This window comes from Palaemon carinicauda, chromosome 37 (genome assembly GCF_036898095.1).
Source record: "Palaemon carinicauda isolate YSFRI2023 chromosome 37, ASM3689809v2, whole genome shotgun sequence".
Classification (NCBI taxonomy): domain Eukaryota; kingdom Metazoa; phylum Arthropoda; class Malacostraca; order Decapoda; family Palaemonidae; genus Palaemon; species Palaemon carinicauda.
This window is the reverse complement of record NC_090761.1, coordinates 24,787,861-24,859,949: the sequence shown is the minus strand read 5'-3', so window position 1 is coordinate 24,859,949 and position 72,089 is coordinate 24,787,861. Positions and strand designations below refer to the sequence as shown.

General features: G+C 39.4%; 1 protein-coding gene and 1 long non-coding RNA gene across 9 annotated transcripts in view; both read right to left on the bottom strand.

The window, feature by feature from the left end:
* Positions 1–31,853: 31,853 nt before the first annotated feature.
* LOC137629039 (uncharacterized) lies at positions 31,854–61,230 on the bottom strand. The gene is made up of 4 exons (XR_011041427.1): positions 61,149–61,230; positions 45,758–45,878; positions 38,107–38,216; positions 31,854–32,428 (listed from the first exon to the last, which is right to left on the bottom strand). It is a non-coding gene; the product is annotated as an uncharacterized lncRNA (long non-coding RNA).
* An 8,078-nt stretch (positions 61,231–69,308) lies between these two features.
* Positions 69,309–72,089, bottom strand: part of LOC137629511 (uncharacterized) — a 172,772-nt gene continuing 169,991 nt past the window's right edge. For 7 of the 8 annotated variants that reach the window (XM_068360867.1, XM_068360871.1, XM_068360870.1 and 4 more), the window contains 3 exons: positions 71,653–71,814; positions 71,334–71,411; positions 69,309–69,981 (listed from right to left, as the gene is read on the bottom strand). In XM_068360867.1, coding sequence (XP_068216968.1) covers positions 69,890–69,981; positions 71,334–71,411; positions 71,653–71,814 — 332 coding nt within the window. In that variant the 3' untranslated portion in view covers positions 69,309–69,889. The remainder of the gene's footprint in view (positions 69,982–71,333; positions 71,412–71,652; positions 71,815–72,089) is intronic. The other variant, XM_068360875.1, reaches the window with a different exon arrangement.

Genomic DNA, 72,089 nt, shown 5'->3' with positions numbered 1-72,089 from the left:
CGACCTTTTGGAGGAGCAAGTCGGTGTTCGCTTCATTTTACTTAAAAGACGTCCAGACTCTTTATGAGCACTGCTACACACTGGGTCCATTCGTTGCAGCGAGTGCAGTAGTGGGTGAGGGTGCTACCACTACATTCTCTTAATCCCAATATCCTTTTAATCTTCTCTTGAAATGTTTTTAATCTTGTCTTGGGTTGTACGGAAGTCTGAGAAGTCTTTCGCATCCTTTTTGATTTGGTGGGTGGTCAAATGTCGTTTCTTGAGAGCGCCCAGATTAAGGGTTTTGATGAGGTCCTGTTGTATGGGTGGTTGCCCTGGATATAACAGCTCCTGGGAGTCTTTCAGCATCCTGAGAGGCTGGCTGGGCTTCGTGAGGAAAGCGGACTAATAAGGCAGAGTAATCGTCAGAGTCAGCTTCCTTACCAGGTACCTATATTTAATTGGGTTTTGTTATGATATAATTGTCAAAAACTCTAAGCATATACGCCTTTATTGTATTAATGCAGTGGTACCTCTACATACGAATTTAATTCGTTCCACAGCCAACTTCGGATGTAGAAAATGTTCGGATGTAGAAACGAATTTTCCCATAAGAATACATGGTAATTCATTTAATTCGTTCCTCAGCCTAAAATCCCATAATAAATCCTCAATAAATGGCTACACATAATTACACATAACAATAGCATAACTGCACAATATGAAAGAAGTATGTAAAAAAGATAATTATAAAGAAATAATAAATAGAAAATGTGTTCTATTGCCTCTTTACTTTAGAGACAGGCCAACGCAGGTGTAGGATTTGCTACGCCAGGAGAAGACGGACGATCAGCGAGAAGGTAGACATGGTGTTAACATGTTCTTTAAATAAATACTCTCTCTCTCTCTCTCTCTCTCTCTCTCTCTCTCTCTCTCTCTCTCTCTCTCTCTCTCTCTCTCTCTCTCTCTCTCTCGTTCTTCTTCACTGTTAGTGTTAGAGACGTCTATCAATTTTTTCTGAGAGAGAGAGAGATTAAACAAAGATGAGAGATTAAATAAAAATGTGTTGTGTACATATGATTTTTAACAGCTTTAACGAGTTGAAAGACAGTTAAATGTAACTAAAAAAAACAATATCAGCGAATCTGAATTCCTTTATTAACTAAAACAAATATTGATACAAACACACTCGTGTGCGTATGCGCAAACACACACACACGCACGAGGAGACGATCGGCGAGGAGGTAGAGATGGTGACTGCGATAACCTACCGTAACTTACACTACGGAAATTTTAATCCAACTTAGCTTATTTATTTTTTTTTTATTTTTATATTTCATATTTACATTTTTTTTTTTCTCTTATTTTTTTATTTTCATCACTTTCAGTGACGAGTTACGGTATGTTATCGCAGTCACCATCTCTACCTCCTCCCCGACCGTCTCTCTTATTGCGTAGCAATTCTTGCACCTGTATGTGTGTGTTTGTGCATACGCACACGAGTGTGTTTGTATCAATATTTCTTTTAGTTAATAAAGGAATTCAGATTAGCTGTTATTTCTTTCTTGGTTACATTTAATTGTTTTTCAACTAGTTGACGCTGTTAAAAATCATATGTACTTTAAACACATTTTTGTTTAATCTCTCTCTCTCTCTCGGAAAAAAAATAATAGACGTATCTAACACTATAACAGCGAAGAAGAACGAGAGAGAGAGATTTTATTTAAAGAACATGTTAATGCTTTGTTTAGAGAGAAACAGAAAAAGAGAGAAGTCTTATTTAAAAGAGCTTGTAAATGCTATCATGGTTTTCTTTGCTTCACTTTTTTCTTTCTTTCTGTTCATCACGCTTGCCCTTCTCACAAATGATCATTGCCAACAATCTCTTTGTCCTTTATCCCTATCAACAAAAGGCGTTCTATCTGTTCCAGGGTATTGCTAAGATGTCTTGTAATAATAGTGATCCCCTTTGATGGTTATTTGCTTTAATGGCTGCCTTCAGCTTGATGATCCTCGAGATCATAGGCCTATTCCGGCCATATTGTTTAGCCATACAGTATCACTCACATGCACACTGATCTCATGTTTTTCTATAATTTCTTGCTTCAATTCTAATGAAAGTATTGCCTTCTTCCTGTACTGAAACTTAGCTTCTTAGGCACCATGATTATAGGTAAAATCAAAAAGGAAATGTGAGAAAAGGAAGAAAATAAGCACTGTTAATAACAGACCAAACAGAGGACAACCACACGATACACACAAGAATAGAGAACTGAGCACTCGACGCTCAATGGCGTAATGTTTACTTCGTGTGTCGAAATAAAATTCGGGTGTAGAGTAAAAAATTTGCTCGAATTTTACTTCGGATGTTGGAAAATTCGGATGTAGATACGTTCGTGTGTAGAGGTTCCACTGTACTGGTCTCTACCCACCACCATGGGTGTGAATCAGCTATTATATATTCACCGGCTAAGTTTAATATTTAAAAATGATATTTTGATTATAAAATAAATTTTTGAATATACTTACCCGGTGAATATATAAATTAAAGGCCCTCCCTTCCTCCCCGTTAGAGACCCAGCGGAATGAGAAGAACTGGAGCTGTTTACAAGTATATGCGGTATCTGGCCGATAGTCGGCGCTGGTAGTCACACCCGCAACCTTCACGGCGATCGCTCGCGCGTTTTTGGGTTTCTGTCGAGCCGTCCGAGACGTCAGCTATTATATATTCACCGGGTAAGTATATTCAAAAATTTATTTTATAATCAAAATATCATTTTCTTTAAAAACTAAGTTTTTGAATTATATTAGATAAAAGGAGTATGCCATTTTCCAATTATATTGGTTCTTTTAGTATTTTTTCTTTAGCTTATCTGTTTACAAAGATTAAAGAGAATTAGCGTTCAGTTAATTTTTACTTGACGTAGTATTCATGAGAATCGATATAGTCACATGATTCTTTGTATTGTTTACTTGTTGGTTTTTGGAATACTAAATTTTCTCGTATAATATATATAAATGTTCCAATTTTTAAATGTGACTATTTGTCTTATATTGGAACCCCTTAATATTAAGGGTTGGTTTGAATATATAGATATATTCTTTATATGTAATACAGTATGTTAATCTTTTATATTAAATATTTTGTTACATTTTATATGGGATTCAGTGACTATTGCATTCTCATTCAAGCCCTTGACAGAATAGTAAGTTCTCCCTCTACAGGTGTGTATACTTTTGGCTTTATACCAGAGTCAAAATGAAAATTTTTAGTGCTAGATTAGTGCAGTGAATTTCATTCAATACAGTGGAGGGTGCTTCTGTTCAGACCTGTCGTTATCCTAGTCTTAGACCTCTTTCAAGCTCCCGGACCCATGGGAGAAGTTAAGTCGAGCGGCGAAGGGAAACGAGAGGCGTAGCTTGGCGCTTATCGTCTTGTAAGACCCGAGCAGAAGTCCCCTCGAGCGTTTTTTCTGTTGACGATCCCCAGAACGCTCACCCTCGCCGTAGGTAAGGCGAGGTAAAAGTGTTTTTTCTAACTTTAAATGATTGCGCGCATCAGGCGCGAAGCTGAAAACCAAATTAAAATCTTTCTTGACAGGTAATGAGCATTCAATGTTCTTACCTCTTAAAAAGAGCTGAACTTGATGGCGCATGCCAAGCAGCTGAGCATGATGGCGCTCGCCAGGTGGCTGAGTATGGCGCCTCTCATCAAGCTGAACGTGACGCCTTGCGCTAAGCTGAGCATGTCGCCTCGCACCAAGCTTAACTTGACGCCTCACACTAAGCTGAGCGTGACAACAACAGTGTTGGTCATCTAGCTTTCAATAGACGCGATCGGCATAGCTCCGAGTGTCTGGATCGTGAGCGTTGTTTAATTGCAAGCATTAATGTTCTGAAAGTCACGTGGCGCTGAGCGTTAAGAGCTTGCATGACATCAAGTAAAACTTGATGTCTACATGACCATGTGCGTCTGCTGTTGAAACTTTGTTACGCCAGGCGCTATATTAAGAAAAAGTATTAACTAGAAAGATGATATGTTCTCAGACCAAGTCCTGCTTGAACTAATTCTTGGTTGGGAGAGCTAGAATTAAACCTCTAAAGCATTGAGGTCAGAATTCAGAACCTTAAGAAGTTGACTCCTAGGAAACAAGACATCCCTACCTAGGTTAGAGGCTAGTAGGAGGAAGGGAGTGACTTTCAGAAACTCATGAGTTTTCTGAAGAGTTTCCATTTTATTTTTATACCTGCTGCTCCTCGTTCCGCCTTCAGAGTTTTTCGCTAAGGAAGACGGCAAAGGAGTCTGTTTATTATTTTTTTATTATTACTAGCCAAGCTACAACCCTAGTTGGAAAAGCAAGATGCTATAAGCCTAAGGGCTCCAATAGGGAAAGATGGGTCAGTAAGAAGAGGAAATAAGGAAATAAATAAATGATGAGAATAAATTAACAATAAATCATTCTGAGAAAAGTAGCAAAGTCAAAAAGACAGTGCTGATAGGGTAGTGCCTTAGTGTGTCCTCTTGCAGCAATAAGAACTTAACTGCAGATATTGGTGCAGCAGCACGTTCAGCTGCAACAGCAGGAAGTACATTAAAGCTTTTGTAAGGGAAGGCAGTTCCCCCTTTTTTTGCTGTATACAGCCTGTCAGGATTTCAGAAGTTGTCAAAGCTTTAGTTCAGACTAATAAGGATCTTGTTCCTGAGTCTGGTGTTACGGTACAGGCACCGCCTCTTCCGCCAGACTGTTTTCCGTCTGCTGAAATGCGGAGCGTGAGGAAAGCGGGTTGCGATCAAGGTTTTTCTACACCGGTGTCACCTAATGTTGATCTTAGTTGGTCTATGCTGCTGGCATGAAGCAACGGCTCTCATCTGTAATGCAGTCTTATCAGCCTGCTGTTAGCAAAGAGATGCGTTGTCGCGCAGGTGGCCTACCAGCAATCTAATTTTGAACAGCATGATAAGGCTTCTATATCCCATTGAGTGTCTTCTCTTGATACCAGACATCAAACGGCCAAGCGTGTCATCGAGCGTTTACCTTCTAAGTGCGGCGTCAATCACTAGGCAGCTGAACGCGACATAGGGCGTCAAGCTGAACGTGACGTCGGGCGTCAAGCTGAACATGACATCGAGCAACAAGCTCTTGACGTCGAACGTCAAACAAATCGTGACGTCCAGCGTCAGTCACATAATATTCAGGCTACGTCCAGAGGGCAAAACTTCTCTATGGAGACTCCTAAGACTATGCTTGCAGCAGTAAAGAAGGGCCACTGGATGATCTCTTTAGATCTCCAGGATGCTTACTTCTACTTCCTCATCCATCCGAACTTCAAGCTACCGGAAGGTTCGTGTATGGGAGGAAGTTGTCCAGTTTTGAGTTCTTTGTTTAGGGCTAAGCACCACCCCTCAAATAAAAGGCGCGTCTGTGAGGACATATCGTTGTGTCCTATTCTTAGACCTCTAGAAGGAAGTATTCTAGTTTTAGGCCTTAGGCTGCAGCCTCACCACCGTCCCTCGAGTCTTCACAAAGATCATGATGAATGTGGCAAGCATGCTCCACTCAAGAGGCATCAGAGCCTCCTTGTACTTGGACGATTGGCTACTAAGAGCCCCCTCACTCAATCGCTGTCTGGAGAATTTGCGTCTGACAGTGAGTCTGTCGGAGGAGCTAGGACTTCTGGTGAACAAGGAGAAGTCTCATTTGATCCCTTCCCGGAAGATCCTTTATTTGGAGATGGAGATTCACAGTCTGACTTTTCAGGTTTTTCCATCACCTGCAAGAATACAGCTAACTTTCATAAGGCTTTGCGCCTTTCTAAAGAAGGAGTTTTGTTTAGTGAGGGAGTGGATGAGTCTCCTGGGAACCCTCTCTTCACTAGAACAATTTGTATTTATGGGGAAACTAAATTTACGACCCCTTTGGTTCCATCTCAATTGCCATTGGAGCAAAGAGGACAGCATCGACAAGGAGAGCATTCCTCTTACGGAACCATAAAAGAGTGCCTTCGTTGGTGGAACAACATAAACAGGCTCCAGGAAGGTCTCTCTTTTGAACAAAAGAGCCCAGACCTAGTGTTGTTTTCCGATGCCTCTGACTCGGGGTGGGGAGCAACACTAGGAAAGTCAGAGATTTCGGGTCTGTGGACAAAACAACAGCTAAGTATCCACATCCATCAAAAGGAGCTATTAGCAGTCCTGTTGGCTCTCAAGGCTGAGAAGCTAGTACTAATTAAGGTAATACAAATCAATGCAGACAATACCACAGCTTTGGCCTACATAGCAAAATAAGGGGGAAAGCATTCAATGTCTCTTTATGAGTTAGTAAACCTCTTCTCGTTTAGGCACATCAAAGAAAGATATCCCTGTTGACAAGATTCATTCAAGGGAAAAAGAATATGAGGGCAGACAGCCTCAGTAGGAGAAATCAAGTTCTCCCCACAGAGTGGACACTGCATCTAGATGTATGCAAGAAACTTTGGCGGATTTGGGGCCGCCTCCTTATAGATCTATTCGCAACCTCAAAAACCAAAAGACTAGAGAATTATTGCTCCCCAGTTCCGGATCTTGAAGCGTCACACATAGATGCGTTCCTGATGGACTGCTCACACCTAGATATATATGTTTTTCTCTCCATTCAAAGTGCTGCACAGAGTACTACAAAAGTTTGTGGCTCACGAGGGAACCAGATTGACGTTAATAGCCCCCTTCTGGACGTCAAGAGGTTGGTTCACAGAGGTACTGGAATGGTTGGTGGATGTTCCAAGAAGCTTGCTATTGAGAATAGATCTTCTCAGACAACCCCACTTGGCAAGAAACCATCTAAACCTCCCAGCTCTACGTCTGACTGCCTTCAGACTATCGAAAAACTCGCAAGATCTAGAGTATTTTCGAAGGAAGCGGCCAAGGCTATTGTAGAGCAAGAAGAACTTCTACTATCAGGATGTTCCAATCCAAGTTGGAAGTTTTTAGAGCATGGTGTAAAACAAACTTAGTTTCTTCATCCAGTACCTCTATAGCTCATATTTGCCGATTTCTTTTTAGAGCTCAGAAGAAGGCACAATTTCTCCTCAACCATTAAAGGGTACAGGAGTATGTTAGCAGCTGTCTTCAGGCATAGACATTTAGACCTTTCGAATAACAAGGACCTTCAGGATCCCCTTAGTTCCCTTGAAACCTCTAAGAATCGTCAACAGGATTCACCATCCTGGATTTAGACGTGGTTTTAGAATTTCTTTTGAGTGACAGATTCGAACCTTTGAACTCTGCTTCTTTTAAAGGTCTGACTTTAAAGACTATTTTTAATAAGCTTAACAACAGCTAAAAGGGTCAGTAAAGTTCATTCTTTTAGCAAAAACTTTGGCTTTAGAAACGGCAAAGCTTTATGCTCCCTGCAGCTTGATTTTCTAGCCAAAAACGAACGTCCTTTTCACCCATGACCAAAATCTTTCGAAATTGCTAACCTCTCTGATTTGGTGTGTGAGGAGCTGGAAAAGGTTCTTTGTCCTGTTAGAGCACTAAGGTTCTATTTACACAGGACTAAATGTTTGAGGCAGTTCAGAAGCTCTTTGGTGTACAGTCAAAAAGCCTGCTTTCCCTATGTCTAAAAACACCTTATCATATTTCATAGACTTTCAATTAAAGAAGCTCTCACACACTGTGGTGAGGCAGATCCTAAGCTCCTGAAAGTTAAGACTCATAAAGTTAGAGCTGTGGCAACTTCTATGACTTTTAAACAAAATCGTTCTCTGCAAAGTATGATGAATATAACGTTTTGGACAAGTAATCTGGATTCGCATCACTTTATTTAAAACGTGTCCAGACTCTTTATGAGGACTGCTACACTTTGGGTCCATTCGTAGCAACGAATGCAGTAGTAGGTGAAGGATCTACCACTACACTCCCTTAATCCCTAGTACCCTTTTCCCCTCTTGGAACTTGTATATATTTTTATGATTGGAAGAAATTGTTACACAATCTTCCACAATCTTTGACTTAGTCAGGTAAGTCATTTGTTCCTTGAGAGCGGCCGGAACAAGGGTATTAGTTGAGGTCCTGTCAGCATAGAGGTTATTCACCGTTTGACAGCTCCTAAAGTTCTTCAGCCCCCTGAGTGGATCGCTGGTTCTCAAAGGACTGCGGACTTATTAATGCAGAGAACCATTGAAGTCAGCTTCCTTAATAGGTACGAACCCTTGAAGCTAGTTTTGTTTTAAACTCTTAAGTGAAATTCCATTAATGTTACTGTCTCTGACCCACCACCAAGGGTGTTAATCAGCTATTATATATAACCAGCGGGTAAATTTAAATGTTTGAAAATGATATTTTCATAATAAAATAAATTTTTGAACATACTTACCATAGAGACCTATGGGCATAGAAAATCTGATACTAGGAGGGATGGTTCGACCTAACTCCGTGGTGGCGGTAGTGTATACCTGGCATATCTGTGCGATTGTGTCGAGTTTTGAATTTCTGTCGGACAGAAGAATAAAACTTCTATATACAACCAGCGGGGAAGTATGTTCAAAAATTTATTTTATGTAAATATCATTTTGAGTACTCCCTTGTTCGCAGAGTTTTTTTTGTAGCGCACAGTGGTTCGGGACACTACTTTGTCTATAGAGATTTTTGGGCCTTATTCCTTTGTCCATTCAGTTAATCACGACCCTTGTTCTTGGAAGTTATTCTGGACACTTTCGTCTTTTGTGTTATTCAGAACACTTGTCTTCGGTACCCATTGGCTAATGAAGTGATCCATGGAGTTATTTTTAGAGCACTATATTACCTATGCAATTATTAAGAGAAATCCCTTGTGTATGGAGTTATCCGCTGCACAACTTTATCTAAGGAGCTGTTTTGTGTGCTCTTTAGATTTGTTATTTCCTGTCGTTGGTTGTTTTCTTGTTCCAATTCAAGTAATTCCTTGTTTCATTTTTTCTATCACTCTTGTTTTCAAGAGTTCCAGTTTGCTTGACAATCTTTAGGCTTCAGAGTTACATTGCATTGCTCTGTGAATTAAGATCTGATTGACAAAATCTTTGAAATTGGGTGGATTCAGGATTCATACATATTTCTAATAATTTGCTTAATGTTTTGGGGGACATCTTTAAAAAGGAATTCTCTATCAGTGGAATTCAAGGTATGTTCACATGTAGCACCTCAAGTTTTTCTTCCTATGCTATGTACTAAACGATTATAAAATTGCGCCCCAATACCATGAGTGAATAATTCTTAGATATAACTAAAATTTCGTCCCAATACCATGAGTGAATAGTTTTTAGATATAACTAAACTTTCGTCCCAATACCATGGGTGAATAATACTTGAATATTAGTCAAATTTCTTCCTAATACCATGGGTGAATCATTCTTAAATATAACTAAAATTTTGTCCCAATACCATGGGTGAATAATACTTTAATTTTAGTCATATTTCATCCCAATACCATGGGTAAATAATTCTTAAATGTTAGTAAAATTTTGTCCCAATATCATGAGTGAATATTTCTTAAATATTAGTAAACTTTCGTCACAATACCATGTGTGATTAATTCTTAGTAAAATTTCCTCTCAATACCAAGGGTGAATAATTCTTAGATATAACTAAAATTTCGTCCCAATACCATGGGTGAATAATTCTGGAATATAAGTCAAATTTCGTCCCATTACCATGGGTGAATAATTCATAATTCTTAGTAAAATCTCCTCTCAAGACAAAGGGTGAATAGTTCTTAAATATAACTAAAATTTCGTCCCAATACCATGGGTGAACATTTCTTGAATATTAGTCAAGTTTACCCATCCTTTTGACACCTTGTGATGCTTTACAACAGTTGGCATTCTCTCTCTCTCTCTCTCTCTCTCTCTCTCTCTCTCTCTCTCTCTCTCTCTCTGTGTGTGTGTGTGTGTGTGTGTGGAGGCTAGCCAATGAAACCTGGAAGATTATATGGTAAAGAAAGTAATGAAAAATAGGTCAATTTATCTAGAAGATTATGAAACATCAGTTGGGGAAACTAAAGGTTACAGGATTATGTTACTTGTTACTGAAAAGCTAGATATGAAATCAAATATATTATCTCTGTAGGGGTGTAGTGCCAACAGTGGGCCTCCAATGGTCCATTGTAGGCATTACTTAATGGTCTTTGCAACATTTCTTTTGATCCTAGCTGCTCTTGCACGTTACTTCTGACCCTACCTGTAATTCCATGTTCTTTTTGACCGTACCTGTAATTCCACACACTTTTGACCCTACCTGTAATTCCATGTTCTTTCTGACCCCACCTGTAATTCCACACTCTTTTTGACCATACAGTACCTGTAATTCCATGTTCTTTCTGACCCTACCTATACTTGTACGTTCCTTTAGACCCTACATGCATTTTACACGTTCCTTCTGGCCTACCTACACTTACACACTCCTTTTGATCATACTTACACTTCCATGTTCCTTCTGACCCTACCTGCATTAACACGTTCCTTCTGACCCTACCTGCATTAACACGTTCCTTCTGACCCTATTTGCTCTTGCACGTTCCTTCTGACCCTATCTGCATTAAGGCATTTCTTCTAACCCTACCTGCATCAATACATTTCTTCTGACCCTACCTGCATTAACACCATCCTTCTGACCCTACTTGCCTTAACACGTTCCTTTTGACCCCACCTGCAATTCCACGTTCCTTCCGACCGTATTGTCACTGATATTAGAAAGGATCTCTCATTAATAGGAGTTTTAGAATGCAACCTCAGCAAGCAGCAACCGATTGTTGAAAACCTTTTTCAGCAAATTGCATAGTTGGATGAAAATGCTAATTTCTGGGATCAATAAGACCTTAGTGTGAAATGTTTTGTTTAGGTAAAGGGAGGGAGAAGAATTTGAAATCACGAAGTTGTGTAAATATAAGTGGATTTGTGATATGTATAACATGGATGGGATATAAACTAGATGGATTTTAATGGCCTCTCCAATCTAAGGAAGTTCCTTTAATTTCCAAGTACTTTAAGTAATTCTCTCTCTCTCTCTCTCTCTCTCTCTCTCTCTCTCTCTCTCTCTCTCTATCACTTTTGGAGCTGCATGAATATAGCTTGAAGAATAACATGCTAATTGTTAAAAGTAAAGGGAGAATTTTGATCACATTTTCCAAATTCTCTAATATATTAAACTGATGCTCACCTCCAATTTCAGATCTCCCCCTCCTCATCCTTGATCCTTCCTTATCCCAAATTTGGAAATGTTTAAAAAAAAAAAACAGACACTCGCCTCATATGGCTGATGAGTCTCCCACTGCCCCCCCTCCTCTTTGATCATCAACATTTGCCAATTTATTCCTCGCCACAAAAAGGGCTGAAGAGTCCATGAGGTAGATCCTGATCTTAACTAGAGTACATAATCACTTGTTCTTTTTGTCTGTTATTTTATTCCCCATGTACAGAATTTGTTCAATCTTTTACTGGTGTATTGAGAGCTGTAGGTCAGTGTGTTGGCTTGAATATATTGTACTTGTCAAAGGCGACAGTCTGTACTGGTAAATATTTTGGACTTTAGTCTGCTTATTGATCCAGCTTTCTTGTATGTGCAGGTTTTATCTTAACTGCCAAAGTCATGAAAAATGATGTCCTGTGTTATGCCATTATTAACTTGCTCAAAAGTCTCAAATTCTTTGCTTGTAATGGTTTATCAGATTTTAGAATTTTTTATAAATGATCTTATTTGAATATTGTAGGAGGTTATAATGTCAAATGTACAGGTTTTGGTACTATCATTTTCATTTCAAGTAAAATTGTATGCACTTGTGTCAATGACAAAAAACATCAAATTTGTTATGAATTGTGTAATGTAAGTAGTGAAATATCTATCTAATGTAAAAGGATTGTGATTCAATGTGCTCCAGACATGTTTATGCTCTTTTTGAAGTTAATGTGTAATCAGTGGTAATTGTTATTAATTTTTTTTTTCATAAAAACCTCAATTTCAGGTATAATTTAAATCTTAAAGATTAATGATAAGTGTACTTAACGTAAGTGTTTCAAGGACTTAGGTAAGAGGGTTATTTTTAAGTCTTGCATTTCAGAACTTTTCATTATAGCGAGACATCTGGGCTTTCTGAAAAGGTGCACAGCTCGGTTCATAAACTCCATTTTGTTTCTTGACTCGTGTCATTTGTACCCATGACATAAAGAAGGGATAAATAACACTTTAATCATTTTTAGATAAATTGTGTAATAAGTTTTTAAATATCTTGCCGCTGACGCAAAGGCTGACCAGGTTAGTTTGTGTGTGATTGTGTTGTTTAAAGGATGGAAGAACTGATATGGTATGAAAAATAGGTTTATAAATCGTGGGCAAAAAATCTCATCAGGTTTGTGGGCTTTAAGTGAAAAGTTTCCTGGATTTATGACAAGGTTTTTTTTTTTTTTATTTCTTTACATAGTTCAAAGTTCCATTTCCTTTACGAATCCTCATAACCTGTGTTTCCATAGATGCATAGATTTCTGGGTAGTTTTTTTTTTTTAATGCAATACTGATGTGCAGAAATATTCTGTCTTCAAACAGTATCCTTCCCAGAAGAAAATTCATAAAACACTGAGAGTTATTAGGTATTTTACACCTACACAATTCACAATAATTGGAATATAGTGCTCAAAACTTCGTTAACACTCTTAAATATAGATCATTCATAATCCGCTTTGCTCCTTTCTTAATATTTTAACCATGTTTATGATGAGATATCTTTATAATGAGCAGAAACTATAAGATTGTTCAATAATACAGTGGATCATTGTCAGGTTCATACCTGGCATTTTTTTTTTTTTTTTAGCCATTTTAGCTTTTTTTTTTGTTTGTTTGTTTGTTAGATTGCCTGACCCCTTGGCCAGTTTTTATTTTAATTCATTAGATAATTTGTATCAATTTATTCCATTTGAAACTGGCATGAACTTTTATTAGAATTGTAATGATTTGAATAATTCACACTTAGAACATGGGTGGTCACATTTAGAATATGGGTGGTTATCAAAGTAATAACAAACTTTGCTCATTATTTATTATGAGAAATATAGGAATTGTCATATTGAAAAATATAGTAATAACAAACTTTGCTCATTATTTACAAATTGTCATATTGAAAGAGGGTACAGTTTAAAATAAAGTATAATAACAAAGTAATTACAAATTTTACTCATTATTTAAAATGAGAAATTTATAAATTGTCATATTGAAAGAGGGTACAGTTTAAAATGTTACAGTACAATATAAAAGTAATTACAAAGTTTATTCATTATTTAAAATGAGAAATTTATAAATTGTCTTAATGAAAGAGGGCACAGTTTAAAATGTTAAGAGTACAATATTAAAAGTTGTCTTTCTATATCACGCAAGGTTTAAATCTAGACACAAAACAAAGTACCCACTACTGACCTTGTAAGTAATTATTTCTGTGCCTACACCCTTCAAGGACACCTCTGGTTTAGTTGTTTGCCATTAAGGGGTCGTCAGAAGTAATCCGGCCTAAAGTAGTTTTGAAAATTATAAGATTAGATTAAAAATGATTGATGGAAAAGCAAAATTAATGAAAATGAAATATGGGAAATTGGATATTGCATAATCTAGCTACCTTAGTGTTCATTTTTTGTTCAATTACAGTAAAATGGGGTAACTCTCTCTCTCTCTCTCTCTCTCTCTCTCTCTCTCTCTCTCTCTCTCTCTCTCTCTCTCTCTCTCTCTCTCTCTCTCTCTCTCTCTCTCTCAAAACCGATCTTAACCCTACTGTAGTTGCGCTAGCTTAATAGCCTTCACGCACTGGGCTAAATTCCTAAATTCATTCAATCCAATTTCCCTCTTAAAAAGACGTTAATCGCTGGATTTCCTTAGAATATTTTTTTTAATTTCTTATTGATAATAAGATGAATAGTTCTCAAGCCACATTTACTCTGTCATTGCACATCAGTATAAATAAAATTAGTAAAACCCAGTAGATTTTGATCTTTGAAAAGTATCTAGTTTAATCTTGATAAAAATTTGCAAATATTAAATATTGGGACTTTGTGCTATGAAAGTTATGAATTTCACTGCAAGGAATGAGGGATTGTTGTGCTAGTATCGAATGATTGGTGTGAGATTCTTATGAAGAAGTTAGGTAGTTACTTAGCCTATTCAACTTGAATAGATAATGTCCCAAGGTGGACATGGCAAGTCAGCTTTTGTCAGTGTTAATTAAAGAAGTTAGATTGAAAGGATTTGAGTTAAAACTTTTTTTTTTTTTATGTAGCTGGGTAGAAATTAGGTTTTTCACGCAGAATTAGGGTAGATTTTGCATTGTAATTTACGTAACGTAGCTTTAAAAGAAATCTTATTTAACTGTGAAAAGGTGAAAAATATCCCCCTTATCCATTTAGCAAGTTCAACATCCAGTCAGTCCATTGGCAAGTTTCAATCTAGATTTGCTTGAAAAAATGTATTTTCCTAGACTGTAGAACCCACAGCTTTCAGTAAGCAGAACATATGAACAAAAATTTGTCATTTTAAGATTTTGAAATAGACCAATATTAAAAAATGTAGGCCTATTAGAGTAAAGAAATCACAAAGTTTGAGTATATGCCTAAATATAATTTTTCCTAATGACTATGAAATTTAACTTAAAAGTTATATAAATTCATATAAAAATTCTTTAAAGACCAAATTATTTCCATTATAGAATTTTGAATTATTAATTGCGGATTTGAATTATTTTTAATAGAAAATTTCAGTCTTCATAAAGTCACCGAGAAATCACGAAATTTTAGTAAAAGCTTAATTACTGTAAATTTTCTGAGAGAACTGTGAGTTCAACTTGAAATTCTTTTAAGACTAAATTATTATCTTAATTTTAGAGTTTTGAAATACTAATTACGAGATATGAATTATCTAAATAGTAAATTTCAGTCTTCATAAAGTCATCTAGAAATAAATATCAGATTATAATTTGTCATTTTGTCCAGAGAGATTTGAGTTTGATGTTTTGTTCTTTATCATTAATTTTCTTAATTAATTAACTTTTTATAGAAGTTATAATTCCTGGTCCTGTGTTTCTCTATACGAAAGCTATTAGTTTTTTTTTTTTTTTTTCGTATTTGATAATTTAAATATATATTTCACTTCATTAGTACTTTTATAGAAGTTATAATTCATGGCCTCGTGTTTCTCTATTATGAAAACTATTCATGGTTTTTTTGTATAATTCAAATTAAAACACGCAATCAATTCATAATTATTAAATGTCATTATGTAGGTAATTATTTAATAATCTAAAGATAAATTTCCTCTCGTTTATAATTTTTCAACTACCTTACATTGAAAGGTATTTGGGAGCTTAGAGACACTCATGCTCCGAAGAAAACTATTTAATATCTAATTTAATATCTATTTAATATTTATCTAAAATCTATTTAATATTCATTTAATATCTAATTTAATATCTATTTAATATCTAATTTAATATTCAATTTAATATCTAATTTAATATTCAATTTAATATCTATTTAATATTTTATTTAATATCTAATTTGATATATATTTAATATTTATTTAATATCTAATTTAATATCTGTTCTTGTGCGATTTTTCAGTAGAAAATTTCATACTCGACAAACATGATCTCCGTCTCTATCTGTCTTTTTGTGACTCGGCTCATTCTAGTAACTTTTAAAAAAAAGCATTTCAAACTTCATTTTAGGTTTGGTTAATCAAAACTCTTTTTAAAGACAAAAATAAAAAAATTACCAAATTATTTTAATCCCTGAAAATAGCTTGATCATTACTATTTTTACCGTAACTCGTAGTGATATATTGAGCTACACAGGACCTGTGTAAAATACATTATAAATAATAATAAGTAGTCTCCTTTGATACTTGCCTGAGGATATTTTAATAAGGGAATATATGCACGTGATGGTATAGAAAGGAATTGGGCCGAGGATAGTACAATAAGAGATGATAAGGGGTGTATTATAAGTAAATAGAAGACGATAGTATGTCAAGGGCTTATGTGCTGGGGATAGTATACTATAGTAAGGAGGGTAGTATGAGTTGAGGATAGTATACTATAGCAAGGAGGGTAGTATGAGTTGAGGATAGTATACTATAGCAAGGAGGGTAGTATGAGTTGAGAATAGTATTTAGTGAGGATGACTTTTAATCCTATGGGTGTATAAGAAATGCCAATAATTGCAGGAATATTGTATATTTTTGGGGTATTGGTTGTAAGCCTAAGTTTATTAATTGTTATATAAAGTTGGAATCAAAACTTAATCTACCCAAACTGTAGTTAAATATTCAATTAGTCATACGTTTCAGATAATTTTAATAAGTTTACTATTTCGTTTTTAAATATATTAGCTGTATAGGGAGTTCCAGGTTAAACACGCTTTCAAGCGAGGTTTTTGTAGGGTATGTATTTGAAAACTTTATTACACAGCTAAAGTGATTTGGGTGTCCACGTGTAGGACGAATGTGTACTTCGGTCCGATCTAACTGTCTGCTGGGAGGAGTAGCAAGGATGGTCAGGGCAGTAGTCTTGCACGTCTCTTCTCTTTTACCTGACTCAATCATGTGTATGGAATGGGGCGAGACCAGGAGGCATCTTGGCATTTGTGAATCTTGTCTGCTTTTGAGAGAGCTTCAGGTGTCTGTAGTAATGGAACGTTCTGAAATTGCACAGAAGGCCTGAAAATTACCCTTTTACTTATTAGATGTTTAATTTGTTTTCCATTTTAGAAATGTTGTCTTGTTCAAGTGTATAATTTCATGTTTTCATTTAAGAATTAACATAGCTATAATAGCTGGAATCTGCCTTATAGTAATGTAGATTATGACAAATGTTTTACCATTCAACTTCATGTGAGCTCTAAACTATTCCTGAAGCAGTTAAATTACAATCCTGATGTCATTGTTTGTAAAATTATTAATAAAAAGACTAAAAAAAAAAAAAGAAGGAAAAGGAAAGCATTAAAGGGCCTAGTAACATTGCTTCATCAGAAGAAAACTTTGCATTAAGTCACTAGTTACTAGGTGGGACAGGGGATGGCCTTGGTGGGCTTTCCTTTTCCTTTTTTTATTAATAATTTTATTATATTTGATAATGCACTGCTTACTTACACAATCATAAAATATGTAACCTCAAATGCTGAGCTTCAAATGCACCCACAGTTGTTTAGTAAAGGAAAACGGACACTGACTGGGAAAACAAAGAAAACGGGATTGTTTGTCATTCCGGGCGCCATATTGGATGAAGGAAGACTCACTTATGAGATTTTCTTTGTTGAATCATGAGCTTAATGAAAGACAGACATTAAATTTTCTTTGAATCTAAAGCATTTAAAGCTTTCAGAAAAGGGGGTTTCATGAATTTGATGTATTTATATGTCATTGACTTTATAGTGTTTGTATTTTCATCATATAACTAAACTAATTACACTGAAACCTGTGTCTTGGTTGGCATTCAATCTTCTACAATAAAAGTCTTTATAACAAATTTCTAAGTTTTACTTCATCCATATTGTGTTAAAGGTTCCCATATTTAGGTATACTTTTGTACCTTATACTTCAATTTATAGCCATGTTAAAAATGCTTTTGAGCAATATTATCTAATGGAAATAACAAGGCCAGTATTTCTCATGATTTTAGTCAGGTAAAAACCTATTTGACAACCAGCTGGATTAAGAAGTGGACTTTAGTCCAAAATGAAGTACCAAACAGTTCGGCCATCTTGACTCAATATATTCAACCATAAAACATTGGTACTGCTGCTCTCATACCCCAGTTGGGGGGTGAACAAATTCTGTACATGGGGGATCAATAACAGTCCAAAAGGGCAAGTGACTAGTTAGGAGAAAGGACTATTTCATGAGCATTTTGGCCCATTTTTCGTGGGGAATAAGGCATTTACTGGTGCTAAAAGGGGGAGGGGGGCGTTTAAGGAGAACACTCTGGATAGTTAGATTTTTTTTTTTTCCATTTTCATCCCATTTTCTGGAAAGTTAGATTTTTTTTTCCATTTTCATCCCATTTACTTTTAATGTACCATGGGAAACTAAATAAAAAATTATAATACTTTTCTTATGCATTTTATTTTTGAATTCCTTATTAGTGAATGTTTGAATATGGTAAACATATCTTAACAGCTTGATGAAATGTAATGTCTTTTTTATGGCATACTTAATAATGTCAGTTTACATACTTAATAATGTCAGTTGCATAAGAAAATTTGGTATAGATGAAAATACTTTAAAATACAAGAGCTTGAATCTTTAATGATAATTTATGGCAAAAAAAAGTGACACCTCTGCTAATAGTATAACTACATATACTGAATAAGTAAAGGTAGATGGCCCAGCATTTTCATGTCAGTGATATGGACATTACTGAATACTTGAGTGATATCCTAGGTTCATTTTAGACAGAGCTGGAAAAGGTTCATTCATGAGATTGGGTACAAGATATTTGAATAGATAATTAGGGTAATGTGAATAGATAATTAGGGTAAATTTCTTCATTCATAACAGATATGAGATACCTGAAGTTGGACAATCTCGGGGTTTAAGCCCTTGGAGTCAATTCTTAACATCGCTATTAGTGGTGACTATGAGGATATTAAGAATTAACTCCTTTGCTAAACTTATACGTATTATTTATGTTATGAATGAAGAAATTGATTCAATTAGCTATTCAACTATATTGTACTCAAATCTTATGAATGAACCCTTTCAAGCTCGGACTATAATGAACCTAGGATATAACTAAAGTAGTCAATAATGACCAATATTACCGACGTCAAAATGCTGGACCATCTACCTTTACGTATTCAATAGATGTAGTTATACTATTAACAGAGGTAAGTCACTTTTTTTTCCATAAATTACCATTCAAGACTTGAGCTCTTGTACCTTCAAGTATTTTCGTCCATACCAATTTTTCTTATGCAATTGACATTATTGAGTAACAACAACAATTATTTGCAAGAAATATTTGAAATACAAAAATTTAACCAATATACAGTTATGAATTATACAAGCATCTCCCAACTCAAGTTTTAAGGATTAATATTTGTATCTGATATAATCGTAAATGGCAAAACACAGTATTTTTAACATAAAAAAGCAACTGATTTTAAGGTTTTGATATCTGCCTAATTACATTATTTTTTTAACATCCCAATTGTATGATGATATTTTCTTTTTATTTGCTTAGCAATTCTACCTAATAACTCACTTTTAATATTTTAAATTCTACACTTCTAATTAATCTGAAAATTTCAACCACAATTTTTTTGAAAAGCAATTCTACCTATAAACCCACTTGTAATAGTTTAAAATCTACACTTCTAATCAAATTGATGATTTCAAATTTTTTTTTTTTAAAGTAATTCTACATATATAAACCCACTTTTAAGTTTAAAATCTACACTTCTAAACAAATTGATAATTTCAACCACTTTCTTTTTTTTGCAAAGTAATTCTACCTATAAACTCACTTTTAATAGTTTAAAATCTAACTTTCTAATCAAATTGAAAATTTTGAACACTTTATTTTTTATTTTTGCAAAGTAATTTCACCTATAAACCCACTTTTAATAGTTTAAAATCTACACTTTTAATCCACTTGAAAATTTCAACTATAACAATACCCCGTGTTCTGTAAATATTATTTAAAAAGTACCAACCTTTAAGATACAATCTCAAAATGATATCTGCCTAATTACCACTTAAGATTCGTGTCTTATATGAAGTTACATTTTAGTTTTGCAACGCTATTCTACCTATAAAACTCCTTATAACATTTTAAGGGATATCATCTACATTTTTATGCCAACTGAAATTTAAAAAATCCTTTACCCTCTAAATGTATAAATGTAATATAAGAAATATTTATATTACTGCAAAATGTTACATTGGATGGAATCTGGCAGGTATTCTCCAAATTGTTTCATGGAACCTTTGTCTTTCTTTGAGCTTCCCTAAAAGTAATTATTCCTCCCATTGTCCTAAATAACTGATCACGACCGGATTATTTTTCTTTTCTCCGAAGCATTGCTAAGTGCAATTCCTAAACCCTTTCAAGTTTAACCTACGTATCAAAACCTAGATGTATATGACCATTTTCTTTACAAATATACTGACCCCTTCATGAAGTTTAACTACTCCTTTAATTAAGCCTTTAAGGAATAATCTTGAAAGATTACTTTAAAACCAATTATTTGAGCTTCCCTAAAAGTAATTATTCCTTCGATTGTCCTAAATAATTGATCATATCCTGAATAACAAATTATTTTTTTTTTTCCTCAGAAGCAGTGCCTAAGTGCGATTCCTAAATCCCTTCAACTTTAACCTACGTATCAAAAACTAGATGTATATGAGCATTCTCTTTACAAAATATCAATCCTGACTATTTCCTTGGGTATAACTAATCCTTAATTAAGCCTTTCAGGATTAATCCTGAAAGTTTACATTAAAACCAATATAAGAACATCTACCTTAAGCGAGAAATATTCCGTGAATATTAATTTAAACCTAACTTCACTGATGGTTTTTAAGACTACCTAACTCAAATTACTACTCCTTTCATAAAAATTTTAATATAAATTTACTCTGTAAAATGTTCCAAACTATAACTGTTATTAGCTATATAGGCTATATGTAGACTAGATCACGAGGCAGCCAATGCCATCTTTTGTATAAAGATTATGAAAAGCTTAAAACCAGTGGACAAGATATTCTATCCTTTATATAGCAATTTTGTCATTCTAATACTGTATCATTAAACAAATTAACATTCACTAGATTGAAGAAAATTAAATAGGATCATCTACTGTAAACAAGCTTTTGGAATAATTAAAATATTGATATTTTGGGAAAATTATTAATTTAATGAAAATAATTAAAACAATTGATGCCAAATTTTGAGATTAAGCTTACCAACACTTTGGCAAAAAACAAAAAATTCAAAACAATCTAAACTTATTTATAAACAGGTATATTTATGATGTGGATATAACATTAATTCCAAGATATATGAGAGAGAGAGAGAGAGAGAGAGAGAGAGGAGAGAGAGAGAGAGAGAGAGAGAGAGAGAGAGAGAGAGAGAGAGAGAGAGAGAGAGAGAGAGAGAGCCTTATTGTATGTTTGGGTTCCCCAAGGTCCCTCAGTGTGAGGCACCTCGTATATCCTCCAGAGATTTGCTTATGTATCTTCCGGAGTATTTTGAATCGTCCAGTCTTGGATGGTCTGGGATGCATCTTGGGTGTTTATCGAACTTATTCTTAGACACATCTACGCTCACTCCTGATATGTTTCTTAGATGAGCTGGCAGCACATTAAAAAGAGAGAGAGAGAGAGAGAGAGAGAGAGAGAGAGAGAGAGAGAGAGAGAGAGAGAGAGAGAGAGAGACCACAGTTACAAAGGAAACTTTACTTCACCCTAGTAAATACATTTTCATTTCCATGAATGGACGGAGAGAATGAAGTGGTAATTACCACGAGATTAGAAATTTTATGAATTGCTCTTAAATGGGTCCAACATATGGAGAGAGAGAGAGAGAGAGAGAGAGAGAGAGAGAGAGAGAGAGAGAGAGAGAGAGAGAGAGAGAGAGAGAGAGAGAGAGAAATATTAGCCTTCTAATACTTAGCAATACTATATAAGACCTTAAATACAGGTATTCACTTCATAAACATTCAAAATTATTCTAGTCATGAATGGACCAGTTACTCGCACAATAAATTTATTCAATAAATAAAAAACAAATTCTTTACAGAGCATACTTGGTTCTCTCTCTCTTCAAGTGCAATATATGGAAATAATTCTAGTACTAGGGATTTATATAGTCTTCAAAGAAGAAGAATGTATGTCATTACTAGAGGAAAGGAAATAGGACGGTTATTTTGAAATATATAAGCTAAATCAGCAATAAGCATTTTTTACTTTAGCATATTCTGAAATATATAAGCCAAAATCTTCAATTAGCATTTTTTATTTATCTAGTATATTTTGAAATATACAAGACAAAAAATCATCGATATTCATTTTTTACTTCTCTCATATATCTTGATATTAGCAAAAACCATCAATTAGCATTTATTTTACTTCTCTAGTATATTCAAAATAGCAAAACTTATACACGTGTATATTCTTGGATTATTATAAGCTATCCCCTCCCCGCTCAATGAAAAAAAGTTACTGAACTGTGACAAACTGTGGCTAATTAGAAAACCAGACTATTTTTTTTTTTATCTAGTAGCTACGGACTTGAGTATATCTGCTTACACCTTTTTAAGAGAACTTAGGCCTACCATTGATTCTTCATTGTTTAGGAAAAAATTTCAATGCCAATTGCTACTAATTGGATGAGAATCTCGAAAGAAAGATGAAATGGTATTCATAGTCAGAGATGAAAAAAAAAATATTCATAGTTAAAATAAGTAGTTGGAGTTATATCCACATGGAATTAATGTACTTAAATTTGAATCAATTGCTAAAAAGATGATTAATATAAATTTCCCTTCAGTCACGCATTTAGATAACTTGTTTACAGTACACAATTCTAAAAATAATACAATCCTGATGTTAAGGAGGTCCAGAGGAAATCAACATTTGATTTAACAATAGTTAATAAAAATTGAAAAGATGAACAGCAAATTTCTAAGGCAGAAGTCCTTCCTCATTTACATTTGTTAGTCTTACCCGATTGTTATTGTTAAATTTACCTTTTCAAAAAAAAAAAAAAAAACATTTATAATAATACATAATATAAGGCCACACCATTTAACATGAACTATAATAATTTCGGCTAATTATTTTAAGAGGTAATTGGAACCAATTAACTAATCAAACGATTGTGATTGTTTAATATCAAATAAAAATTAAGAAATTGCAATCTGAATTTTAATCAGAGAAGTCGATGCTCAAAAATGTAGATCTGGACCTGATTTTCAAATTAAATTTTAGACGTTTAGAATTTACTAGAAAAGCATCACTTGTATTTACTAAGGGAAAGATACAGAAAATTCAAAATCAACTAAAATAGCTTTTTTGGGCTCAAGCCATGGCATCCTGATGGAAGGTTCCTTTTTGGTAGCTTCCTTGGGTAAATAACTACTAAGATATTCCCAGAGAATTTAACCACAGGTTATCACAGAATTCTAACTTCTGGAGCGAGTATCCTAAAGGTTTCCCTTTTAAGACATCGTATATCAACAGGGGACGCATGTATTAACGCGCCACATAGCTATCTACACCCCGAACAGAGTTATCACTTCGGTGTGTAAGGGCGGAGAATAGCTGGGAGCCGTTCCACAGCTAATCTCGTTCGTGGCTACTTCTGGTACTCGAAACGTAAACAAACGGGCGCCATTGCTAAATGACGTCACGTCCGTCTTCATCCTTCTGCTAGTAGCTCGCCTATCTTAGACGGATTTTCCCTACGCTCTTTTTATCTCACTGCATCTTCGTCATGTCGCTACCTTCGGCCTCGCCTTCTTCTGGAAAGTTGAGTACAAGGTTCCAGTATTGTTTACTTAAGCTCTGACCGTAAAGTAAATTTTACTTTTCGAGATATTTGAGGTTTTGTGGCAGAGCTGTGCCTCACCGGACCCGCCATTTTATGGCGTCGTTGTTGTTCTGCATGCCTTATTTAGTTAGCCTCAACAACGCTTCCCGCCTTATTAACTAATCGATACTATTAGTTTATTTAGTCTTCATAGCTAGGAACTTTTATATCGTGTTTTGACGCTTTTTTTATCGGTCATCGACTGACCCCATACCAGTTGGCTACTATAGCCCCCAGGCCAGAGCGCCTATATCAGTGTTCATGCATGATATTTATCAGTGATCCTAGGCTTAATTATGAAGATAGTGGCATTATTTTACAATACTATTGACTGTGATGCAAGTGTTTTCGCCTTCAGGGACCATATAAGGGACAGGTTAGATAGTGTGTCTTTCTAACCTAACCTACATGTAGGACCCCTATATGCTTCCTTCATCCCCTGCCTTAGGGCATCCCCTCTGTGTAGCCTTGCTCCCCCTACCACGTAAGGGGATCAAGCTCATATCAGAGTATATTATCGCCTCTCTGTCCTCCCTAAGGGAATGATCCCCCCTTAGGGTTGCGTCCGAGAGTGAGGAACGGCTAGTCCTTCCTCTATTGCTGGGGCTAGGTCTCCGACCGTTCCTGCAATAGCGATATGTCTTCCATCCTTCCTAGTTCAGGACGTACATCCCTGGTCTAGGTTAGGTTTTGGAGGGGTTAGTTCTGTTCCTTGCTGAAACGATACCTATGCACCGTTTTCAGTCAAGCTGCCTTACCTCAGGCTAGGGAGTGTCCTCCCTTCCTCAGTGGCCGCTCTGGTACAGAACCCCCTCCATGGAAGACTCTTCTCTTCTCCCCTCCCCACCTATCTCTTGTATGGCCTAGCCTATACTTAGGTTAGTCTATACCCATCTGTCCCCTGTCCTACAACTCCTCCTTAGGGTGGAGTGATAGGGCTACCTTGAGCTTCTGTGTGCAGTCCGCTCTGGTACATATACCCTTCATAGTGTCCTATGGGGTTAGCCACTGGATGTGTTCTGTATGCAGAGGTTCCCCCCCCCCCCCCCCGCTCTTGGGTGTCCCCTAGCCCTCCCTTGGGCTACCTTAGCTCCCGGTCCTCTGCGGCCCCTGCTTCTGGGTGATAGAGTCAGCCTCTATCATGGGTACACCCACTCAGGCGGGATGTCTGGGGGTCCGTGGCCGGACCCCTACATCCCTCCTCCTGTCTCTTTCACTATGCGGGTGCCGGTCCCTTGCCGCCTCCACTGTCGGTGATACCCACCTCCTACCTTGGTGACTCATCCCTTATCCTCTCGGCCGCCAGTCCTCCGTGTGCCGGGGGACTGCCGCCTGCCGCCAGCTTCAAGCCGATGGCTCTCCCTCCTTCCTCATAGCTTGGTCGTCCGCCTGCCGGCCGGCCCCAGGAGAGCCGGCATCCACTGCCGGCAGTCCGGTTCTGCTATAACCATCCTTGTTCCTGTCACCAAGCCGGCAACCTCCGGCTGCCGGAGCTGCCGCTCCCTCCGCCGGCGTGCCGCCGCGCCACCCTGGTATTACTCTTGACTTCTATATTGTCTGTCCTAATGCCAGAAACTCTGCTGGAGCGGCCTCCGGCGTGCCGGCGGTCTGCCGGAGCCTTCCGGAGGTGTCAAGGCGACTTGCACCCCCTTCTACTAGCTATCATCTGATATTGATAGCCCTACACTGCAACCAGATGGCTTGTTTACGTAAATGGATCAGTATCTTATTACTGTTCTATTGGTAATCATGCTGTCTTCTTGCATATCACAGATTTCCAGCATGCTGCGTGTATTTTAGCGCGGCTGGTTGCCGGAAACCGTTACCCTATGGGATCTTTTAGTCCCCTAAATTGGAACTGAGTGGCCTCAGTCCCAACCTTATATCCTTGACAATTCCCATAGAATTCTATCTGCCCTACAGACTTATACTTGAATTCTATCCTGTGCCTTCGGTCACCCCGGATTGTCCAAGGATGAAGGTTACGGTAACCAGCCGGGCGAGATGCACGGAGTATGTTCCTATCCTATCTCAACCCTTCCTCTGTGCATCACACCCTTTATCAAGTTAAAATTAATGATTATTATTAACTTAGTTTAAGAGTCATTCCTATGACCCCCCTCATACTCATTTTCTCTTTCTTTTACAGGAGGAGCAGATGAAGTGTGATTACAACTTCTGCGCTGTGAAACGCCCGCACTTCTACGGGCATACGGCGTGTAGGACCCACGCCCCTTGTGCCAACAAGAAAGGGGATTTGAAGTTCTGGGACCCGCAGAACTGTATGGTCTGCCAGGATCGCCTAGTCGATGCCTTTCATAATCCTCCCTCAGCGGAGGTCAGGGACACTTCTCGGGATAAGCTACGCAAGTGGGTGCGTGGCTTCCAGAAAAACGCCACTGGACCATACCTGGCCACTGAAGAAATGAGGTCCCTTCTGTTCCCAAAGGCCTCCCCCGATTCTGTGGTGCCCAAAGAATTGATCCCCACTGTCCAGATTGCGGTGGAACCAGACGTAGTCATGGCCCAGTCCATGCACGAGTGCCACCTGGATTCCGAGAACGACGAACATATGTCGGATATTTCGGAGGGCACGGAGAAGACCCTTATGGCCCAAGGTGCGGAAGATGAAGAGGACCAGGTGGAATACACCGAGTCGGAGCAAGAGGTCGCTCCTCCTTCCATCACCGCCCCCACTCCTACACCGACGGAAGTCTCTCTCCCGTCTACCTCCGCTACCCCGGAACCCATTCCATCCGCCCAAGAGATGTTCCGGATGATCAAAGCCATTATGGACGACAGGCTGAAAGAAACTCATGAGTTCAACAGGTCCATGAAGGGGTCCAAAGAACCGAAGATGATCTCGGTTAAGGATCTCCCTGCATGCTCACATGCCAACCCCTGGAGGTATGCAGAGCATATGGTTATCGCGACCGGCAGGATCTTTGTCAGCGATAAGATCGGCACGGTCCCCCTGGAAGATGTGGAGTTCTTCCCAAACTTTGAGGCTTACCCGGACTGTTACGTCCGGCTTCGTTCTGAACCTGCCTCTAAAGAAGAGACCGAACCCAAGGAAGAGATAGTGTTCGATCTCTCGAAGGCCCAGGCTATACTAGCCACCGCATTTAAAAGTAGGGGTTTTACCTGCTCTAAGCTTCCGGCCCTGAGCAAGAAGCACCCTACTTACGTCGCACCCGACGATGCAGTCCTTCCCTTCATGGAAAAGGCCTTCGCTGCGTGCCTCAAGGCTGTGGAAGAAGGAAAACCCTGCCCTGCACTGGAGGAGTGCAGACCCTTCTCCATAGTAACTCCCCCCGACGCTCGACACTGGAAGGATATCCAGCATACTTTCGTGGTGGGAAAGCTAGATCCTGACGTAGCCGGACGTCAGTTTAACGAAGACCTCCCGAAACTCAACGACCACCTCCTTCATCGAGAACAAGATACGAAGGAGAGGCTTGCAGCATCCATGTCCCACCAGGTCCAACTTGACATCATGGCTTGTGACACCAGAGTCCCAGACCACTACATGGTACTCGCCAAATCCCACATGGCAACCCTGGTGAAGGATTTGTATCACTTCATGAAGGCTCGGAGAGCCTGTCGAGAATTCGTGTTCTCAGGTGCCACTGTGAAACACGAACCCCGGAGACTGATTTCCTCCAACGTCTGGGGTAAGCACCTCTTTCCCTCTGACCTCGTGAAAGAGATCACAGACAAGGCCGCCACGGAGAACAGGAACCTTCTCCACAAGTGGGGCATGTCAAAGAAGAGGAAATCCTCCCAGGACGACGGACCTCAACCTAAGAGGAAATCCTCCAAGCAGAAACCCCAGCAACGTCAACAGAGACGGCAGTTTCCGGGACCCGCTACTCCCCAAGTGGCAGCTCAGCCACAGCAGACCTTTTAGCTGGTCACCCAACCGGTCTTGTCACAGTCACCGGTTTTCACCCCTGCTTTCGAGCAACAGACGACTACCTTTCGTCCCAAAGGTAGAGGCTCAAGCAGAGGTGCAGGCAGAGACGCGTCTCGCCGTCCCTCCAGAGGCAGAGGAGGAAAGGGAGCTAGCGGCCGAGGCAGTAAGCCCTCGGGACACCAGAAGCAATGAAGTGCTTCCGGTGGGAGGAAGACTCCGCCAATTCCAGGATCGTTGGACCTTCGATCCCTGGGCACACAGCATCGTCAAGAAGGGTCTAGGCTGGAGTTGGACTCAACCACCCCCAACCTTCCAGCAATTCTTCCAACAATCAACCCCCCTTCTGGAAGAATATGTCCTAGATCTCCTGAACAAGAAGGTGATAAGGAAGGTAAAGTCCACCAGGTTCCAAGGGAGACTGTTTTGTGTCCCCAAAGAAAGACTCCGACAAACTCAGAGTCATTCTGGACTTATCCCCCCTCAACAAGTTCATAGCGAACGACAAGTTAAGATGCTGACTCTTCAACAGATAAGGACCCTTCTGCCTCGAGGTTCTTACACGGTCTCCATAGACCTGGCGGATGCCTACTGGCACGTTCCAATGAACCATCACGCTTCCTCCTACCTAGGATTTCGACTCCAAAGGAAAAGCTACGCCTTCAGGGCCATGCCCTTCGACCTCAATGTGGCCCCTCGGATCTTCACAAAGCTGGCGGACGCCATAGTACAACAGCTCCGCCACCGAGACGTCCAGGTGATGGCCTACCTCGACGATTGGCTAGTCTGGGCTCCATCGCCCGAGGATTGTTTAAAATCCTGCAGCAAAGTCACCCAGTACCTAGAACACCTGGGATTCAAGATAAACGTGAAGAAACCTCGCCTCTCTCCAGCTCAGAAGTTCCAATGGTTAGGAATCCAATGGAACCTTCAGTCACACCGCCTTTCCATCCCCCAGAAGAAAAGGAAGGAAATAGCAGGGTCTGTCAAGCGACTACTGAAATCCAAGCGGATCTCAAGACGCCAGCAGGAACGAGTTCTAGGCTCTCTACAGTTCGCCTCAGTAACAAACCCAGTGCTTCGTGCACAGCTAAAGGATGCCGCGGGAGTCTGGAGACGTTCTGCATCCATCGCTCGAAGAGACCTCAAGAGACGGCTCCCAAACAGACTTCAACTTCTCCTCAAGCCGTGGTCGGAAGCAAAGGCCCTGAAAAGGTCCATTCCTCTTCAACACCCACCTCCATCACTCAACATCCACACGGACGCTTCGCTGGAAGGTTGGGGAGGTCACTCCCACCAAAAACAGGCTCAAGGCACATGGTCTCCCCTGTTCAAGACGTTTCACATCAACATCTTGGAGGCCATGGCGGTCCTTCTAACTCTGAAGAAACTCTCCCCGCCTCCCTCGATCCATATTCGTCTAACCCTAGACAACTCGGTGGTAGTTCGATGTCTCAATCGCCAAGGCTCAAGATCGCCCCAGATAAATCAGGTGCTTCTGACAATCTTCCGTCTGGCAGAGAAGAAAAAATAGCACCTGTCTGCAGTTCACCTACAAGGATTCTGCAACGTGACAGCGGATGCTCTATCTCGGACAAGCCCGATAGAGTCGGAATGGTCTCTAGACGCAAGATCATTCTCCTTCATCTCTCACCAAGTCCCAGAACTTCAGATCGATCTCTTCGCAACGAGCGACAACAATCAACTTCCTCGGTATGTGGCCCCGTACGAGGACCCCAAGGCAGAAGCAGTGGATGCCATGTCACTGGACTGGAACAGATGGTCCAAGATCTACCTGTTCCCTCCCACCAACCTTCTGCTGAAAGTCCTCTCCAAGCTGAGAACCTTCAAAGGGACAGCGGCCCTAGTGGCCCTGGAGCAACTGGTACCCCCTGGTCCTGGAGCTGCAGCCCAAGCTGATCCCTCTCCCGGGCCCAGTTCTCTCCCAACAAGTACAGAAGTCGACTGTCTTCGCTTCATCATCGAAAATCAAGGACCTTCATCTCATGATTTTCTCTCCCTAGCCACAAAGAAGAGGTTTGGGATCTCGAAGAAAAGTCTAGACTTCCTCGAGGAATACAAGACCGAATCCACAAGACGGCAATACGAATCATCTTGGAGAAAATGGGTCTCTTTCGTCAAGGCAAAAAATCCTAAGGAAATCACCATTGATTTCTGCATGTCCTTCTTCATTCACCTTCATGGACAGGGATTAGCAGCCAATACGATCTCGACTTGCAAATCGGCCTTGACTAGACCACTGTTGTATGCCTTCCAAATTGATCTGTCCAGCGACATCTTCAATAAACTGCCGAAGGCATGCGCTCGTCTACGCCCAGCACCCCCACCGAAACCGATCTCCTGGTCATTGGACAAGGTGCTCCATTTCGCCTCCAACTTGGATAATGATTCATGCCCTCTCAAGGATCTGACTCAGAAAGTTATATTTCTCTTTGCTCTTGCTTCAGGAGCCCGAGTCAGCGAAATAGTGGCATTGTCAAGAGAAGAGGGTCACATCCTGTTTACTGATTCAGGAGACATTACCCTCTCCCTGGATCCGACGTTTCTCGCCAAAAACGAATTACCCACCAAAAGATGGGGCCCCTGGAGAATATGCCCCCTGAAGGAAGATACCTCTTTATGCCCAGTAGAGAGCCTCAAGGTCTATCTTCGCAGAACTTCGAACTTTGGTGGAGGCCAACTCTTCAAAGGAGAAACATCGGGCAGCGACCTGTCACTGAAACAACTAAGAGCGAAAATCACCTACTTCATTCGCAGAGCGGATCCTGACAGTACACCCGCCGGTCACGATCCTAGAAAAGTTGCATCGTCTCTGAATTTCTTTCAGAGTATGGACTTCGAAAGCCTTAAAAGCTTCACAGGCTGGAAGTCCTCGCGTGTTTTCTTCAAACATTATGCGAAACAAGTGCACGAAGTCAAACATTTTGTGGTAGCCGCAGGTAGTGTTATGATACCTGCACCTAACTCTGCATAGAACAGCGAGTTACTTGGGACTCTAACTCTTCGGGTGCCTACGTTGACCCTCGAGCGATACGTAGTGATGTCGAAAACACTTAGTGCTTTCTTATAACTGTTCTTATCCCAGGTGAAATGTCAGTCGTCACACAAGTGCCGCATGCCTAGAGCATGATGTGTTTTAATTAAAGACTGACGTTCCTCGAGAACGAGTGCCTACTAATAAATTTGAAATTCCCTTTCAGATTCAAGAGCAAGTCTTTATTACTATGTACATTATAATTTACTGTAAATTAACTTTACTTATTGCTGCAATTCATTTAATTTTCTGCAATTGTGAAATAAAATTCCTATTCTATTACTTGTGCGTCTCAATCCGCTCCTACTTATACTATGAAATACATGCCTGTCATAGTTTTATTATCCCCTTCCCTATGGTTCATGGAGATACTAAGGTCCTAACCCTTATTATATATTCACCTTTGCAATGTAATATTCCAATACGAATACTTACTCTTCATAACCTAGAGACGAAACTATCCTTCTCAGCACACAGTGTCCAACCACCACTTGTCTGCCTTCGAGAATGTTCCGATACGAATGCCAACCATTCAGTCTCGTCTCCAAGTTCTTCAGGTTCTTCTAGCAAGGTGAATAGCCCTTCGATAACCACTTTGATCTCGGCATGGCCCGTGGGAACTTCACTGCCAAGGGGGGCAGGAAGATTCTTCCCTACGGTTCTTTTATTAAGATTACTATGCTACATTGTTCAAAGCCCTTGGCACTTACTCAATAGGGGAAAATCTACCACGATACATTGATTCTCTGGTATTCTTCCATCAGGACGCCATGGCTTGAGCCCAAAAAACGGATTTTGAGCGAAGCGAAAAATCTATTTTTGGGTGAGATAGCCATGGCGTCCTGATGGACCCTCCCTGCTACTTCGTCCAGTTTTTAGGTCCCACCCTGCTCTGCTGTATCATGGTGATCGGCAAGCAACTGGCTTCAGGATGAAGACGGACGTGACGTCATTTAGCAATGGCGCCCGTTTGTTTACGTCTCGAGTACCAAAAGTAGCCACGAACGAGATTAGCTGTGGAACGGCTCCCAGCTATTCTCCGCCCTTACACACCGAAGTGATAACTCTGTTCGGGGTGTAGATAGCTATGTGGCGCGTTAATACATGCGTCCCCTGTTGATATACGATGTCTTGAAAGGGAAACCTTTAGGATACTCGCTCCAGAAGTTAGAATTCTGTGATAACCTGTGGTTAAATTCTCTGGGAATATCCTAGTAGTTATTTACCCAAGGAAGCTACCAAAAAGGAACCTTCCATCAGGACACCATGGCTATCTCACCCAAAAATAGATTTTTCGCTTCTCTCAAAATCCGTTTATATGCACTGACTCTGTAAAGATTAGGAGCTAATGAAATACTTGCTACTAAACTGAGTAAAAGTTAATGCCTTTTATAATTAAATTCCAAAAATAAAGACACTTTGATAAACTTCAAATAATCTGGTGATATTGAAAATGATTTATTTACTTTTAACTCGACTTCTGTTCTTCAAATCTCAGTTAGTGACTACTATTGAACTAATGTGATATAAATGGAGTGACCTTTGTAACACACAAATCCCTAAAATCTCAAAAACTCTAGTAAATTGAGCATTTAAAATATTTGAAGGACTATAATTATATTTATCATAAGGGGTTTCACTAGGTTTTCCAAATAGGTTATAGTTTGGCTAGTGATAATAGTAACAATAAAATGTTTGATGATAGTATGGCCACTTCAGTCGAGACTATTTGCTACTCCTTTTGAACTTAAAATTTTGTCTTCTGAAACCTTCTGGATTTTTTTTCTGTAGTAAATCCCAGAACATTTGCGGCAGATCTTCATTTTGACGTCATTAGGAATGTCTTACAGAAGTTTAATTTTCTAGCTTGAGCAGGAGACTATAATTGCATTTCCTTTTGATGATTCTAGTCTGAAAAATAAATAAAAGCCGTTAATTTTACAGATATATCTTTCTTACTCGAATATTTTACTGTGCACTTCAATATCATGACTACACTTTTGGTTAAACATTCTGCATGATAAACTAAAAATAAAAAAAAATATTCTAAAATATTGGAAATAATGACAGACATGTCCACGATATTCATTATAGCAACCATTACAACCCAAAGTATACCATGTAAAGGAAAAAAGTATTTATTCCTACATCCTAACAAGGATATCTTTCACTACACTTAATGAATGACTGACTTCTAGTATTCCACTGTTCTCTTCAAGAGATATTTGATAAACCATAAATTCCCTGAATAAAACATTCTACCTTACACCACAGAGGATACCTAGCCAAAAACACACAATACCCATAAAAAAACATTTATATAAAAACGATGTGTATAAATTCTGAGCAAAAACAAGATTTACTGACACGGTAACAGTTTCAGGAGTAGAATATTGCTTACTATACAAGAGTATAGTGCAGTACAAATTAATAATCATTGTTCCCCCACACCTAAAATAACACCTGCAACTTCATAAATTTATCAAGGAAATATACCACTCTCGTAATTAAAATGGCATTCTAAACTTTCATTATATATAGCATGGATCCTCCACAAAATAACTCCAGCCATCCTTTCATAACAATCAATTTATCCAAGTGTATTTTCTGGTTAACCTTCAATCAATGAACCAGCTTATTCCAACAATCTTCACCATCTTACTTATCTAGTTTAACTATAGTAAACCTTATCACACAATCTTTGACTCACTTAATACATCCAAGTGAATTTTCTGGTTATCCTTCAATCAATGAACCAGCTTATTCTATCAATCTTCACCATCTTAACTAGTTTAAATATGGATAACTTTATCACACTCTTTGACTCACTAACCTAATCTCGACTAGTTCACTGACAAGCTTATTCGATGTTGTTTTTTACTTACTGGGTATACTTTAACTAACCTATCCAAACCTATTCAACTATTAACACAACAGCAATATGACTTTTGCCAATGATTAGCCAATGTTACCTTAAATCAAAGAAAAATCTATCCAACCTTATTCTTTAATATAATCCTGCATTTATCCACCATTGGCTGCCCTACCCTGCCTTTGTCCCTTGACCGACCAATCATTGTCTCATCGAATTACTAATTTTATTAACCTCAAATAATGACCTAAATATTGTTTTGACTAATATAATGTGTTTACTTCACCAAATCTTTAGAAAGCATCGGCATGACTAACACAACTGCAAGCTCCTAGATTTTAGTACCCCTTTGTATAAATCTAAGCCATGCACATGAAGTAGACAGTGCTAAATAAGTCATGTTGGATTATTACTGGCATTCTAAAACCAACACCTGAACATCTTCATACAAAGTAGACAGTAGCACACCATCCAATATAAGACGAGAAATTCTAGCAAGAACTGAAAAAATACACAAATCAATGACCCCTTGCATCCATTCCACAATCATCAGGAAGCAAGGCCAAGACTGAAAACCCACAAAAGCTTCGCAACAGTGAACGGACTTGAACCTTTTCGGGCAGCTACTCTCAGGCTAGAAAAGCGGCGGTAAAGCAACTGATGGCCATCCAATGAGGAGCTGCCTAGCCTAAACGAAGGGATGCCCAGTGAAACAACCCTCACCAGGAAGGACTGGGTAACCATAGACATAGCAAGGGTAAAAGTGGGTAAAACTTGAAATAACCGCCACAAATGGGGGTTAGCCATCATTTCACATGGACTAGACTTGTTAAGATGTAACAGGTTAACAGCCAAATGTCATAAGGATTGATAGTCCTGAGTTCCCCACAGGAAGGTACAGGTGCTTGATCCCACAGGGACTGGTCACTTGCCTCCGGTATATCAGAAGCACCTGTTACGCTATCTTTTAGGGGGCATGTATGGAAGTAAAGGAGAAGGTAGCTACCAGAAATAACCTCTCTGACAAATTTGCTAATTCAAAATGGGAAATGAATCCTCAATCTTAAGACAATAACCCCTGTGGCACTCAACTACTCCCCTGCCAAATACTGCTCACCAGTCAGGGAAAGGTCATGTCATCCCCATAAAATTAACGCCAACCTCAATCAAGCATGTCACATAATTACTGGTGCCCTAAGATCAACGCCCCTCCCAGTACCCAATAGATTGGCAGGCATTACACCACCAAATATCTGCTGAATAGCCCCTTCAAAGACCCAAAAATATAAACAAGAGAATGATGAAAAGCACCCATGCTATGATCACTGAATGGTTAGACAAAGATCAAAATCCTGCAAAAGCTTCATAACCACCACTAGCCTCGACCCCATGGAGTCATCAACTTGCCATCTAGAATGCTGGAGAGAAACAGACCACAGCCCACCAGGGAAAGCCATACAGAGCCCATGTCAGTTTCTTCCCCATGGACCAAATCTCTGTAAAAAGGATTGGGTTACTCTTAATCGAGTAAGGGCTAGAGTTGGAGGACTGCGGACAGTCTTCATAGAGGGGTCTCACCCCCTATACTGAGGCCCCATGTGGGCATCCCATATAGACAATGAACCACATACTTTGTGGGTGTTAAAAGCAGCCAATCTGTACAAATTTGAAGCTCTATGAATGTAAACAGGCAGCTTCACAGTGGGTACAATGTTGGCGTGATAAGATATGATGATGAATTGTTACACTAGGCTCATGCTCCAGTTAACCTTACAAAGCTACACAAAATTAAGATTCTCTAAAAAGGAAAACTTTCCTTTGTTATATCTTTCAGACCTCTTCCTCCACTGATGCAAAGTAAAAGTGCACTTTACAAAAATAAACTATTATAACAAGCCAAAGTAAGAGAAAGTTCCAATAGTGATGGTTTAAAATTAGGACCCTGGTAGCATCACATCCTGTAACCAAGCAACCAAGGACAAAAGTGGCTTGGCTCAGGCAGGCAGGTAGGTGGCTCATCCTCACCTACCCATTGTTACTACTGTATCTATCGTTCCAGCGAGTGCATACTTTATTTATAGGACAAAAGGAATAATTATGTCAATGTAGGATCAAATGATTTCCCAATGAGGTCGTCATAATTGTAGGATAGAGTGGGAATGTAATTGCATAGTCAACAATATTTGGGTGGTTATTATGAGTATCATATGTGCACAATGCAAAAATCATTGTTTTCTTTTATGAATTAAAAGACAACAAATCAAATGAAATTCAGCTGGGGAAATATCTTGTAATTTTCCTCATTTATCATCATATTTTACTCATTTTCAGTGGTCCCATACCATAAAAAGACTCGTTTTCCCACTATTTTCTCTTAGCAACGTTAGCTTTAGAAGTGTTCTTTCATCTAAGAAAATGAAGGTTCTTTTGAGACCTGATCTTTTGAAACAGTGTAAATTGCATTTTAGATTAATATTGCAGAATACTTATTTTTGCTTGCAGTTAACCTGATTTATCCCGTTCAAGTTGAAGATATAGCATTCATTGCTGTTCAAATATTTTGTGATACATAGTCTGTTTATATTAGATTATATAGTTTGTTAGAAGATATGATACTAATTTTCTTCTCTTATAAGTGAACCATATATTAATGTGTCCAGCATTTCCAACCATTAGTTTTTACTCTTCTCAACCCTTTAAATGGCACAATTATCGTGGATTCTTAGTGGGAAATTAAGTTTTACAGGTGGGGATACCATAAAAAGTGAATTACACAGCATACGAACGAGACGAGCATAAATTACACCAAACTCGGCTAGAAAAATACATGTATCAAGTGCGTCACAGGAAACTTGGGATTAGGGTGGGGAAAACAGTGAAAGATGATTGTACGGTATCACATCTAAACACCGCCATCTGCCATAGCCTCAGGTGCTATTCCTCATGGATTGTAGTCTTCATCCGCTGTAAGTATTCCATTTGATAAATAATGATGCTATATCACTTGGTAAACCTTAAACAAATCTTCTTACATACATTATACAGTGTTTCTTATATACATCACTTACTTTGATTAAATGCCAGTATAAAAAGACCGTATTCTCCCTGAAGCACTTATTACACAAGTGGCAGCCAGCAAGTAAATGAAGATGACCTAAATATATATTTTGTTCCCCCACAAGCATTTTCAACAAACACATAAGCCATTAAGTAACTCCATAGGGTTTAAGAAATGATTGTTACATAAAACTTTGAGACCTGTAGCATAAAACTTTTGGAAGTTTCATTGGGTTCAAAATGTCAATTAGTAAATACATCAGATATGAAAAAGTCCTGAATCCATAGGACAATTGCATAAGCATAATTATTCACCATTGATTTGTAAAACAGCAAAAAAATTGAGAGAACTGTTCTTAGGTAAATATATGATACTTTAATTTATAGCTAAATACACAAACCATATATTTTTTGTTAGTGTTATTTTGTGATTAATCCATTTTTTTTAAATGAATATAGGGAGCAAACCACCCGTTTATACGGTGTACAAACCCTCCCCCATACAATAACAATCCTATGGAATCCCTGTGGGAAACCAGGGTTTTGGAAAAAAAAAAAAAAAATTATTTACAGCAATAAGAATAAGCAATGTATAATAAACACAAGATAACGAGTTGCAAAATTATATGGTTTGTGTAAATGGCATAAGATTAAGTATCTGATTTACCTGTGATTCACATTACGTCACTCGCATAAAACATTATCTTACTGCTCTTCTGTTCTGGCAAGTGGTACAATGATACGCTGCAAAATCCCTCCTCGTGAGCAACTACTTAAGTATAGCATCCCACAATCAGTCTCAAGAGTATAGAATGGACTTAGAAAAGTGGCTTCCACATTTTAGTCAATCGATACCCAAGTTATTATGCCCAAGGCTCATTAGCTATACAGAAAAGAATGACAAAATAGTCAGCACTCAACCATTTCTTGTAGTGTATTCCTGTATAGCTATAAATTGCACAGCAAATATATAATACTTTACCTTCTGGCCAAATACATGAACCATATATTTTCCTTACTTTTTATGTTGTGGTTTATTAATATTTTAACCATGATTATTAGGGGAAAACAGCTGTTCATAAGTTTCATACCGTCCCCCCAATCATAATAACGAAGGGCTCCATTGTAAGTGGCGCAAAACTATATCATAAATTCATATGATTCACGTGTCCTTCAACTAGTTTTTTGTAATCTTGTGACTCACTTTGCTAACAAATAAACACTATCTCACTGCTCCTATGTTGTGGATGTGCTGTGCTATCAAAATATAATATTCTATAATTTAAATTACATACCTCAAATGGCTCTGCTCCACTTTGGCTCGCTTGCACAGTACACAAACCATATATTTTCCCTGCACATTCATTTTTTTTACCATGAATATTAGGGGACAACACTTGTTCACAAGGTTTTCTACCCCCTCCCTATAATAAAAATTATGGGAGACCCTAGTAGTCTATAAGTGCGGTGAAACTATATTATCATAATTACCTATGATTCACGTCTCTTAAATGGCTTTTACACCACCGTGAATCACTTTGCTAAAAATAAACAATCTCACAGCTTTTGTGTTCTGGCAAGCATTACATGGTTATGCTGCACATGATATCCAGTCACTACTAAAGTATTATAAATACTGTAGTCATACAGTAATCCTTACCTCAAATTTATGAGGTAGATGGTCGAGGATCCTCTATAGATGGTGGGAGCATTGGGTCAGGATACAAGTTGGTAGCTTGAAGCAGGAAATTATGTAAAAGCTCAGACCTCCTGTGGTGGTAAAATACACACACATTAGTATGATAGTTCATGAAAAAACAAAATACATAAAATTCAAAATTCATATTAAAATGAATTTTACCTGGTGGATAAAGACATATAAATATTGAACTAAATATTCCTTTTGCATTCCACCACCAAGAATGTAACTTTTGACATCTCCCTAAAACCTCTCTATGTTTTGGGTATCTGCACCTGTCTGTATCCATAAAACATTCTGAATGATTAACACAGAGGTTCGTATATCCGTAAGTGGCAAGACCTTTATAGCTTTTCTATTAATCACTCTGGATTAAGCACCCCACCTTAATAAAATGTTTTATCAAGGGCACAAGTGAGTGTCCATATTTTGGTTGATCAACCGGTCTTTTTGCTCTCCAGCTCTATGCCACCAAATACCAACACACTAGATAAAGGTCTACCTTTGTTGCATTTGGACACTCCAAACTTGGATTTATCCAATTCACCGACTATGCCAGGCCCTCCATTAGCCTGTAAGTTCCGGACAATAGTACCATGCTGAAAGGTCCTTTAAGCAAGAGAACTGTGACATAATATAAATGTATTTTATTAATTGTAATTAAGAGGTTGTTAATTAAAACATGTTGTATTTTATAAATATAAAAATATTCTGATTGAGTAATGATGTACTTTAAGATCAATCGACCAAATGAAATAATTTCCTCGGGACCTTTGCTGGTAGTTTTATACAATACCATGACAAGAAACAAGACTGGTGTTACGTTATATAACCAGCAAGACGAGTTTGTAACAAAAGATAATCAATCTATCTTCTTGAATAACAGTTACTATTTCTCAAAATGATATTTTAATTATAAAATAAATTTTTGAATATACTTACCCGGTGAATATATAATAGCTGCAACTCTGCGGCTCGACAGACACATACATAAAAAACTCGCCAGCGATCGCTATGCAGGTTGCGGGTGTGCCCACCAGCGCCAACTGTCGGCCAGATACCACTCTCGGATGTAAACAAAACCTTCAATTTCTTCTCATCCCACTGCGTCTCTATTGGGGAGGAAGGGAGGGTCGTTTAATTTATATATTCACCGGGTAAGTATATTCAAAAATTTATTTTATAATTAAAATATCATTTTTAAATATTTAACTTAGCCGGTGAATATATAATAGCTGATTCACACCCAAGGAGGTGGGTAGAGACCAGAGTTAAATATGTTTACATCGTATAAGCTAAGAGTTTTTTCATTTTGACAGTTATCAATATAACAAAACCAAAATAAATACTGTAGGTACCTGGTAAGGAAGTAGACTTAGACGATTACTCTGCCTTGTAAGTCTGTCTTCCTTACGGAGCCCAGCGATCCTCTTAGGATGCTGACAGACGCCCAGGAGCTGAAGTATCAAGTGCTGCAACCCATACAACAGGACCTCATCAAACACCTAATCTGGGCGCTCTCAAGAAATGACTTTGACCACCCGCCAAATCAACCAGGATGCGATAGGCTTCTTAGCCCTCCGAACAACCCATAAAAACAACATTAAAAACATTTCAAGAGACAGATTAAAAGGATATGGAATTAGGGAATTGTAGTGGTTGAGCCCTCACCCACTACTGCACTCGCTGCTACGAATGGTCCCAGTGTGTAGCAGTCCTCGTAAAGAGTCTGGACATCTTTCAAGTAAAATGACGCGAACACTGACTTGCTTCTCCAAAAGGTTGCGTCCATGATACTTTGCAGAGATCTATTTTGCTTAAAGGCCACGGAAGTTGCTACAGCTCTAACCTCGTGCGTCTTAACCTTAAGCAAAGATCGGTCTTCCTCACTCAAGTGTGAATGAGCTTCTCGTATTAACAATCTGATAAAATATGACAAAGCATTCTTTGACATAGGCAAGGATGGTTTCTTAACCGAACACCATAACACTTCAGATTGGCCTCGTAAAGGTTTAGTACGAGTTAAGTAGAACTTAAGAGCTCTAACAGGGCATAATACTCTTTCTAGTTCATTGCCTACGATCTCCGATAAGCTAGGAATATCAAAAGATTTAAGCCAAGGACGAGAAGGTAGCTCATTCTTGGCTAGGAAACCAAGCTGCAGAGAACAAGTAGCTTTTTCTGACGAAAACCCGATGTTCTTGCTGAAGGCACGAAGCTCACTGACTCTTTTAGCCGAGGCCAAGCATACCAGGAAAAGTGTCTTAAGAGTGAGATCTTTCAGGGAGGCTGAATGTAAAGGCTCAAACCTGTCTGACATGAGGAATCTTAGGACCACGTCTAAATTCCACCCAGGTGTAGCCAAACGACGTTCCTTAGAGGTCTCAAAAGACTTAAGGAGGTCTTGCAGATCTTTATTGTTGGAAAGATCTAAGCCTCTATGCCGGAAGACCGAGGCCAACATGCTTCTGTAGCCCTTGATCGTAGGAGCCAAAAGGTAGCGAACTTTTCTCAGGTATAAGAGAAAATCAGCTATTTGGGCTACAGAGGTACTGGACGAGGATACGGAAACTGACTTGCACCAGTCTCGGAAGACTTCCCACTTCGATTGGTAAACTCAAATGGTAGACGCTCTCCTTGCTCTAGCAATCGCACTGGCTGCCTCCTTCGAAAAGCCTCTAGCTCTCGAGTCTTTCGATAGTCTGAAGGCAGTCAGACGAAGAGCGTGGAGGCTTTGGTGTACCTTCTTTACGTGTGGCTGACGTAAAAGGTCTACTCTTAGAGGAAGACTTCTGGGAACGTCTACCAGCCATCGAAGTACCTCGGTAAACCATTCTCTCGCGGGCCAGAGGGGAGCAACTAACGTCAACCTTGTCCCTTCGTGAGAGGCGAATTTCTGCAGTACCTTGTTGACAATCTTGAATGGTGGGAATGCGTAAAGATCTAGGTGTGACCAATCTAGGAGGAAGGCATCTATATGTATTGCTGCTGGGTCTGGGACTGGAGAGCAATAGATTGGAAGCCTCTTGGTCAGCGAGGTTGCAAAGAGATCTATGGTGGGTTGACCCCAAGTCGCCCAAAGTCTCTTGCACACATCCTTGTGGAGGGTCCATTTGGTTGGAATTACTTGACCTTTCCGACTGAGACAATCTGCTAGGACGTTCAAGTCGCCCTGGATGAACCTCGTTACTAGGGAGATGCCTCGATCTTTTGACCAGATGAGCAGGTCCCTTGCGATCTCGTACAGAGTCAATGAGTGGGTACCTCCCTGTTTGGAAATGTACGCCAAGGCCGTGGTGTTGTCCGAGTTGACCACCACCTTGCCTCGAAGGAGATTCTCGAAGCTTATCAAGGCCAGATGAACCGCCAAAAGCTCCTTGCTGTTGATATGCATGCTCCTCTGACTCGAGTTCCACAGACCTGAGCATTCCCGACCGTCCAGCGTCGCGCCCCAGCCCAAGTCCGATGCGTCCGAGAAGAGAACGTGGTTGGGTTTCTGAACTGCTAGGGGAAGACCCTCTCGTAGACTGATATTGTCTTTCCACCAAGTCAGACAAGTCTTTATCTTTTCGGAAATCAGGATCGAGACCGCCTCTAGCGTCTTGTCCTTTTTCCAGTGAAAAGCCAGATGGAATTGTAGAGGTCGGAGGTGTAGCCTTCCTAGCGAGACAAATTGCTCCAGGGATGACAGCGTTCCTACCAGACTCATCCAAAGCCTGACTGAGCAGCGTTCTTTCTTCAACATCTTCCGGATGACGAGCAGGGCTTGATCTATTCTGGGGGCCGACGGAAAAGCCCGAAAAACTTGACTGTGAATCTCCATCCCTAAATACAGAATAGTTTGGGATGGGACCAGCTGTGACTTTTCCAAGTTGACTAGGAGTCCCAATTCCTTGGTCAGATCTAGAGTCCAATTGAGATCCTTCAGACAGCGATGACTGGAAGAGGCTCTGAGAAGCCAGTCGTCCAAATAAAGGGAGGCTCGGATGTCCGATAAATGGAGGAATTTTGCCACATTCCTCATTTGCCTCGTAAACACGAGAGGAGCTGTGCTTAGGCCAAAGCACAGGGCCCGAAACTGGTACACCACATCGTCGAAGACGAATCTCAGAAAAGGTTGGGAGTCTGAGTGAATGGGGATGTGGAAGTAAGCGTCCCTTAGGTCTAGAGAGACCATCCAGTCTCCCTTTCTGACCGCTGCTAGGACTGACTTTGTGGTCTCCATGGTAAACTTCGTCTTTGTGACAAAGACATTCAGAGCACTGACGTCTAGCACCGGTCTCCAACCTCCTGTCTTCTTTGATACTAGGAAGAGACGGTTGTAAAACCCCGGTGATTGAAGGTCCGAGACTTTGACCACCGCTCCCTTCTCTAGCAAAAGAGACACTTCCAGTTTCAGGGCTTGTCTCTTTGCTTCCTCTCGGTACCTGGGAGAGAGATCGATGGGGGACGTCGCTAGAGGAGGTCTGCGTACAAAAGGGATTTTGTACCCCTCTCTGAGCAACCTCACAGATTGTTGATCTGCACCTCTCTTCTCCCAGGCTTGCCAGAAGTTCTTGAGTCTGGCACCTACTGCTGTCTGAAGTTGCGGGCAGTCAGACTCTGCCCCGAGAGGACTTGGATCCTTTCCTCTTTCCTCTCTTCCCTTCGGCACGAGCACCTCCCCTGCTGGAGGCTCTGCTACGAAAGGGCGGGATAAACCTGGACGCTGGAGTGTCTATCCTAGGTCTAGCAGACAAGGCAGGCAAAGGGGGAGCTTTGCGAGCCGAGGACGCAACTAAATCGTGGGTGTCCTTCTGCACTAAAGACAAGGCAATTTCCTTAACTAAGACTTCAGGAAACAAGCACTTAGACAAGGGCGCAAAGAGTAGCTCAGATCTTTGGCATGGCGTCACTCCTGCTGACAGAAAAGAGCACAGAGACTCTCGTTTCTTAAGGACTCCGGACGTGAATGAAGCGGTAAGCTCGTTGGACCCATCGCGGACGGCCTTGTCCATGCAGGACATAATGAGTAAGGAAACATCCCTATCAGCAGATGAGATTTTCCTACTCAGGGCTCCTAAACACCAGTCCAGGAAGTTAAAGACTTCAAAAGCCCTAAATATGCCTTTAAGAAGGTGGTCCAGGTCCGAGGGTGACCAACTAATCTTCGAGCGTCTCATGGCAAGGCGACGGGGAGAGTCTACAAGACTTGAGAAGTCGCCCTGGGCAGAGGCAGGAACTCCCAAGCCGAGAACTTCTCCCGTGGCATACCAGACGCTCGATCTAGACGAGAGTTTAGATGGGGGGGAAGGCAAATGCCGTCTTCCCTAAACTCCTCTTGGTCTCTAACCAATCGCCTAACAGCCGTAAAGCTCTCTTGGATGAGCGAGAGAGAACAAGTTTCGTAAAGGCAGGCATGGAAGCAGGAACGCCTAAAACAAACTCGGACGGCGGCGAACGAGGAGCCACAGAAATAAAGTGATCAGGGAACAACTCTTTAAAAACAACCATGACTTTTCTAAAGTCCAAAGATGGTTGAACTGCTTTAGGCTCATCTAATTCTGAAGGCTGATCCTCAGGTTGTGGTTCAGCAACGTCCTCATCTGACAGTTCCTCATCTGATAACTGATGAGAAAACGGCAAAGGTGTAGGCAACGTTTGACTCGCAGAGTCCGGTCGCACTGGTGCATACGTGACGGAGCAGGACGCAGCGTCCTAAAACTGCTGAACAGTCTGGGAACTGTCAACAACAACAGGTGCGCGAGGACACACAGCGTCCACCCGAGACTGTTTAGACCGTCTGGGTTGTGCAGTCAACACCATACCGGGTTGTGGAGGTTGACGCACCGCGTCAAAACAAGTCAACTCTGATGGTTGGTGAACGTCCTGAACGTCACCAATCGCATCAGTGCGTTGCCTAACGTCAACGTGCGGCTGGAAATCCACACTGGATCGCATCGGTGGTGGTACAACCCCAACTGGTTGACGCGAGAAAGCTACATCCACGTCAACAGGACGCACAATAGAACGCTTGGATGGCTGATGGCCAGTAGGTTCAACGGAAACCTTCTCAGCGTTGTAGTCCTCCATCAAGGACGCAAGCTTAGACTGCATGTCTTGCAGTAACACCCATTTAGGGTCTACGGAAGCAGGTGCGGTAACAGACGGGGTTAGCGAATGAGACGGCACAACTTTGCCTCTCTTAGGCGGCGAGCAGTCATCAGATGACGGCAACGGGTCCGAACTGTCCCAGTGGCTACATCCGGGACGTTGGACTTGTCCTGAAGGGACCGACTTGCGATTTAAAGGTCTAGAGACCTTGGTCCAAGGTTTCTTACGTGAAACACCTTCGGACGACGAGGTAAAAATGGGCTCTCTCGTCTTATGGTAGGGGCGATCTTGACAAGATACGCCTGATACCAAAGAGGGAACGTCTGTTCGCTGATCAAGGCCTCTCGAACCCATAAGTCGTACGACATTGCTTCTCCCCTGGGCTTGGGAGCTTGCAAGAGATCCCGGACTAGGTGGACGACAGGCACGAACAGACGAACCCTCGGTCGCAACACTGTACACAACACTTTGCGAAACACTAGGCACTTTCCCACTTTCCGCCGTGGCACTTTGGCACTTGAGTTCCTTGACGTCCGCCATGAGTTGATTCCGGTCACTTGCTAAAGCCTCAACTCTCTCCCCCAAGGCATGAATAGCACGCATCATGTCTTGCATAGACGGTTCCTGAGTGCTAGGAGGGGGGTTAGGAACAACCACTACAGGGGAAGGATTAGGTTCAGGGGCATGTGGAGAGGAAAAATCTACAGACCTAGAAGAACTTCTCCTTACCCTATCTCTCTCTAGTCTGCGTGTATATTTATCAAATTCGATCCAATCGAATTCCGAAAGACCCACGCATTCCTCACACCGATCTCCCAATTGACAGGTTTTACCCCGACAATTGGAACAAACAGTGTGAGGGTCGAGAGAAGCCTTTGGAAGACGCCTATTACAGTCCCTAGCATTACACTTTCGAAACTTGGGAACTTGAGAAGGGTCAGCCATTTTGAATTAGTCAAGGGAAAATTCCAAAAAACTATCTAAGTCATCAACAAATAATCCGATTCAAAAAAGAGTTTAAGGGTTTATTTGAAGAAAAACACCTGTACTGCAAAAGCTCAAACCAAATTAAAGTACTTCACCAAATATGATGGGAAAAACTCCAGGTTCTACTGCGAGTAAAAGTACGTCTTGTCGACACGTCGACAGAGAAGAAATTGAAGGTTTTGTTTACATCCGAGAGTGGTATCTGACCGACAGTTGGCGCTGGTGGGCACACCCGCAACCTGCATAGCGATCGCTCGCGAGTTTTTTATGTATGTGTCTGTCGAGCCGCAGAGTTGCAGCTATTATATATTCACCGGCTAAGTTAAATATTTAAAAAAGACATTTAAATGTTTCTTAACACCTGGCAAGTAATGTTTTCTTACAAACCGTTTCTCGGGATCTACTGTGTTTGTAAGTTAGGCGACCTTTGTATTGTATAATTGAGAATATCTCAAATATTCTATATCTTAAGACAGACAATATTCACAGATTATCAAATAATATAAAAGATCCAGCAAGATTTTTTTTATACCTATTAACCGTGACACAAACGTAGAGGCTCGGAGAGAGAAATAGACCCTACTCCCAAAGGAGACTTATTACATGTCGCCTACATTGGCTCTGTCCTTGACTCCTCCTGCATCGTAGGTCACCTGCAAATTGAAAATCAAACATAATCAATTGCAATTTTGATTTATTACAGGAACTGATACAATTTGATTAACTAGTATAAAATAAGTCATATTGGTGTCACCTAAACCTGTATTTAAAAATATGTATAAAGAATCCGGAAAAGTACTAATATTAACCATATGTGAATCGGCAAATACATATTTTGGGCTCAAGCCATGACGTCCTGATGGAAGGTTCCTTCAGTAGCTTCCTAGGGTATATTTAACTACAGAGGATATTCCCAGAGAATTAAACTAAAGGTTATCACAGAATTATAACTTCTAGTGCGAGTTCCCTAAAGGTTTCCCTCTAGGATATCGTATATCAACAGCGGACGCATGTATTAACACGCCACATAGCTATCTACACCTCATATAGAGTTAACACTTCGATATGGAAAGGTGGCTGAGTAACTGAGGAGCCGTTCCACAGTTACACTCATCCGTGGCTGCTTTTGGTACTCGAGACGTAAACAAACGGGCGCCATTGCTAAATGACGTCACGTCCGTCCTCATCCTTTCGCCTGTAGCTTCTTTGCTAAGTAGGATTTTTCCCAAGTGCTTACTTTATCAGCTTACATTGCCGTTATGTCGCTACCTTCAGCCTCGCCTTCTTCTGGAAAGTTGAGTACCAGGTCCCAGTATTGTTTAAATAAGCTCTACCCGTAAAGTAACTTCTACTTTTCGTAAAATATTGTTTTGTGGCAGAGCTGTGCCGATACTGGCGCGCTGTTCATGTTGCATGCTTTATTTAGTTAGCCAGAACAGCCCTCTCCGGTCATTTAACTAATTAATATTATTAGTTATTTAGTCTTCATAGCTAGGGAATCTTTATATGTTTTAGCGCTCATCAGTCTCGGTCGCTGTTCAACCCCATACTAGATAGCTAGCTTAGCCCCTAGGCTGGACAGCCTAGTGCTTGTTTTCATGCATGATATATACCAGTGTTCCTAAGTTATGAAGATTGTGGCATTATTAAACATACTATTTACTGTGATGCAAGTGTTTTCGCCTTCGGGGACCATATAAGGGACCATGTCGATTGTGCATCATCCCCTCCTAACCTATGTAGAAACCCTTATATGCTCCCTATTCCCCGTGCCTGCAGGCATTCCCTCTGGGTAGACTTGCTTTCCCTTCTATATAGGGGAATCTCGTCTACAACCAGAGTATTTATCGCTTCTCTGCCTACACTAAGGGAATGACCCTCCCTTAGGGTCGTGCCTGAGATATTAGGAAGGGCCCTGCCCTTCCTCAGTTGCACCTGGTTGGGTTACTCCTTCCTCCCTGCAACTAGCGATGTGTCTTTCAAGCTTTCCTAGCCTAGGAGTTAGTCCTCCTACTCTAGGTTAAGGTCTGGGGGTTGACTCTGCCTTATTATAGTTTAAGACGGTACATTAGTACCGTTCTCGATCTGGGCTACCTATCCTAGGTTAGGGAGCGTTCTCCCTTACCTTGGTGGCCGTTCCCATGCAGTCTCTCCTCTTTAGAAAGACCCATTCTTCTCCCTCCCCACCCATCCCTTTGGTGTAGGCTTGCCTACACACCTCTGTCCTTAGTCCTACAACTCCTCCCTCGGGTGGAGTGGTAGGGCTAACTTGTTCTCCTGCTAGCTGGCCGCTCTGGTACACTTGCCCTTCATAGCGTTCTATGAGGGTGGTTGCCGGCGGCGGTCCTGCCGGCGGGGGATTCCCCCTCTTAAGAGTGCCCTCTATCCCTCCCTTGGGTTACCACAGGCACCCGACCACCTGCCGGCTCCCTGCACTCTCTCCAGAGGGGTATAGGATCTTACCCCTACCACCCCTCCTTACCTTTCTCTCTTACTATCCTGGTGCCGGTCCCTTGCCATCTCTACTGCCGGCGATAACCGCCACTACCTCGGGTGACATTCTTTCATAAGATGCCTCCTCCCTTTAAGACGTCAGCCTTCCGTGTGCCGGAGGCTGCCGCCTTCCGTCGACTTACCGCCGACGTCCCACCCTTCGTTTTACCTAGTAACAGCCGGCCGACTTTCGGAGTCAGCCACCCGCATGCCGGCATTGATTGCCGGCAATCTAGGTATACGACCATATACATATCTATCTTATGAATTGATCCAAGGCTCACCATGCCGTCAGCCTTTGGCTGCCGGAGCCGCCACCCCCTGCCGACGGCCCGCGCTGTGCCGGCGGTCGCCACTAAGGTATTATCCTTATAGATACTCAGTGTGTCTGCCTTGATGCCTTCCACCCTGCAGGACCGGCCTCCGGTGTTCCGTCGGTCTGCCGGCACCCTCATGAGACGTTAAGGGACATGTACCTCTTCCCTGGCTGCCGGCAACATGCCGACAGTCAATATACTGCAGCCAGATGGCTTGGCCACTTCCATATAGGTATTGTCTTACCATCCAAGATTGTGACTATGCTGTTTGATTGCACATTACAATAATTCCAGCATACTCTGTGTGTCTTAGTGCAGTCGATTGCCGGAACCTACAATTAATAAGGGGTTAATCCTATGCCCCCTCTCCCCCAGGGATCTGAGTGGTCTCAGACCCTATTACACTCTGTGGACAATTCCTGTTAAAAGCCTAGCTTGGTTCATCCATACGGATTTCCCTCATTGTGACCTTCGGGCACAAAGGAATTGTCTACGGATAAGGTTACGGTAACCAGCTGGGCGGGATTCACAAGTATGTGTCTATCTACTTCCTTTCCCACTCATTAATCTTAAGCATTAATGTTCTTATAATTAAGTTATTCTTAATTTTAGATAAAGTTATCCTTAATTTTAGAGTAATTAAGTCATTCTTATGCCTTCCCTGTACTCATGATCTCTTTCTTTTACAGGAGGCGTATCTGAAGTGTGAGAGTAACTTCTGCGGGGTGAAGCGCCCGGACTTCTACGGGCACAAGGCGTGCCAGACCCACGCCCCCTGCACCGCCAAGAAAGGCAACTTGAAGTATTGGGACCCGCAGAGCTGTACAGTCTGCACCTTGTCGAGACGTTCGACGATCCTCCTGCGGAGGCAAGGGACATTGCTAGGGAGAAGCTACGCAAATGGGTGCGTGGCTTCCAGAAGAACGCCCTTGGACCGTATCTTCCCAACGAAGACTTGAGGGCCTTGCTTTTCCCAAAAGCATCAAAAGATTCAGTGGTGCCCCATGATCAGATCCCCACCGTCCAGATCGTGGTGGAACCTGATGTTGTCATGGCACAGTCCATGCATGAGTGCCATCTTGATTCCAACAACGTGGAACGTATGTCGGAGGTGTCGGAAGAGACGGAGAAGAACCTCATGGGCGAGGAACTCGACTATGAGGAAGATCAGGTGGAATACCCTGATTCGAAGACCGAGGTCGTTCCTGCTCCCCCAGCAACTTCTGCACCGTCCGAGGAACCTGTTCCTTCGACTTCTGCCACCCCGGACCCTCTTCCATCAGCCACTCAAGAGGTCTTCAAGATGCTTGAAGCCCTCATGGAAAAGCAGCTACGAGAAACTCAGAAACAATTCCGGACGACTCTCGTCAGCTTCAAACAACCGAAAAGGATTTCGGTTAAGGACCTCCCCACCTGCTCGGAAGCTAACCCATGGAGATACGCCGAGTATATGCCAATTACAACTGGTAAGATTTACATCAGTGAAAGGGTTGGCTCTATCTTGCTGGAAGAAGTGGAGTTCTTCCCAAATTTCGAGGCTTATCTGGACTGTTACGTCCGGCTCAGGTCCGAACCAGCCTCAAAGGAGGAGATCGAACCAAAGTTAGTTATTGAGTTCGATCTCGCGAAGGCCCAAGCTCTGTTAGCTCAGGCGGTGAAGAGTAGGGGTTTCACCAACTCCAAGATGCCGGCGCTTAGCAAGAAGCATCCAACCTTCGTTGCGCCAAATTCTGCGACCTTCCCCTTCATCGAAAAGGCCTTCACAGCGGTCATAAAGGCAGTGGAGGAAGGGAAACCTTGCCCTGCACTGGAGGAGTGCAGACCCTTCTCCATTACTCTTCCCCCCGATGATAGGCACTTCACGGTAGGGAAACTGGAGCCTGACGTAACCGGTCGTCAATTCAATGAGGACCTCCCAAGGCTGAACGATCACCTCCTTCGTAGGGAACAGGATACGAAGGAGAGACTCACCGCGTCGCTGTCCCACAAGGTACAGCTTGAACTCATGGCCGGGGATACTAGAGTCCCAGACTTTTATATGGTCCTAGCTAAGTCGAACCTGGCGACTGTAACCAAGGACCTATATAGCCTCACTAGGGGTCGCGGAGCCTGTCGTGAATTCGTGTTTGCAAACGCGACAGTGAAACACGAACCCCGGAGGCTGATATCCTCCAATATCTGGGGCAAGTATCTCTTCCCATCTACCTTGGTGAAAGAGATAGTGGACAAAGCTGCCACGGAGAATCGGAACCTTCTCCATAAGTGGGGCATGTCCCGCACGAGGAAGTCCTCTCAGGATGATGGCCCTCAGCCAAAGAGGAAAGCTTCAAAGCCCAAACCCCAGCAACGTCAACAGAGACGACAGTTTCCGGGTCCCGCTACTCCCCAAGTGGCTACGCAGCCGCAACAGACCTTTCAGTTGGTCCCCCAACCGGTGGTGTCGCAGTCGCCGGTCTTCACCCCTGCATACGAGCAACACTCGACAACCTTTCATCCAAGAGGTAGGGGCTCAGGCAGAGGCTCCGGCAGAGATTCTTCTCGACGTCCCTCCAGAGGCAGAGGAGGAAGGGGAGCTAGCGGCCGAGGTGGCAAACCCTCGGGACACCAGAAGCAATGATGTGCTTCCGGTGGGAGGAAGACTCCACCAATTCCAGGATCGTTGGACCTTCGATCCCTGGGCACACAGCATCGTCAAGAAGGGACTGGGCTGGAGCTGGACTCAACCACCCCCAGCCTTCCAACAATTCTTCCAACAGTCAACCCCCCTCCTGGAAGAGTATGTCATGGAACTCTTGAACAAGGTGATCAGGAGGGTAAAGTCAACCAGGTTCCAAGGGAGACACTTTTGCGTTCCCAAGAAAGACTCCGACAAACTCAGAGTCATTCTAGACTTATCCCCTCTCAACAAGTTCATTGCGCACAACAAATTCAAGATGCTGACTCTGCAACAAATAAGGACCCTTCTGCCTCAAAGGGCCTACACGGTCTCCATAGACCTGGCGGATGCCTACTGGCACATCCCAATGAATCATTACGCTTCCTCCTACCTAGGATTTCGACTCCAAAGGAAAAGTTACGCCTTCTGGGCCATGCCCTTCGGGCTCAACGTGGCTCCACGGATCTTAACCAAGCTGGCAGACGCAATCGTCCAACAGCTCCGTCTTCAGGGCGTCCAAGTGATGGCCTACCTAGACGACTGGTTAGTCTGGTCGACATCGCCCGAAGATTGTGTAAGAGCCTGCAACAAAGTCACCCAGTACCTAGAGCATCTGGGCTTCAAGATAAACACCTAGAAATCTCGCCTCTCTCCAGCTCAGAAGTTCCAATGGTTGGGAATCCATTGGGATCTTCAGTCACACCGCCTTTCCATCCCACAGAAGAAAAGGAAGGAAATAGCAGGGTCTGTCAGAAGGCTTCTAAAATCCAAACGGATCTAAAGACGACAGCAGGAACAAGTCCTCGGCTCTCTACAGTTCGCCTCTTTGACAAACCCAGTGCTTCGTGCACAGCTAAAGGATGCCGCGGGAGTCTGGAGACGTTTCGCATCCATCGCTCGAAGAGACCTCAAGAGACGGCTTCCAAACAGACTTCGCTTACTCTTAAAGCCGTGGTCAGAAGCAAAGGCCCTGAAAAGGTCCATTCCTCTTCAACACCCGCCTCCATCGATCAACATCCACACGGACGCTTCACTGGAGGGTTGGGGAGGTCACTCCAACCAACAACAGGTTCAAGGAACATGGTCTACCCTATTCAAGACGTTTCACATCAACATCTTGGAGGCCATGGCGGTTGTTCTCACCCTGAAGAAACTCTCCCCGCCTCCCTCGATCCCCATTCGTCTGACTCTGGACAACTCGGTGGTAGTCAGATGTCTCAATCGTCAGGGTTCGAGATCGGCCCAGATATATCAGGTACTTCTTCCGATCTTTCGTTTGGCAGAAAAGAAGAATGGCACCTGTCTGCAGTTCACCTACAAGGATTCCGCAACGTGACGGCGGACGCTCTATCAAGGACAAGCCCAATAGTCGGAATGGTTTCTAGACGCAAGGTCATTCTCCATCTCTCACCAAGTCCCGGAACTTCAGATAGATCTCTGCGCGACGAGCGACAACAATCAACTTCCTCGATATGTGGCCCCGTACGAGGACCCCAAGGCAGAAGCAGTGGATGCCATGTCCCTGGATTGATACAGATAGTCCAGGATATACCTGTTCCCCCTCCCAACCTTCTGCTGAAAGTCCTCTCCAAACTGAGAACCTTCAAAGGGACAGTGGCCCTAGTGGCTCCCAAGTGACCCCGGAGCAATTGGTCACCTCTGGTCCTGGAGCTGCAGCCCACGCTGATTCCCCTACCAGGTCCAGTTCTCTCTTAACAAGTACAGAAGTCGACTGTCTTCGCTTCATCACTGAAGGTCAGGGACCTTCATCTCGTGATTTTCTCTCCTTAGCCGCAAAGAAAAGGTTTGGGATCTCGAAGAAAAGCTTAAACTTCCTCGAGGAATACAAGACTGAATCTACCAGACGGCAATACGAATCTTCCTGGAGAAAGTGGGTCTCTTTCGTCAAGGCAAAAAATCCTACGGAAATCACCATTGATTTTTGTATGTCCTCCTTCATTCACCTTCATGGACAAGGCTTAGCGGCCAACACGATTTCCACCTGCAAATCGGCCTTGACTAAACCATTCCTATACGCCTTCCAGATTGATCTGTCCAGTGATATCTTCAATAAAGTGGCAAAGGCATGCGCTAGACTACGCCCAGCACCCCCACCAAAACCTATCTCCTGGTCCCTGGACAAGGTGCTCCATTTTGCTTCTAGCCTGGACAACGATTCGTGCCCTCTGAAAGACTTGACTCAAAAAGTTATCTTCCTTTTTGCTCTCGCCTCGGGAGCCCGAGTCAGTGAAATAGTGGCATTATCAAGAGAAGAGGGTCATATCCTGTTCGCAGAGACAGGAGAGCTTACCCTCTTCCCCGATCCGACGTTTCTCACTAAGAATGAACTACCCACCAAGAGATGGGGCCCTTGGAGAATCTGCCCCCTGAAGGAAGATGTCTCTCTATGCCCAGTGGAGAGTCTTAAGGTCTATCTTCGAAGAACTTCAGACTTCGTTGGAGGACAACTCTTCAAAGGAGAAACATCGGGTAGCAACCTGTCACTGAAACAACTAAGAGCGAAAATCACCTACTTCATTCGCAGAGCGGATCGTGACAGTAACCCCCCCAGGTCACGATCCTAGAAAAGTCACTTCTTCTCTGAACTTCTTCCAGATTATGGATTTCAAAAGCCTCAAGAGCTTAACAGGCTGGAAATCATCGCGCGTTTTCTTAAAGCACTACGCAAAACAAGTGCACGAAGTTGAGCGTAGTGTTATGAAACCTGCTGTTTAACTCTGCATAGAACAGTGAGTTACTTGGGACTTTAACTCTACGGGTGCCTGTGTTGACCCTTTTGTGATACAGTACATAGTGATTTAATGGACACTTAGTGTTTCTAATAGACTGTTCTTACCAAGGTGAAATGTCATAGACTTTACACGAGTGCCACATGCCCTAGGGCATGATGTGTTTTCTTTGAAAAAGACTGACGTTCCTCTGGAACTTGTTTCGAAAAAGTAAATTTTCTTTTCAGAATCAATATTAAAGTCTTTATTTTCTATGTACATTATTCTTTTATTATTGTAAATAAACTCTATATTTATTATTGTAATTACTACCATAATGATCTGCAATCTTTGAAATAAAATGGCTATTTTATTCCATGTGCGTATCTCTCTGCTCCTATTCTTTATCAAGAAATATAAGATTGTTATAGTTTCATTTACCCCCTTTTTTCCCTGAAAATTGAGAAGAATACAGTAATATATGTAATTATGTTATATGCTCACTCATGCCTTGATAATATTCCTATTCGAATATTAACCTTTGTCCTGTCTCCGATACCAGATCGATCTCTCCTCCAGGGAGAGTAGTAAATGTTATTTACTTACCTATGCTTGATAATATTCCTACCCGAATATTAACCTTAGTCTTGTCTCCGAGTCCAGCGTGAACTCTCCGCAGGGCGAGTAGCTCTTCAATGATCGCTTCGAGATGTTCCTATTGTCCACCAGGACTTCCCTGCCAGGGGGGCAGGAAGCTAGTTCATCATAGAATCTCTGGTAAGGACATGTTCTAAAATACTATTCGAAGACCTTGGCACTTGCATTAAAAGGGGGAAAAATTCCACGATACATTAATTCTCTGGTACACTTCCATCAGGACGTCATGGCTTGAGCCCAAAAAACGGATTTTGAGCGAAGCGAAAAATCTATTTTTGGGTGAGATAGCCATGACGTCCTGATGGACCCTCCCGTCTATTCTAGTTCAGCCTTTCAGGCCCCTCCCTGACCTGCTGTATCATGGAGATTAGCAGAAGCTGAGCTCAGGATGAGGACGGACGTGACGTCATTTAGCAATGGCGCCCGTTTGTTTACGTCTCAAGTACCAAAAGCAGCCACGGATGAGTGTAAATGTGGAACGGCTCCTCAGTTACTCAGCCACCTTTCCATATCGAAGTGTTAACTATATGGGGTATAGATAGCTATGTGGCGTGTTAATGCATGCGTCCCCTGTTGATATACGATATCCTAGAGGGAAACCTTTAGGGTACTCGCACCAGAAGTTAGAATTCTGTGATAACCTTTAGTTTAATTCTCTGGGAATATCCACTGTAGTTAAATATACCCTAGGAAGCTACTGAAGGAACCTTCCATCAGGACGTCATGGCTATCTTACCCAAAAATAGATATTTCGCTTCGCTCAAAATCCGTTTTATACACAAATAAATTTACTTCAGTTTACATGACAGTTTTGCTCCACTTACAAAATCAAATTATACGCACAAATATAAAAACAACATTTATGAAAATTTATATAACTTTTAGTGTTGCTTTTTAAACAAGAGGAGCACTCAGTAAAGTGCAGACCTCCACTGCTGCATCTTATTTCTCGACCTTGGCATGTATTAATTGGTGTGGATTTTCATACACTCAAAAATTAGCCACGTTTGAAGTCTGTTACGACGACGTCCAAACTTATGGCCGATTACGTGAATTGTAAATTTTCCTTAACTGTAACCTTGACCTTAGACCTTGCCCTTTCAAAATTTGTTAATTTCCAGCTTTTAACATAAAATTTAATCCCTGCAAGTTTCATTACAATTAAAATTGTAGCCAGGAATCTGTTCACAAACAAACACACATAAACAGAGTGTAAAACATAACCTTCCAACTTTGTTGGGGGCGGTAAATATAAAAATGACAGATACTAGACAAATTTAATAAACTTTAAGCGTTTGCTTTTTAAAATTACAAAGGCCAATTGTCCAATGACTATTGGCGCTTAGCTTACAATGAACCAACTCATTAAAATATTGCATTAGCATCGGTACTAAGGAATAAAAATCCCTTCTAGCCTGATTTTACAGACTATCCTGCATGAAGATAACTTAACAAATAATACTTACTAATATACTTTTCCCTATTTAAAAAATGCTATTTTTACAGATTATCATAATACAGTACAGACATGAATCATTATAAAAAAACATTTCGCATTTGCGAATGTTCAATTTGCCGAACTCTATAACTAAAAAACTGTTGGATCACAATTGATTAAAGTTCTTATATACATAAAAAGGTTTGGTATGTTACTATATGTCTTTTTACCAGTCTAGTTTGATTTAATAAAACGTAATACTTTTAAACTTGAAAAGTAGAATGAATATCACAAATTTGTATTTTCCCCAACTTTACTAACTAAAGTTCTTTAGTAAGAATGGGCTTATAGCATCCTGAATTTCCAACCAGGGTTGTAGCTTAGTAAGAAATAATAATGTGAAGGATGTACAAGATGGAATACTGTACTGTTAGCACGAGTTCCGGTACCCCATACTGAAAATTCCTCAAGTTCTCGGTACTGTTCATCCTGTGAGACCATGCAAATCGATTGGCCTAAGTATTGAGACAATAAAACAGATAGTTCATCCTTTGCTTGAGTGATTCCTTCCTACTCCTCATCTATGGTAGGAGCATTATGAAGCAACAAGGTCAGAGATGATAAACCCCAAACATGAGTGTACAATCTGATCTGTGGTTCTCAATTGTAAGGTTCTAAATCTCAGTAAGCAGTCGAAGAGTTCCCAATTGTTATTATTTCTATTATTACTTGCTAGGCTATAACCCTAGTTGGAAAAGCAGGATGCTATAAGCCCAGGGCCTCCAACACGGGGAAAATTGCCCAACGAGGAAAGGAAACAAGAAAAATAATAATTTTTAAGAGTACCATCCAAATAAATATCTCCTCTACAAATTATAAAAACAAAACAAGAAGAGAAATAAGATAAAATAGTGAGCCAAATTGTACCCTCAAGCAAGAGAACTTGCAGCCAACTTTCGTAATAGCAGCAGACATCTGATACCATGAGAAAACGCCAATCGTCGAGCAAACAGAATCAGAATTTCCCCCAAAGACAAAACACAAATGGCTAAGCATTACCTACAAGAAAAATATTAAAAATCTGGTAGCACCTGGAGTAAGTCTGTAGTCTAAGAGGGGGCTGAGAACCGAGTGGCTACGCATTAAACTGATTAGTGGGGCGTGGCACCCGGTTATTCGTCAGTAACAGACAACACCTAGTTGTATAGTTTCACAGCCGAATTCCAGCCGAAGTGATAACACCAAGATAAAACTCGTTCTGTATTAATGTAGGAATAACCATATAATAACCAAGTTTAAATCATGAACCAAAAAAATTCTTATAAACTCTATAAAAAGGATTTTATATTTATAGTTTTTATGATAATGATTTTATAGGTAGTAGGTTGGCCAGGCCACCAGCCGCCCATTGAGATACTACTGCTAGAGAGTTATGGGGTCCTATGACTGGCGAGACAGTACTAAATTGGATCTTTCACTCTAGTTACAGTTCTTTCCCTTTGCCTACACAGACACCGAATAGTCTGGCCTATTCTTTACAGAATCTCTTCTGTCTTCAAAAACGTGACAACACAAAGATTATCAAATAATTCTTCTTCACCCAAAAGGGTTAACTACTGCACTGTAATTGTTCAATGGCTACTTTCCTCTTCGTAAGGGTAGAAGAGACTCTTTACCTATGGTAGGCAGCTCTTCTAGGAGAAGGACACTGCAAAATCAAACCATTGTTCTCAAATCTTTGGTAGTGCCATAGCCTATGTACCATGGTCTTCTGCTATCTTGGGTTAGAATTCTCTTGCTTGAGGGTACACTCAGGCACACTATTCTAGGTAAATGTCTAGAAGGCCGCACCCATTTTTCAAGTATTAACGACGAAAAACGGCAAAAAACAACCAGATTATTGTTGCACAGTGCATAGAAACATGAGGAAATGAATAAAAAAGAAGGTAAAGTTTTAGATTCAACCAAATTGGGAAATGTATTATATTAATATATTTTCCTAGTAAAGCACGTGATAACAAAAAACTTTCTCTCAATACATTATTGACGCTGATGTCTACTTACAGAGATAATTATATCAGTTAATGTAGGTCTGCATTTTATTTCTAAGTGTTTTGTATACCTTTACGCTGCCACGGGACCTAGCTCTTGTTCGTTTGTATGTCTGTTTTCATCTTACTTGGCTCCGCCCCATTGCGTAATGTGACAATATTTACTTGAATGCGCATTTGCTCCTCCCACTAATGTCGCTCCTCCAATCTAAACACTACTGGGTTCTTTTCAAGGGTTATTATTGGACGATTCATTGGTCTCTCAGTCTTGTTTCAAGGATCTGTTTTTCGTGCAATATAACATTGTAAACGATAGTATTTTGTTTTTTTCCCTATTTCATTATGGGAGAAACCTGTGATTGTCGTTTGTTTTCGGTTTTCAAAAGTTCCGGTTTCTATATTTTCATCACACGTCACTTAACTGTCATGGATCCTCCGGTACGGTTGTGTGAAATATGTCGTTATTCCTATTTTGATGTGATCGGCCGATTTCATGGGAATTATAATGGAACTCCTGAAGTAGTGAATCGTTTTCTAAGGGAGCATTCCGTATTACCTTTAAGTGTCCAGTGTGGTAAATGTGATTCGCCTTTACATTTTCGTGAGGATAGACATGTGTGGTATTGTACCAAATCTGAACGTATTCCAGTACTTGATGATTCAGAAGAGGGTCAACCACAACCTTCCACATCTTCATCGTCATCTTCCGTTTAAGGTAAGAAGTGATTTAACAAAATATTTATATTCAAATTTACCCCTGGTTAAAGGGGGGGGTCGCAGGGGGGGCGAAGCCCTACCCCCCGGTAGGGGTACAGGGCCCCTAGGTTAGGTTAGGTGGGTTTGTTAGGTTCTGTGGTGCCCTGAAAATTACTGTGGCCTTAAGGGGGGGTCGCAGGGGGGGCGAAGCGCCCCCCGGTAGGGGTACAGGGCCCCTAGGTTAGGTTAGGTGGGTTTGTTAGGTTCTGTGGTGCCCTGAAAATTACTGTGGCCTTAAGGGGGGGTCGCAGGGGGGGCGAAGCCCCTCCCGGTAGGGGTACAGGGCCCCTAGGTTAGGTTAGGTGGGTTTGTTAGGTTCTGTGGTGCCTTGAAAATTACTTTGGCCATAAGGGGGGGGTTGCAGGGGGGGGGGTCTTTGGTAGGGATACAGGGCCCCTAGGTTAGGTTAGGTGGGTTTGTTAGGTTCTGTGGTGCCCTGAAAATTACTGTGGCTTTAAGGGGGGGGGTCGCTGGGGGGCCCTACCTCCCTCCCCCCGGTAGGCCTAGTTAGGGGTATGGGGGAGGGGTGCTGGAACATTAATTATTCATTTATTGCAAATATCATTCAATGCCCCAACACCCTCCCCCCCCTTCCCCCACCCAAAACCCTGGTTCCCAAAGGGTGTCCCCCATAATTGGTGGGATGAACTAGGGTATACATAGTAAATCTCTAAATCGGTTGGTTTGCAGTCAAAATAAACGTTAAATTCATTGAAACCACACTATTTCTGATGCAACAAATATATTTTTATTGCATTTTTCCAAATTTGGCTGAAACTAAAAATTTACCAAAAAGAAACTAAGACTTAACTCTTACACACAATATGTAAGCATAAACCTACTACTACAATCATGGGGGACCCCATTGGGAAGCGGGGTTTTTGGGTGGGGGGAGGATGAGAAAAGTGAATTATCGGGGCACTACCGAACCTAATAAAACCAACTAACCTACCCTGGGGGGCCTGTACCCCCTACCTAGGCCTACCGGGGGGGGGGGGGGGGGCTTCGCCCCCCCCCCCCCTTTTAAGACCACAGTGATTTTCAGGGCACCACCGAACCTAATACACCCACCTAACCTAGCCTAATAGCCCTGTCCCCCTACCGGGGGGGGGGGGGGAGGGGGCTTCGCCCCCCCTGCGACCCCCCCTTAAGGACACTACCTAACACATCCATCAAACCAAATCCAAAGTGATGGTACTGCTGTATACATCATTATACTATCACCATTATAATATACTCCATAAATTAATGAAGCTTACCTTAACCTGTTGGTTGATAAAGATGTGCTGCTGCTTTGAGGAAAACGTGAAGCCGTTGCGAAGGTTCCCTGACATGCAGGACAATTTTTATTTTGTAAAATTAAATTGTGTCTCTGGCACAAATCCACTAGTTTTTTAATATAACCCCGAATAAGTAAGAACAAATTCATTGTAACTTAGGAAACAGTCAGGACAAGAAGATGGAATTTCAACTTCTTGTGCAATATCAGATGACGTGCTTGCTACGGCCTCGATGTCTAGGAACGAAATAAAATGGCTGGGTAAGAAAATGTATTGTCGCACTGTGATGGGTAAGAAAATGTATTGCCGCACTGTGATTGGCCAAACGTGAAGACGTCATTGGGAAAGAAAATGTATTGTCGCACTGTGACTGGCCAAACGTTGAGACGTCATAGTGGACTAGTTTGTCTGCAGATTATAGTGGTTACAGGGCTCATTTGAGCAAAAATAAGACACAGTCAACAATAACAACAGACTTAGAAAAATCTGGGAGGAAGACTTGAGTAGCGTGAGTTTGATCGCTGATATTTCGACTATTATTGATTTTCACTAAATTATCTCACTGGTATACCATTATATACATACATTTCTACATATTCTAGTAAAAATAAATTGAATATCAGTGATATCTTCATGCGGCCCTCTCTTAGACATTAACCCTATTCTATCTTTCTCTTCCTCTTGTTTTGTTAAAAGTCTTTATAGGTTATATAAGAAATATTTATTTCAATGTTTATAGTTCTTAAATATTTTTTCCTTGTTTCCTTTCCTCACTGGGCTATTTTCCTTGTTGAGGCCCCTGGGCTTATAGCATCCTGCTTTTCCAACTAGGGTTGTAGCTTAGCATTTAATAATAATATACTCCCAAAAATACATAATGGACAATGCATATGTGAAGAATCTTCTATGACTAAAGACAGACAATTGATTTCACCAGCAAAGCGGTTCAGATTTACAATATCAGTAGTTAGCAAGAAGTGCTTGCAGAAGGTAACGCAATATCTAAACCTTTTGAAATACGCTGAATAATTTATAAAACTACTTAAAAAAAAAAACCCAGTTCTGAAGGCGGATATATGCTAATTAAATTAGTTTTCGAAAACTTAAGTCTTTCTATATCTACCAAGGTAAGGGTTTTTTAGGTAAGATATAACAGGGATCCTTGTTTAGGGTAAGAACCTTGCATAGTGGGGTAGGTTAGGTAAGGGGAGAAATGATCAGCCATTAAAAAATATTAGTAAAATTACAATATATAAAACTTACATATTAGCAATATATAAACCAGCATATAACACTGGAATCACGTGGGCCTTTCTGTGCCACTGAGAAAACGCTCTCTTAATATGAAAATATAAATATGGACCTTAATATGACCTTACTAATTGACCTTTATGCAGTATGACAGTATGAGTGCTACCCCTCTGTCACACCGGTTCACTAACTCTAAATCTACATTTTTCCATATAAATTCTGGGACTGCTACTTTTAATTATATATCAACTTAACAATATACTTATATAGAATAAATTCTTTTACTAATACTTACAGAAAAGTCACTGTCAAAAGCACAAAAATAAATAATACTCGTGAAGGGACAGACATTGATATGATGGATGAACCACTCCGTCCGCCATATTGCCATGAATATGAAAAGAAATCCCTAAACAAACGAAACTTCTAAAATAGGGGCTAATTTTCTCCCTAGCATTCATCAACACAATATATATTCAGTATTATATGTATTTCTCTGCTTTCTAGTTACATTATAAAATGTAATTAATTTCAGGAATTAATTTTTTGTAGCAATAAACAATAAAATTTTCCTTAAATCATCAAAATGGTTTAAAATCTTGTCCCCAAAATCCCTAGATTTTTTTTTTCTATTTTAGAATAATTCCCCTAAATTTTGACGCCATGCTCTAAGGTCCAACAAGCTTAAATACAAACTATCCAATAAAATCATAAACAAATATTATTCAAAACTATATAACCCTATAAATATTAAATTAAAATATGTTTATGATATATTTATAATAATTAATAATATATTTATACACATTTTACGCTCGGCATCTGAAAAATTTTCATGGACACGGCGATGGTATCGCCTCCTATTGAGGGTAAAAACAACTAATATTGCAACTATTAACTATTTTATTGTATAGCTATTGTATAAATTATAAATGTATGCCTAATAAATATTATTTTTACTAAATATTGAATTAATAAACTAGAAAAATTATTTCAAATAGTTTTTTATACCAATAGTTCTCTATTTATCAAATAAATATGATATATTAAAGGTACATTGCAAATATTAGTTGGTAATACAAAAAATCAGCTGATATAGCAAGAACACGTGGTCAAAATGAAAAAGACCATGTGAATGAAAAAAAATAGTGAAATTTTCAATGAAATTCCCTTAGATTTTATCAAAGTTTAATTTTAACAAAGAAAATTTGTTGAAAACTGTATATTTTTCATAATTTGGAATAATTAGGATATTTTGTTAGTGTTTAAATTTGGCGCCAAGTTTTTAGGTGAAAATAACGACTTTGACATGAGCTGTTTAGAGTTAAAATAACTGTGGACAATAATAGCTATTTTAAGAGTAATTGTCAACTTTATATGTAAACAATGGCAAATTACCTCTATTATCTTGCAATTTCTTAGCAAAAAATAACATAGCTTGAAAAAATAAATATATATTAGTTTGTTTTTCATCTTAAAATATAAATATACTATCAAAATTGTATAAAAATAAATATACTTTGAAAGAGTAACTAACAACTCATGCTTACTTCTTATCTAATATATAACTATAATTTTAACTTTAAAAATTTTATATTCAAAATATATTTTTATCGAAATTCAATGTAAAATTTGATAAATCAATGATTTTATATACAAAAATGGGTATATTTTGTTTATTATTTGTGAAAAAAATTAAAGTTTGAAGGTATTTCGCTAAACTTGTCTGGTAAAATATAAAAAAAATAATGACTATTCTTCTTTTGCCAAATCTTTTAAGGAAAACACCTCTGCAATTTTTACTTTTACATTTGATTAAAATCAGTCAAATTTTATAATAATAATTTTATCTGCAATTTTCCTCTGGATTTATTATAAATGATTAAAATTTAAATCTCTTTTTGTATATTTAAGTTTTTAGATAAAAAATCTCTCAATAATTTTTAATTTAATTTGTCTGGGACACCAATACTAGGTTGGTTTCCTGTGAGCGATCAGAGAAAAAGTCTCCCACCATCACCAATCTGTAGTTGGCCAGCGTGGTGATGAAAACTGGCCAAAACTACAGCCATGAATAAGACCATGTCTGAGGTCTTTGACCTGCAGTGGACTAGAAACAGCTACATAGATCTCTCTCTCTCTCTCTCTCTCTCTCTCTCTCTCCTCTCTCTCTCCTCTCTCGTAGTAGTAGTAGTAGTAGTAGTAGTAGTAGTAGTAGTAGTAGTTTATTCATTTCTTTATTTCCTTTCCTCACTGGGCTATTTTTTCCTGTTGGAGTCCTTGGGCTTATAACATTCTATTTTTCCAATTAGGGTTGGAACTTAACTAATAATAATAATAATAATAATATTTAAAAACTTAATTCCCTTACCTCATTATATACTTACAGTCCACAGTGTATTTGTGTGTGATTGAGTTTGGGTGCGTGGGTGCATGTGTGTGTGTGCACGCGCGTGTGACCTTTTCATGTGGTTATTGATATGTAAGTATTATTTTTTATTTATAGTTTTTATAGATATGTGTATTTATAAGAAATTTTAGTTCTGATTATCATTTTGTGATTATATTAAACTATACAAGAAATTTATATATATTTGCGTTTAGAACTCTCTCTCTCTCTCTCTCTCTCTCTCTCTCTCTCTCTCTCTCCTCTCTCATCTCTCTCTCCTCTCTCTCTCTCTCTCTCTCTCTCTCTCTCTCTCTCTCTCTCTCTCAATAATAATAATAATAATAATAATAATAATAATGATAATTGATATTATGTATTTGTGTGTAGAACTCTCTCTCTCTCTCTCTCTCTCTCTCTCTCTCTCTCTCTCTCTCTCTCTCTCTCTCTCTCTCTCTCTCTCTCTCTCTCTCTCTGGCCAATTTTATCACCAAGCTGATTGGTGATGGTGGGAGACTTTTATCTGATCACTCACAGGAAACCAACCTAGTTTTGTGTCCCAGATAAATTAAATTAAAAATTGTTGGAAAATTTTGATCTAAAAATTTATTTAAGCAACAAGAGATTTAAATCTTTATCATTCATGATAAAGATGAAAATTGCAGATGAAATTATTATGTTAAAATTTGATTGATTTTAATCAAATGTAAATTTTTTTTCCTTAAAAGATTTGGCAAAGGAAGAAAAGTTTATTTCATAGTTTACCAGACAAGTTTAGCAAAAAATCTTAAAATTTAATATTGTTTTACAAATAACTAAAGAACTTATAGCCATATTAATATATTTATTTATTTAATAAATTTTTAAATGGATTTTTATCAAAATATTTTATATATAAATAATTTAAATTTAAAATTATAGTTATATACTAAATCAGCCTTCTAGCATAAGTTTTTAACTACTCTATTGATATATATTTATTTTGTATATAATTTAATAGTATATTGATACATTAAGACTACAAACAAACAAATACTTATTTATTGTTTTAAATTGTGCTAATTTTTGTTAAATATTTGCAAGATATTAAAGGTAATATCACCATTGTTTACTTACGGAGTTGACAATTACTTTTAAAATATCTATTATTGTCCACGGTTATTTTAACTCAAAATAGATTACGTCAAAGTCGTTATTTTCACTTAAAAAAATGGCGCCAAGTTCAAACATTAACAAAATACCTTAATTATTCCAAATTATGAAAAATATACAGACTTTTCAACAAGTTTTCTTGATTAAAATTAAACTTTGATAAAATCTAGGGGGATTTTATTGAAAATTTCACTATTTTTCATTCGTATAATCTTTTTTTATTTTGCCACGTGTGCTTGTTAAAATATCAGCTGATTATTGCATTACCAACTAATATTTGCAATGTACCTTTAATATATAATATTCATTAGATAAATGGAGAATTATTTGTAAAAAAATACTATTTTTTATGAACTTTTATAGTTCATTGATATATTATTCGATAAAAAATAATATTATTAAGCATAAATTTTGAGTTTATACATTAGTTATATCATAGAAAAGTTAAATGTTGCAAAATTAGTAGTTTTTTACACTCAATAGGAGGCGATACCATCGCCATGTCCATGAAAATTTTTTAGGTGCCGAGCGTAAAATGTGTATAAAAACATAACTAATTATTATAAAGAACTCATCAAAATTTTTAAATTTAATATTAATATGGTTTAATTGTTTTAAATTCAACTTTTATAAGATTTTATTACATATATTTGTATTTAAGCTTGTTGACACTTAGATCATGGCATCTACATTTAGGGGAATTATTCCAAAATCATAAAAATTTAGGGATTTTGGGGACATGTTTTTAAAATCAGTTTGGTGCTTTAAGGAAAATGTTATTATTTATGGTTACAAAAATGTAATTCCTGAAATTAATTATATTTTATAATGTAACTAGAAAGCATAGAAATGTATATAATACTAAATATATAATGTGTTGATGAATGCTAGGGAGAAAATTAGCCCCTATTTTAGGGGAAGTTTGAGTTGCTGTTCATAAAACATGCCCAAATTTCCATGAAATCGCTTTTAAAACGCTCTAGCAATGGGGGGGACGGACTTGATTTTTTTAATGGAGTTAGAGATACATTTTTTTTTTTTTTGCAGAATATACAGACACACAGCCCTTATAAGATGTTTTAATAAACTATTTTATCAGAGGAATAGACCTAGGCCTACACTCTAATTAGAAAATCATTATATTTCTTAAGAAACATACGCCTTTATGGCGCGTCACAAGGAGTAGGATGAATTTTAAAGCTGGTTTAAATGAATGATTTAATTTAAATGGAAATTAAATTTAATCATTCTAGCTACTGGGACGGAGCTGAAGATTTTTTGCTTTTAATGGACTTAGAATCATAGGTTTTTTCAAAATATATAGAGACATTCCCTTATAAGATGTTTTATAACATATTCTGTCAGACGAAAACATTTTGATTACCAAATCATTGGAAGGTCATAAGAAGTAGGAAGAACTTTTCAGTTTATCTAAATGACTGATTAATTCTCTTTTCTAGTTTGAGGGAGGTATTAAATATTAAAATAAATACTATTATTATATCGAGCTTACAGTATATAGTGAAGGAACTGCATGACTGCATTTTGCCTTTTGTTGCATTGCAAGTATAATCTAATTATCCGAAAGAAATCCGAATGTTTTGATCAGGGTGACCAGAAAGGTAGTTGAACAACATAAGACAGAAAACTTACATGAAGTTAGCCACGTCATGCCATAGTGCTAAGTCATTCTCAGCTGAGTGTCCAGGACCTACTTCGTTGAATTCTTTTGTTTTAAAGTGCGTTCATTATAGAATTTGTTTCAAACAGCTGTTCATTACATATGACAAAACCTTACAATGTTGCAATCAAGCATGTTTTGCAGCTTTAAAGGATATTATGACTAAAATAACTTACCATAATATATGAATAAATTGCAAACAATAAAATACACGATGGAAATCTTTTGATGTCCAAATATGAGTCAGTTGTCTCTTACCATTACATAACAATGATAACATTGTCGCATGACAATGTTTTCTCCTAAGTTATACAGGGCTCCTAACCATTTTGGTGAGTTTTATCTTGATACTTCTAATTCATTGACTCATGTATTTCTTCAAGGCACTCCCCATCTTTGTCTAAACCGTAACTTTAATAACATCTTCAGGACACCACAATCACTTTACACAAGAACAGATATCCACTTACTATTACTACATTGATACATCTAAGCTCCCAGCCCAGCTATGGAGTATGAGGACGGCATTGGGTGGTCAAAGAATCGTGGTCTTTAGGTGGTGGTTGGAAACTTAAAAGGAGATACATGCCTAACAAGAAGCGTCCTCTGTATTAATTTTATATAATTTTTTCCACTTCTTCCTTAGACAGTGTTTAAGCTGTTTTTGTATTTAATTTGCTTGATTCCCAATGAGAGATTATACATAACATTAAAATGTCCTCGAGTTCTGAATTAATTTAAAGAGTAATTCATCTTTGTTTTACCGTTTATGTTGCAAATAGTTCAAGAAAAACCACTCAAACGCCATAAATCTTCTATTCAGTATGTCGAGATGAAATATGTGCAATAACAAATGAGTTTTTACATAAATTAAATCAGAGTACCCTATGCTAATTCAACTATATTTCGTCTTTACTCTGAGCTTGCTTGTTTCATAGTTTAGAGAATTCATCTCATAGTATGATGTGATTTAAAATCTCTCATTAGATCAATCACTTTATGTAGGTGCTATCTTAGATTCTCAATGAGAAACAAGCCTGGGAATATTTGTGGAGATTTCATTTGAAAGTTTGAAAAGCAAACAAAATTTACCATAATTACTTTCAAGAACTGGCCTTGGATTAACGACGGATTTAGTAGGTCAAATTACTGTGTACTTAATTAACTCACTCAAATTATTAATCAACTTAAACCATAAATGTTAAATCAAGTAGTTTTTCTAAATTAATTTCAGATTCTGAGTACCCAGGTGCACAAAGTAATTTATAGACCAGCTATCATTGAAGTCTAAATAATGTGTTTAAACTACGTACTGGTATTCCTGAAAAGTTTTCAGTTTCAAATGTAAAGTTTTAAACTTTGTGTATTATGATTAACTATGTTTTCCCGTTGAAATTAAAAAAAGGAGAAGGTTTTTAAATATCAAGTGTACATTACGAGAATGATTGTCTTTTATACAAAAAATATTTCCAAATCTGAAAGTTAGAAATTTTAGTATATTTTATAAGAATGTGGATTGTTAAGATATACCGGCTAGGCAGCTTATCTTAACAATCCATGTTTGCCAACGGTTATATAAGCAGATGAGCAACTTGGTGGAGTAGCGAGAACTCTGGGTGTCGAGGAAATGATCCCCTAAATCTTGATGAAGTCACTGACAGCAGGGGGACGGATTGGGTTTAAGGTGATGGACAAGATGTCTTTTCTGCATGAAATATCACATGAGGTTGGGCTCAAGATAAATAGAAGAAAGACAGATGATAAGAACATAATATGCAATGGAAGATGAAATATTATTGCAAGGAGAAAGGATTAATGAGGTGGAATCATTCAAGTAATTAGAAGTATGAACTCTAATACAGGATCTTTAGAATATGAGTTTAATGAGATTTAAAAAAACAAACCAGACAATGGCTAGGTTAAGTAAAATTTGGAAATCAAATTGCCTGAAATCACATATAAATATCAGACTATATATCAGTTTAGTGAGATCGCTGTTACTGTATGGACACGAGTTATGGTATGACAATGAAACAATATCCAGCAGATTTTGTAGATTTGAGAACGAAGCCCTTAAAAGGCTATTGGGAGTTGAATGGCAGGACAGAATTTGAAATGAAACTATAAGAGAAATTACTCGTGCACCATATGGGGACGAGATCATGATAAGTAGATGGAGATGATTTGGGCATACTCTTCGCACTCCCCAAAAGAGATTAGTTCACCATACTTTCAACTGGGCTAAACTAGAAGAATTGGAAGACCCAAACCTACATTGCTATGATCTATGAAGCGTGAAGTAGGAGATTGTTAATGAACTGAGGCCCTTTGCATCAATAAGCATAGGAGGATATGATGATTATGAAGATGAATATGAATATGAGACTAACTGCATTTCAGATATGAAAAAAAAAAAAAAAAACAATGTATACTCAGGAACATAGTTTATGAATTGTATTATGAAATTTAAGACAACATAATTTCTGCAGTTTTAATAAGTATAAATTGGAGTAGTTTTTGTAAGATATTCATAATATTTTACTTGTTTTCAGACTTCTAAAGAATTCATCATATGAAAAAAAAGGCAAAATAAAATCCATTTTATCAATTTGTCATATTTCTGCACTGGTTATCTATTATATCAGAATCTACAAAGCTGCAGCTTTGATATTCTTCGTGATTTTAATAACATCAAAATAAATTGATGATGGTGTTGAATGGCTAATGCCTATGAAGACTTTTAATTAGATACAACATTCATGTAAATATATTTATTTTCAGAACTCAATCGCCATCAATGACCTTGGATATCATGATGCCAGAAAACCTCAAATCAATCAGTCAATCAGAACTCAAAATAGTGTTAATAAGTAGACCATTTATAAATAGTTGCTTGTGCATATACTGTAAGAGGGGATCTTACAGTGAGACTCCTTTTCATGTGAAGTGAGACCAGATAATCAAACCATAAAACTGCTCAGAAACTGGAGAGATTCTTTAAACAGCTCAAAAAATGGATAAAAATTCTTTAAACAGTTCAGAAACTGGAGAAAGATTCTTTAAACAGCTCAGAAACTGGAGAAAGATTCTTTAAACAGTTCAGAAACTGGAGAAAGATTCTTCAAACAGCTCAGAAACTGGAGAAAGATTCTTTAAACAGTTCAGAAACTGGAGAAAGATTCTTTGCACAGCTTAGAAACTAGAGAAATATCGGGGGCAGATAAAACTACTCCAAATGCAATTGCATATCTTCTTTATTCTTCTCAATTGCGCCTCTCAGAGACCATATAAATTAGTAACAAAAAATTGTTAGGACTACTTTTCTTTACAACTATTTCTTCAACTATATGAAAACTTTTCTTAGTGTCGAGAAGACATTTTATATAAAGCTCAACAGAATAAGTTTTGGAGTTCATGTCCAATGCTAGAAGTAACATTGATAGCAAGAAAAAAGTAGCAGATGACGATGTCCCAGTAACGTCGGAGATGCAATCTTGAACGTTTAAATGGTGGGTGGTAGGAGGAAGTTTCAGAGGGCGCTTTCAGATTTTGTATTTGAATAATGGAACGTGAAGATTTAAACAAAGTTCTGGGGGGTTATTTATTCATTTTTTATCCATTTCTCCAGTCCATGAATGATAACATTTATAGTTACATAGAAATGATGAAGCACCTCAAACTAGTGCGGACAAGTCCATTACTATATGAAACTTCATCGAGTACAATTTTGAGTCTACCACAAAAACAGACGAAAGTTTGAATTCCTTGGTGAGTATGAGTTTGGGTAGAATTTTCCCCTCTGAACTACTTAGAATCACTAAGGCCAATATGATTCTATAGAAGGCAAGTAGGACCACAGTTGGTTTGGCCACCAATTGTCATTGTAGCTCCTCTCCTCCGCTGGGTTCACTAAAACGGAAATAGAAAAAAAAACTTGTTTAAATTGAAAAGTTGTCAGGAATTAAAATGTGTTGAGGTGTTGCCTGCAAGAAAGGAGAATTAGTTTTAATGAGACGCCTAAAAGAAAGTTGGAAAAATAGGAAGTGCAATAATGAGAGAGAGAGAGAGAGAGAGAGAGAGAGAGAGAGAGAGAGAGAGAGAGAGAGAGAGAGAGAGAGAGAGAGAGAGAGAATTCTATATCACATATGACCATTCATTGTCTCATATTTAAGTTATGTATGCAATTCCAGGTCAGGGATTAAAAAAAGGGGAATAATTTAACATGTGTAAAAGGTTTGCCTATTAAATGCTATTACCAAATTTTGATGTACATAGGTTTTAACTGAACCTAACATTTCATTGAAGCAGAAATTAATCTATGAATAAAACAGATTCTGAATATAGACATTCATTCTGCAGGTCTCTCCCTAGTAATGATTTCATAATCAATTTAGCTAACTGTACACACTACAGACTAACGTGAGATTTCAATCGTAATAAGTACAGTAGATCACTACAACTAGATAAACATTTTCTCAGGAAAGTAAAACATTTGGATTCAGTGAAAAGAATATTTGTAAATTTAATAAACAAGGCCAACTCATTTCGGTTACCAAGATTTTCATTCAGTCATGATAAACAATTTCCACAAGGAATATAAATTGCATGTAATCTGAATAAGAAGTTTTTACTTTGGCAATTATAAACAATCAGAATGAGCAATTCTTATGAGATGGGGGTTCAGGCTAAACAATTCAACCTATTACTTTTCAAGAGATTTGCCTCTTATATAGCTGATATACAGTCAATCATGCTGAAAACATTTCATTAAGGTAAGCCAAGTTCTATTTAGGAGGATTCTTATATTCATCCAAGATGAACAACGTTGGCTAATATTCACAGTCAATTAGAATCTTCTAAGATACAACAGTTTTGTAATTAACATTTGATTAGGATACTTAAACTTCACTGTATAAAATTTGTCTTCAATTAGGATACATGATTTTCACTTGGTGGAATTTCACTTCAAACCAAGAACGGTCATTTCAATTTAGTTGTGTATTCACATTAAATGAGGTTGAAGAAAGTCTATTTAGGACACTTTTTTTCGAATGGGGCAGAGAAGATGCTTGAACTCATACAGAATCTACGCCAGTCTTACAATTCATTCATGCAGAATAGATGGCAAAGAAGACTTCACACATACAGTACTTTAACTGCATGAAAACCCAGTTATGCAGAGTTGAAGAGCCATAAATCTAATCCGTTAGAATGCTATGCCAAACAGAATATCAACTCTCCAAGATTGATGCCAACCGTACCTGAACGCTTTTTTATTTGAGAAACTTGCGTGTCCGACCCAGGGGGAGGGCGCTTTGGGGCATCTCCATACTTGTCATCTGTGGGACGTAAAGAAACCTTTCACTGATTTCATACTGACCTGCTTTATTTTCAGGTCCTATATTATCGCAATTTGGAAATATATTTTACAAGTAATTCTTTAAATTTGTGAAGAAAACTGTTGCTAAATCTTTGCAATAAAAAGTTAAATCAAACTTATATTATGGAAATATATTCAGTTAATTTACATAATATACATAGCAATAAATTCAAATGATAAAAACGTGATCGGAAACCAACTTCTGCAATAAGCCGTAGTGATTGGACTCCGTTGTTCATTTACTAAAGTAGGACACCAGGGATAAGTACTATCTTCTGTTGTACATCGAGTGTATGTTACCCCTTTGTACACGAATGGTAAACTGCACTTACATCCACTCACAGTAAATGTTGCTCCTTCTCCTGTCAAGTTTGGATTGTGATAAATGCATTGAAAAATTTGATTCCCTTTGATGACAATATTCATATTCTCTCTCTCTCTCTCTCTCTCTCTCTCTCTCTCTCTCTCTCTCTCTCTCTCTCTCTCTCTCTCTCTCTCTCTCTCTCTCTCTCTCTCTCTCTCTTCTATTTCAGATGTCAAGTCTGATTAAATTCCAAGATAATTCTAAACATTAAAGTTACAAATACATGGAAGAATTGACATGTCACAAAGAACAATTGTTATGTATCCTTCTGTT